The 72,089-nt window shown below is 46.0% G+C and overlaps 1 protein-coding gene across 1 annotated transcript; it reads left to right on the forward strand.

Moving 5' to 3' along the window:
- The first annotated feature begins 6,780 nt into the window (after nucleotides 1–6,780).
- On the forward strand, nucleotides 6,781–60,242 carry CLEC11A (C-type lectin domain containing 11A). The gene is made up of 4 exons (XM_085616132.1): nucleotides 6,781–7,783; nucleotides 32,771–33,137; nucleotides 50,825–51,016; nucleotides 59,634–60,242. Exons 1-4 carry the CDS (start codon nucleotides 7,628–7,630, stop codon nucleotides 60,026–60,028), a joined length of 1,110 nt encoding a protein of 369 aa, XP_085472258.1. The 5' UTR covers nucleotides 6,781–7,627; the 3' UTR covers nucleotides 60,029–60,242.
- The last annotated feature ends 11,847 nt before the right edge of the window (nucleotides 60,243–72,089 follow it).

Genomic DNA, 72,089 nt, shown 5'->3' on the forward strand with positions numbered 1-72,089 from the left:
ACTGATAACTTGGATCAAAGGGGTCACTGGTCACTCATCTAGGGTTTCTCTGCAGCACTTATGTGAAACCTAGGATCCCAAGCTCATCAGAGCGTTGCATGGAAGAGAGCGGGTGCGGACTCTGGAGTGCCCCTGCAAAATCTCCCGTAATGTCCCTCTCCAACTTACGCGTTTTACGTACTTCATAGAGCTTACCTCTCTACCCTACAAATTCACCGTACATTCCCAGCTGCCCAGACACCTGCGCCCCTGTGGGTCCCCGGAAGCCGACCTCAAACACATGCTGTGGGACTGCTCGACACGCTCACACTTTTGGCGGGAGGACCTCCTGCCGCTTTCAGCGACCACAGGCCGACTCTGAATGGATAATTGGGAGGTGGGAGCCTCGGGGTTTACAAAAAGCCGAAGAGACACAAAGCTGCCTCCCACTTTATCAAGCTAACCCTCGCACTGGCGAAACGGGCAATAACACTGCGATGGAAGAATGCGGCCATCACTCCACCAGAAAAAGAAATCGATCTGTTGGCATTGTCAGCATTGAACTTTGGGGCCAATACTATTACTGAGTCTTTCCTGTACATCAGCACAAATATGTATGGTTTTCGATACTGCCGTTCTTTTCAAATATTTACATCTGAGAATATTTCATCGTCCTTTTGCTGTGTAAATGTTTAACAATTCCACATTTGGGGCCTCATGTAGGTAAATATAATTTACCGATTCTTAAATACCGAACTTTACCGAATCGGTATTTATGAATCGGTAAGTTATATGTAGGTAATAATTCGGTAATAATTACCGAATCGGTAACATTCGGTATTCAAGAATCGGAATTTTCCGAATCTGTAAATACCGAGGTGGTATTTACCGAATCGGTAAATTCCGAAGTGGTATTTACCGAATCGGTAAATACCGAATCGGTATTTACCGAATCGGAAAAACGAAAACACATGACTGGATGAAACAGCCAATCCTGTGCAACCACACCCCACCCAACCAGGAAGTGGCCACACCCAGGCAGGTGCACACAATCAACAGACCCTGGAGAGGCTGGGAGTGCAGAGGAGAGGCAGGGAGCCAGTGCCTGATTGTGCAGCTCAAAATCACAATGTCCAGCCAGAGGGCACAGAGAGATGGAGGGGAAAGGAGGAGGAAGCAGAAAATCAGCCCCAGGGAACTCCAGGTGCTAGTGGAGGAGGTGGTGAAGCAGCACCAGAAGCTGTTTGGGAGGCAGTCCCTGCAAGTGCCAGAGTCAGAGAAGCGCAATATATGGCTGGGAATCCAGGCGCAGGTCAATGCTGTTGGAGTGACCCCCAGGGACATTGAGGTACTTAAAAAGCGCTGGTACGACCTGAGGATCGTCACAAAGAGGAAGATGGGGGAACTACAGAAGGAGGCCAGCCCAGACAGGAGGTGGAATTAACAGGGCACCTGCCCTCACCGAACTGGAGGAGCTGGTGGAGGCCACAATAGAGCACGAGAGCGTCGTGGGGCTTGGGGATGCCGACAGCTCTGCCAGAGCCGCCACCCAACAAGGTAAGACGAATGCACAGCAATGTAGCCCCCCCTACCCCTATCCCACATCCCCCATTGTGAAATGAGTATCCCACTCCAGTCCATGTGTTAGTGCAGACAGGCAATGCATTATGGGAGATGTAGTCAGGGAAACCCCAACCATGAACTGAATAGCACAGAACAACAATGCATGGTACACACATTAGCCAAAAGCAGGCAGAGGACAATGTGAGAGTGTTACATAAATGTATTGTGATGCTAGCAATGCAGGGCTTCAGGTACACTGAGCTGATGTTGCATTTCTGTCCACAGATGTAACATCGCGCAGGACTGCACATGCTACAGGAGAGAGGGCACACCGGCAAGACAGGTCAGCTCTGGCCAGCACAAGTTCTGCCCAGGGAGCATTGCCACAGCCAGCATCACCACTACCACAGCCAGCATCACCACCACCACAGCCCGCATCACCACTACCACAGCCAGCATCACCACCACCACAGCCCGCATCACCACTACCACAGCCAGCATCACCTCTACCACAGCCAGCATCACCTCTACCACAGCCAGCATCGCCACTCATGCTTGAGTCACCGGCCACATCACCGCCTGCATTTGTGAGGTCGAGGAGGCGTGCTGCTGCCAGGTTGCGAGCGTTAGAGACCTCATCTGACGACAGCAGGGGCCCGGAGCCAAACACTATGCCCCAGGATGGGAGCCATGCCACTGTGCCCTCCACCTCACAGGGAGAACACACGGGTGCAAGACGGCGCCGCAGGTCGCGGGTGCAGAGTCCACCAGCAGACGTTGACAGCCATGGGGTCTTCTCGGGGCTCGAGGGCAGCATGTTGAAGCAACAGCGCCTACAAACAAAGGCAGTTATGTCAGTTCAGTGGCATATTCGGGGACTGAAAACCACTTTTGTCAACATGGACAGGAACATCAGCGCAATGGCGGTGGGGATGAGTGACATGGCAGCGGGCATTCGGGACATGTCCCAGTCCATCAAGCTGTTGTGCAGCAAATATGATGCAGACAGAGCTGCACGGTGCCGGGAACGGCAGAGGAGAGACAGTCACACCAGGGCACTCAACCGGCTGGCAACTGCCACTTCACTACTCTGCCGGCGCTCTGTGTCTATGCAGGAGGGCCTGACACACTGCAGCAGCGACGTGTCTAGGGGGATGGTGCAGGTCACCAGTGCACTTGAGGTGCTATTGACAAGTCAGGCGGCCACAACTGGTGCAGGGGATGCTGCGGAAAGCATCGACACCAGCAGCAGGAGCAGCATAACACCCCCGGTCCCAGATACACGCAGGAGCAGCAGGCGGCATGGGGCTGGCACTAGTGAGGAGGCTCAATCCGTGCCATCCCACACTGTAGCGCGTGGCCGCAAACATTAATGCAGCACCGCATAGCCAAAGACAATTGGGTGACGTAACCCTGGACTTACTACTTGTAATTACGCAATGTTGCCAGAATGGCATATTCTTGGTGTTGTGGCGTAGTGCCGCATTATTAAACTACGTCATGACATCCAACAACTGGCTGTGTCCCCTTACTTACTCAGAAATAGTTGCATGTGATCTCTGCCCGTCTCTCTCTCCCATCTGTTGCTGTTGGCACTCCAGCTGCGTTGGCCTCTGGCTGACCTGACTCATCCTCATTGTCCTCAAAATCTGTTAGTTCCACCTCTGTACCTCTCTTCGTGGCAAGGTTGTGCAGCATTGCACAAGTGGCAATGATCTTGCAACAGATGATGGGTGTGTACTGGCGTGCGCCTCCGCTCTTGTGGAGGCAGCGGAACCTGCTTTTCAATAGTCCAAACGTGCGCTCCACCACGTTGCGTGTAGATTTGTGTGCCACGTTATATCGTCTCTCACTCTGGGTTGATGGGTGTAGGTAGGGAGTGAGGATGAATGACCGCACGGCATATGCACTGTCGCCTAGGTGAGTAAAAGGGAACCATCAGTCACATGCCTCAATACACTATGATTTGCAAGTTTCATGGGGCGTCACTGTTACTTACCTAGCAGGTATCCCTCTCCAAATTCTCCGGCAAGCAGTCGTATGTAGATCCCACTGTTCTGGAAGATGTAGGAGTCGTGGGTGCTCCCAGGAAACTTCGCAACAATATCAGTGATGATGTTCCCTGCATCGCAGATTACCTGCACATTGATGGAGTGGGTGGACTTTCTGTTCCTGTAGATGTGCTCAGTGGCAGCTGGTGGGCAGATTGGGATGTGTGTGCCATCAATACAGCCAATGACATGGGGGAACTGTGCCATGTGATAAAAGTCAGTTTTAGTTTTCTGCAGTTCAGCCTGTGTGTTTGGGAAGCTGATGTAGTGGTGCATTCTCTGCATCATGGCATCCAGGAACTTCCTGAAGAAACGGGACAGGCAACTCTGGGATACACCGCCCACCGCAGCTATCACCCCCTGGTAACTGCCAGATGCGAGTAGATGTAGGCTGCAGAGCACCTGCACATGTGGTGGTATGGCATGCGCCCTTCTTGTTGGCTGGTCCAGGAGTGGGTGCAGGTCCCTTATCAGGTCCATGATGGTTTGTGGGTGTAGCCTGTACCTTTCATGTATATCTGCGTCAGTCTGTTGAAAGAGTGTGATGCGCTGTCTGTAGATGCGTTCCTCCCGTCTCCAAATCCTCAGACCTGCTGCCTGTAGACGTAGGCGCCTTGCAATGACATACAGAGCGGCCATGTTGTCCACGCTGTTGCATTTTGGGATTGCTTATATGCACTGTTGATGCTTACCACCTGCTTTCAATCTGTGTTAATTACCGACTCTTAATTACCAAATTTCATGGATTTCTTAATTACCGAATTTACCTACATGTCTTTTTCCGTTTTACCACTTCATATTTACCACTTCATATTTACCACTTCATAATTACCACTTCATATTTACCGAATCGGAAAATATGTATTCGGTAAACATGAATCGGTATTTTAGAAATCGGTAAATATGAATCGGTATTTACCGCTTCATATTTACCGATAATTGGTTTTTGGCCTCCTACATCTCACTTGACTAAATACCGGTCGGTAACGGGATATTTACCGAATTTCGGCCGTTACCGACCAGTATTTAGCTACCTACATATGGCCCTTGGTACGATCTCACTATCAATTCATGTTTACTCACATTTTCTTTTTCGCACTCTTAGCACCCTAGGTATACCTCTCTTGTGATAATAGTCGCATGAGCAATGTTAAAGCCAGTGCTACAGGGTTCGGCCTATCCCCAATCATCTGCATGAAGTACTTGGAATTATCGTCACCCACTCTTATATGTAGTCAGTTTTTATGCCCATACACTCCTTGCTGCTGCACGTTATATGTCTCACTTAGACTAATGACAAAGAATATCTCCTCTTTTAAACCTTTTCATGTTTCGTTAACATACTTTTCATTGTATCACTTATTCGGTTGTGGCGTTTGGTGTAAGAATATATTCTGTTTGCAAAGTTCTGTTTTCTAGTTAAGAAAATTATGTTACTTTGATTACTTTAACATTTGATTGTGGTTTTTTCAATTTTTTATGTTTGTTGTTGTTACTTTTCTTTGTGATCTTTTCTCTCTATGATCTAATTTCCTTGTGGTCATGTAATTTACTCTAATGAATGCTGTGTGCACTACCAACAGCATTTGTAAAGAATATATCTTGTGACCCTGATGACGCGACATGTTGTTGTGAAACACGTGTTGGCAGAGGCGCAACTACAGTCAAATTTCGGAGGGGGGGGCTAAGAAAAAATTTTTGGGGGGGGGTTGATTCTTCAAGCAAAAGGCAGAGTGGAGCTGCAGGGGCTCTTAGAAGGGGTGAAACAACTGCAAGGCCTCATTAACATGCAAATGGTCTTTTAAAGACCTGTGAAGTGCTCGGGTGCGACTGTGTGCGTGCCCGGGAAGCTGTCTCATCCCGGGAGCCACACACGACGGGGGGGGGCTGAAGCCCTTTGAGTCCAATGGGTGTTGCGCGCCTGCGTGTTGGCCTATGAAGAACATTTTTGAATCCATAACACTAAAAACATATTAGTTTATTTATCAACTGCTGATCATTGAGTCTCACTCGTTAAGCTTAAAGACCTCCAAAAACAGTCTGTGTTTAAGCAGCTATTGGACAGTGTGCACAACTGTCACTGCCCTCTTCATGAAGATGGCACTCTAGTTCCTCTTGAGTAGGCCCCACCATACTCCCACCCCCACCCACGATCCTTTCTCCCCTGCCAAGTTTGCCATATATTTACCTTTACCCTCCTTAGAGGAGGAGACTCTCATACGCAGGCCAGACAAGTTATTTCACTGGCTGGGACCCTCCCTCCACTATTGCCTATTGCTAACTTATCATAATACCCTGGCGAGAAGGGCAATCTGAGGTCCACTGGCAGCTGCAAATATGTGATGAGATGCATTTATCTTTACATGGAAAAAATCTAGATAGATAGATAGAAAGAGGCTTTGAGGAAGAGGGTCGGTAGTGATAAGGCCTTCAGGGGGATTGAAGGCATGAGCAGATCTTCAAGTAGGTGCTGCTGGCAATGAGAGGGAGAAAATGTAGGGACTGCATTTATAAACAAGGAGAGTTTCTGGGCGCGTGCTAAGACCGGGAGATGCTTCTGGTCTTAGCACGCGCTATTGAGAAGACCCCTGGGTGGAGTGTTAACAGAAAGGCATTGTGGGAGAATTCTGCTTCACAACCAAAGCCTGGGCGTCGAAGAGCTACAGGGGCGGTAAGGCTGATTAAAAGGCCCCGTACGGGCATCCAGACAGTTGCAAGGCACATGAAAGAACTGCATCGTTTTTCAAATGAGGGCCTGCCACTGACAGGGCAAAAGCCAACACATTGTGGGTAAAGAGTGTGGCCAGGCGCTTCAGACCGCTCTCCACATACATTGTCTAACTCATACTTACATACTCTGATGTCTCCGTCTCCACCCTCGCACGTGCCTGGACACCGGTCACAGCAAGCAACAGATGAGTAAACATTCAATGCCACAATATATGATACTTAACAGCTGGTTTTGTTCTACATTCTGTGAAGTTCGTGTAGTCGGAGAACACTTTTCACAAGTGGTCTGTGTGTGGAATTCAGGGAGGCGCCTTTAACGGCGTCCATCCTCGCCGCTCCACGGCAGCAGGCTGTGTTCATTGGCCCCCAAGGTCTTCCCTGGCTCTGGAATTGTGGACTTCTAGAAAAAAACATTCATATTTCCTGTTCTTAAGACTCACCCCAACCCTGGAGCCGCGAGCTTGGACTGGAACAAAGAAACCGCAGCCCAGGACTGGAGCGCGAGAAAGGGGCGCGAGGAGGAGCGCTGGGATAGGCTGCGCGCGGGACGGTGAGGAGAGAGCAACACGGGGCAGTGTGCACGAGACCCTGCAGGCAGAGGGAGCAAGAAAAACCGTATGAGACTGAGGCAAGAACGAGACTGTTTGAGACACGAGAGAGTGAGCCGGGCTGCGTGACACTGATAGAAGAAAGAAGTCAAGAAAGCTACTGCGAGACACAGTAGAGAGAGCAAAAATCACCTCGGGAGACCGAAGCGAGGCACTGCGTGAGACACTAAAGAGTGAGCACGGACTGTGTGACACTGAGAGAAGGAAAAAGTCAAGAAAGAGACTGTGGGAGACACCACAGAGATATGGGGCAGGTTTAGTGTGTGAACCTGAGTAAATTGAAGAGTCAAGAAACGAAATCCATAAACTGCGTGAGACACCGAAGAGAAAGGGTGCACGCAAAGTCTGTGAGACTGAGGCAGTAAAGAGACTGAGAGTCAAGTGAGTGACTGTGTGACACCGAAGATAAACCTAGCTAGGGGAGAGTGTGAGACTGCGAGGCAGCAGAGGGAGTCAAGAAAGAGAGTGCTTAAGACCGAAGAGGTGGGTCGAGTAGAGGTGAGGGAGACAAACGAGTCAACAAAGAGACGCCGAGACACCGAACAGAGAGAAAGCAAGGTGCAGCTTGTAAAATTGTGCATCGACAGAGACACACACTGTCGAAGAGACTGCGTGGAGACTTTAGAGAGACAGCAGCGAGCCCTTAGGTGCAAGAGGCCACTTCTAGCAGCTCTAAGTACACACCAACTCCAGACGATGGGAGGGTGCTGGAGGGGCCTGCTCCTCATACTCCTGTGCCAGAGCTGGGCCCCAGGGGGCCAAGGAGCAGAACCAGCGGAGCCCACGGCCGAGACACAGCTCAGAAGAGGAGACTCGCTGACGGAGGACGAGATCGAGCGCATCCTGGGACAGGTGAGTCCTGCAGGGGGCGCTGTGGCTTAAGATGGGGATTCTGCAGGTATTGGGGCAGAAAGAATGGGCGGCTCGGGTGCTGCGGCATAGCGGAGACTATGACGCCGGAAAAAGCTGAAAACGCCCATGGAGCTTCAAGTGTGTGTGTGTGGGGGGGGGGGGGGGGGGGGAGGGGAGATTGGTTAATTCTGAAATACAATTTATAGTTCTTGAAGTCTCTGAGTCCTGGTACAGTTTCTGTGATTCCTAGTCCTGGTGCAGTTTCTGTGATTCCTAGTCCTAGTGCAGTTTCTTTGATTCCCAGTCCTGGTGCAGGTTCTTGATTCCTGGTGCAGGTTCTTTGGTTCCTAGTCCTCGTGCAGGTTCTTTGATTCCAAGTTCTGGTGCAGGTTCTTTAATTCCTAGTTCTGGAGCGTTCTTGATTCCTAGACCTAGTTCAGGTTCTTGATTCCTGGTCTTGGTGCACGTTTTTTTATTCAGAGTCCTAGTGCAGGTTATTTGGCTCTGAGTCCTGGTGCAGGTTCTTTGATTATGAGTCCTGGTACAGGAACTTTGATTCTGAGTCTTTATTTATTTATTTATAAAGTTTTATATAGCGCGAGCATGATCCTGAGGGATATCAGAGCGCTTTACGATTGTGGGGAAAGGAAGGTAACAGTTGCAGTACATGTGTCAAATAGGAATACAGACAGAATCACATATCAAAATAGAACATACAGGACAGTCATTCTTTCTTTCATTCTGAGTCCTACTTCACGTTCTTGGATTCCTAGCCCTGGTGCAGGTCCTTTGATTCAGAGTCCCACTGCAGGTTCTTTGATCTTGAGTCCTGGTTCAGGTTCTTTGATTCTGAGTCCTCTTACAGGCTCTTTGATTCCGAGTCCTGGTGCATGTTCTTTGATTCCAATGCCTGGTTGAGGTTTCTTTCATTTCGAGTCCTGGGTGCAGGTTCTTTGATTCCTAGACCTGGTCCCCGTTCTTTGATTGTGTGTCCTGGTTCTTTGATTTTGAGTCCTGGTGCAGGTTCTTTGAGTCCGATTCTTGGGTAAGGTTTCTTTGATTCCGAGTCCTGGTGCAGGTTCTTAGATTCCCAGTCCTGGTGCAGGTTCTTTGATTCAGAATCCTGATGCAGGTTCTTAGATTCCTAGACCTGGTGCAGGTTCTTTGATTCTGAGTCCTGATGCAGGTTCTTAGATTCCTAGTCCTGGTGCAGGTTCTTTGATTCTGACTCCTGGTGCAGGTTCGATGAGTCCAATGCGTGGTTGAGGTTTCTTTCATTTCGAGTCCTGGGTGCAGGTTCTTTGATTCCAAGACCTGGTCCCTGTTCTTTGATTCCATGTCCTGGTGCAAGTTCTTTGATTCTGAGTCCTGGTGCAGGTTCTTTGATTCCGATTCTTGGGTTATGTTTCTTTGATTCCAAGTCCTTAATGCAGGTTCTTTGATTCCGAGTCCTGGTGCAGGTTCTTTTATCTCGAGTCCTGGTGCAGTTTCCTTGATTCTAGTCCTGGTGTAGGTTCTTTGATTCCGAGTGCTGGTGCAGGTTCTTTGATTCCAAGACTTTGTCCCTATTCTTTGATTCATAGTCCTGGTGCAGGTTATTTGATTCCCAGTTCTGGTGCAGATTATTTGATTCCTAGTCCTGGTGCTGGTTCTTTGATTCCAAATCCTGGTGCAGGTTCTTTGATTCCAAGTCCTGGTGCAGTTTCTTTGATTCAGAGTACTGATGCAGGTTCTTTAATTCTGAGTCCTAGTGGAGGTTCTTTGATTCCAACTCCTACTTAAGTTTCGTTGATTCCTAGTCCTGGTGAAGGTTCTTGATTCTGAGTCCTGGTACAAGTTTTTGATTCTGATTCTTGGTGCAGGTTCTTGATTCTGAGTCCTGGTGCAGGTTCTTTGATTCATAGTCCTGGAGCAGGATCTTTGATTCCTCCTAGTCCTGGTGCAGGTTCTTTGACCACGAGTCCTGGTGCAGGTTCTTTTATTACAAGTCCTGGTGTAGGTTTTTTATTATAAGTTCTGGTTCATGTTCTTTGATTCCGATTCCTGGGTGAGGTTTCTTTGATTCAGAGTCCTGTGTGCAGGTTCTTTGATTCCAAGACCTGGTCCCTCTTTGATTCTGATTCCTAGTCCAGTTTCTGTGATTCCCTGTCCTGGTGCAGGTTCTTGATTCCTGGTGCAGATTCTTTGGTTCCTAGTCCTCGTGCAGGTTCTTTGATTCCAAGTTCTGGTGCAGGTTCTTTAATTCCTAGTTCTGGAGCGTTCTTGATTCCTAGACCTAGTGCAGGTTCTTGATTCTGAGTCCTGGTACAAGTTTTTGATTCTGAGTCTTGGTGCAGGTTCTTGATTCTGAGTCCTGGTGCAGGTTCTTTGATTCATAGTCCTGGAGCAGGATCTTTGATTCCTCCTAGTCCTGGTGCAGGTTCTTTGACCACGAGTCCTGGTGCAGGTTCTTTTATTACAAGTCCTGGTGTAGGTTTTTTATTATAAGTTCTGGTTCATGTTCTTTGATTCCAAGTCCTGGTGCAGGTTCTTTGATTCCGATTCCTGGGTGAGGTTTCTTTGATTCAGAGTCCTGTGTGCAGGTTCTTTGATTCCACGACCTGGTCCCTCTTTGATTCTGAGTCCTAGTGCAGGTTCTTTGATTCCAAGTCCTGGTGCAGGTTCTTGATTCTGAATCCTGGTGCAGGTTCTTGATTCTGAGTCCTGGTGCAGGGTCTTTGATTTCTAGTCCTGGGGTAGGTTCTTTGATTCCGAGTCCTGGTGCAGGTTCTTTGATACTCAGTCCTGTTTCATGGCATTTGCTTGCGAGTTCTGCTGCAGGTTCTTTAATTCCTTGTCCTGGAGCAGGTTCTTTGATTCCTCCTAGTCCTGGTGCAGGTTCTTTGACTATGAGTCCTGGTGCAGGTTCTTTTATTACAAGTCCTGCTGCGGGTTCTTTGATTCTGAGTCCTTTTTCAGGTTCTTTGGTTCTGAGTCCTGGTGTAGGTTTGTTCTTCCTGAGTCCTGGTGTAGGTTATTTGATCTCGAGTCCCTTCTCTGATCTCGAGTCCTGGTGCAGGTTTTTTGATTCTGATTAGCGATGCAGATTCTTTAATTTTGATTCCTGGTGCAGGTTCTTAGATTTTGAGTCCTACTTCAGGTTCTTTGATTCCTAGTCCTGGTGAAATATCTTTGATTCTGAGTCCTGGTGCTGGTTCTTTGATTCCTAGTCCTGGTGAAATATCTTTGATTCTGAGTCCTGGTGCTGGTTCTTTGATTCCTAGTCCTTGTGGAAGTTCTTGATTGTGAATCCTAGTGCAGGTTCTTGGATTCTTAGTCCTGGTGCATGTCCTTTGATTCCTAGTGCTGGTGCAGGTTCTTTGATTCAGAGTCCTGGTTCAGATTCTTTGATTCACTGTCCTGGTGCAAGTTCTTTGATAATGAGACCTGGTGTAGGTTCCTTGATTTTGAGGCCTAGTTAAAGTTATTTGGTTCCAAGTCCTGTTGTAGGTTTGTTGTTCTCAAGTCCTTATGCAGGTTCTTTTATTCCAAGTCCTCTTGCAGGCTCTTTGATTCTGACTCCTTCTGTAGATTCTTTGATTCTGATTCCTTGGTGAAGGTTCTTTGATTCCAATTCCTGGGTGAGGTTTCTTTGATTCCGAGTCCTGGGTGCAGGTTCATTAATTTCTAGTTCTGGTGCAAGTTCTTTGATTATGAGTCCTAGTTCAAGTTCTTTAGTTTTAAGTCCTGGTTTAGGTTTGTTGTTCCTGAGTCCTGGTGTAGGTTCTTTGATCCTGAGTCTTGGTGCAGGTTCTCTGATTTCTAGTTCTGGTGCAGGTTTTTTTAATTCTGATTCCTGTTGCACGTTCTTTGATACCGAGTCCTCTTACAGGCTCTTTAATTCGGAGTCCTGCTGCAGATTCTTTGATTCTGATTCCTGGGTGACGTTTCTTTGACTTCGAGTCCTGGTACAGGTTCTTTGGTTCTAAGTCCTGGTGCAGGTTATTAGATTTCGAGTCTTGGTGCAGGTTCTTTGAGTCTGCGTCTTGGTGCGGGTTCTTTGAGTCGGAGTCCTAGATCAAGTTGTTTGATTTTGAGTTCTGGTGCTGGGTCTTCGATTGTAAGTCCTGGTGCCGGTTCTTTGATTCCAAGTCATGGGGCAGAGTCTAATAAGCTTCTGATTATCATGATATCATGCAGTTCTTTTTGATGTTTAAAGTAGGAGGGACTTTAAAACAAAGGCACAGTGCATGTCTCTATAGAGCTTTAGACACTGGGATATCTAAATATAAAGTATGGTGCAGGTGGGGGAGGTCTCTCAGAGATGCAGTGAAGGTCATGTGACATGGAAGGACTGGTCCAGCTTCAGTCTTGCCTTCGGGTGCATTAGACTGTAAATATAGGGCCTCATTTATGAGGAATTAGCTTAGGGCAGCGCCTCAAGTCTTCTTGCTGCGCTGGCCTACACCAATGTGAAAGGACGGGAATGCACGTATTTCTGAAATTCGGTCCATTCCTGTGCTTTCCCCCTGCACTGGTGCTAATTTGCTGTCAAGTGCCAATGTAAGCACCCTTGCACCCTTGTGCAAAGGTTGCCTCCGTAGAGAATAGTAGGAGCGATGGAGAATCATGAATTAGACCAGTTGGAAGCCTGATCATATGGCCATCTCCCAGGGTCTGCGAGGGCCTCCTCCCAATCTCCCCTCACCAGCTCTGCGACCCCCCAAACCTCTCAATCCCATTGACCCCTTAAGTGTTGCAGGACATCTGGTGTGTGGTTCAGTAGTTTTTTAGGCATCGCCTAGGCAGCGCTTGCGCTGTCTATTCGAGACATGCTGTATTCAGGATATGAAAGCAAAAGACACACAGTTGATGGACGGAATGCAGAACAAATCAAAACATTCCCCCCCCAGTCAAGAGACCTGGGTTAAATCCATCATTCTTTTGCCCCCATGCCACCTGGCCGTATGCAAATCAGTCTTGACCCTGTGCCTCATGGGAACAGTCCAGCCCGAACCTCCAAGCCAGGTCCTCCCTGGACCGGAAACAAGCATCCTAGGACCGGTTTCTGTGTTTTACCCCTCATCAGCCAGGATAGCTTGAATCCAGTGACACAGTGAGCATGGGACCCATGTCTGGGCATACCCGGCACACTTAGGGCGAGAAAGCAAAAGACACACAGTTGATTGACGGAATGCAGAACAAATCAAAACATTCACCCCCAGTCAAGAGATCTGGGTTAAATCCATCATTCTTTTGCTCACCATGGGCATAAAGCTCCGCCCATCTTTTTAATTGGCTCCTTTCCCTGTCCTTTGTAAATGGTGGCTTTTCATTGGTCATTAGTAGTCTTCCCCCCCCCCCCCCCCCTTAGGACCACCTTGTCTCTTCTTGTAACCTCCCATGAGGACATCTCCTGTTACATGTGTTGTTACTCCCTAGGTTTTAATTACTGCCTCAAGGCACTATTTTCTTAAAAGGCTTCAGGCAGGACACAAGCTTAGTCCTAAGCTACACAGGCAGTGGCTACTTCACTCACTAGAACATGTCACATTTATATGAAACCATCTATAAATTTCCCTTCATCAACTCCACACAGAGTACAACCTAATCCGAAATTAATATAATAATTCTTTTGTCATATTTCAAAGCTGATAATTGTATATATGGACATAGCTATTTGAATGTACTCGTAGTACTGTCTTGCATGCAATGCATTATGGGTAGGGTGGATTTACCATATCTTCTCAAGGTGCAGTACCATATGTGACCAAAAGAGGTTCCCTTTTGGCAACATGACTAGATAAAAAAACATTGCCATTTATAATGCCAATAACTCCAACTTTGTAGACATGCAGTGCTGGTGCCTTGTTCACTAGGGACCTCTAGGAGCAGCTTGCGGTACTGCACTTAGACATGCAGTGCTGGTGCCTTGCTCACTAGGGACATCTAGGAGCAGCTTTCGGTACTGCACTGAGACATACAATGCTGGTTCCTGGCTCACTACGCAAGCATTTGCAATGCACTAGGTCTTGCATTACTGAAAGTATGAGCTATTGGCGTTGCATTATTATTTCCAACGCCAATACCTCAAACTATCAGCATGCGCGACCTATTGCATCACAAATGCTTGTTATAGGTCCGTGATGTGGGGCATGATCACTTCCAATTGCCTATCCTCTATTGGGGAGTATTCTGCAAGGCCAGACCCCTTTGGCAGCACAGCTCTAAGCACATGTCGGAGGTGCATATATCTATATGTCTCAGAGGGTGCTAGCTGATACTACCTCTGCAAATCAGTCCAGGGGGTGACATATCCCTGGTTCCATACATCACCCACTGTGGAGATCAAACCCCAGCTGCTTCCTCAGTCTACCCAGAATCTGTTTCAGAGAGTGGAGCCGCCTGTGTAGCCATGTATTTCGACCCCAAGTACGTCATAGCTGTTTTCCAAAGCTGCACTACTGTCCTGGTAGAGTCAGTCCAGTCCACTACTCTCCCACCACAAGATAGAGGATTACGGTGTCTCCGCTGCCCCAGTACATATCTATCCATATGGAACACTTGTTCCATCTATGGGAGGAAAATCCAACTGTTGATCTGGCTCAGCTGTGTCACCCAATTATATTTCTGAATGTACAAAGCGATGCCTCCATAATACCAACCTCATGTTGACTTGGGTAGCGCAATTCGTGCTGGGCCTCCATGCCAAAACAGTGAGCGGACCTCCTCCTCAATCTCTTTGAAGTAGGATTTGGGGACCTAATATGGGGTGTTCTGCAGTGCATATAGAAAACGCAGTAAAGACATTATTTTAAATAGTGCCACTCTCCCTAGTAGCAAGAGCAGCAAAGTCGGCCAGTGCCATACATCCTGTTGTAGTCTGTCCAATAGCGGGGCCAAGTTGCATTTGAAAAAGAGTTCAATGTCTGGTGTGATATATATTCCCAAGTACCAGAAGTCCGTCCTCGCCACTGTTACTGCACAGTCGGGCGACAGTCGTAGGATCAGAACCTTAAGCAGATATAGCAGCAATTTCCTACACATGCTAAGTTGAGTTCCTCAGTTGTTATTGGTGCTGCAGATTGAAAAAAGATGTGTCTTTACAGCAGCTTTGTTTTTGTAGAGATTACTGTAATTATCTATTGCAAAACAGAGAGGCGCATGTTTAAGACATGGCAGCAGCAGGTGCAGGTACAGGTGTGGGGATGATCAGCAGGCGGCTTAACAATCTTCCAGGAAGCCACATTTGCCGGCCTTGCCCATTCAAGAAAACATCACTGCACTCTTCAAACCTTTGGATGAAGGCCACTGTCTTCTCTGAATCAAGGCCTTTGAGTAGTCAGTGGATTGCAGATACATGCATGATCAACACTTCGTTTTATCCAACAGGGAGTTGCAGTCACTATAGAGGAAGGTGAGTAGTCAAACGACAGACAGATGGACCCTTTCTGGGGTTACCACTGTGCTTCCTCTGCTGGTGAGAGGTGCCTGATACTAGGCAGCTGTTGACAATTTTCCGGGTTACTGTTTTCCAGCATCCAAGTATCCCCTTTCTCAACTAATGCGAACAATGAAGCTGCCCAAAATCTATCTCAGTGTTCAAACGATAGCGACCCTCGGCATTGCAGCATGTTGTGAGGTTGAGGGGCATTTGAACATTACCCGCGAGCACTGCTGTAGACTAATGGTCAGATTCTGAACCCGCAGTGAGGGTTGCTAAGTGATGGTGCCAATCTAGCAAGCACTCAATATTTCTAAATTATGTTGCAAACTTCAGTATGCATTGAGTATTACAGAATAATGGAGCAAATCTAGGTATGGACTGGGATTATTAAATGATGAGGTGATTCTAGCCATGCACTAAGGATTACTGAGTGATGAGCTGATTCGAGGCATGCACTCAGGTTTACTGAGTGAGGAGGTGATCCTAACCATGCACTAAGGATTACGTGTGTGATGGAGAGAGCCTGAGCGTATACTAAGGATTGAGTGATGGTGCAAATCAGAACATGCAACAAGATTTCCTGAATGATGTAGAATTTGAACATGCACAAAGAATTACTGATTGGTGACACAAATCTTAACAAATACTAAGGATTGCTCAGGGTTGATATAAATCTGAATGTGTGCAAATGATTAATGAGTTATTATGTAAATATGGGAATGCAGTTCAGATTTACAAATGAAAGAGCAAATCTGCACAGCCTCTCAAGATTTCAAAGTGATGGCGAAGCTGCCAGCTGGACAACCACCATTGATTAATGAAAGATGGCAACATTGCCGTAGGTTTACCAAGTGATGGTGTACTTATGGAATTGTGCTAAAGAGTAGTGAGTGATGACAGATATACAGATAGCATGCACTAAAGATAAGTTAGTGATGGGCAAATCTGAACATGCACTAGGATTACTGAGTGATGGTGCAGATCTGAACCTGTACGAAGGGTTAACGAGAGGGTGTACGTTTGTGCAAACATTCAATATTTCTGAAACTTGAAAATGTAGACAGGCACTCAAGATTTCTTAGTCACTGTGCCCATCTGAATGCACATTTGAAATGAATGAGAGATGGTGTAAATCTGAATATGAAATTATGATTACTGAGCATTAGAACCCATGTGAGGATTCTCTAAGGATTACTAAATTATGGGACAAATGTAAACAAGCACTAGTTAATGACTGAAAATGCAAACCTGAACATGCATTAAGAATTGCTTAGTGATGGGGTAAATTTGATCACTCGCTATGAATTATTGGATGATAACACTAAACTGAACATGTGGGGGGTGTTGTCCTTTCCATCCCTCGTTCGCTGCTGACTCTGTTTGTCCTTCGTTGGGGCTTCCTCGCTGGGTGTAGGCAGCCACTCCACCGTGCTGCCCGGAGCGGAACTACAACTCCCAGGTGCCCCGGCGCTCCCTGACGACATCGTAGCGCCCGGAGGCGCATAAAAGAACGCCGCTTCCTTTGTGGGGCGGGAAAGCGCGAAATTTGAAAACCCACCAGTCTGTTTTGCTTCCTGACGGGGGTGTTGTCCTTTCCATCCCTCGTTCGCTGCTGACTCTGTTTGTCCTTCGTTGGGGCTTCCTCGCTGGGTGTAGGCAGCCACTCCACCGTGCTGCCCGGAGCGGAACTACAACTCCCAGGTGCCCCGGCGCTCCCTGACGACATCGTAGCGCCCGGAGGCGCATAAAAGAACGCCGCTTCCTTTGTGGGGCGGGAAAGCGCGAAATTTGAAAACCCACCAGTCTGTTTTGCTTCCTGACGGGGGTGTTGTCCTTTCCATCCCTCGTTCGCTGCTGACTCTGTTTGTCCTTCGTTGGGGCTTCCTCGCTGGGTGTAGGCAGCCACTCCACCGTGCTGCCCGGAGCGGAACTACAACTCCCAGGTGCCCCGGCGCTCCCTGACGACATCGTAGCGACATCGTAGCGCCCGGAGGCGCATAAAAGAACGCCGCTTCCCCCGCGTCGCGGGACGCGCGCGGGCGGGCCCCGGGCAAAGGGCGGGCCCTCTGAGGCCCTCAGAGGACGGAAGAGACTGGACTGGGCCACGGACATTGTATGTATTGTAGACAGTCTCTGTGTAGTAACTATTCATTGTTGTGTAACGTGGGTGTAAGATAAATTTGAGGGTTATATAGTCCCTGCTAAAAAAGAACAAAGCGCTTGGTTCCAAGGATTACTGCTAATATGCATAAGGCTAAGACGAATAAACCCACTAAGGGGGTTGGCACTATGGATAATTATCTGGTGCAAAAGGTGACCCAAATTAACAACACCCGTAGAGCGTCCCTAGGGCGTGGTAATGATGTTGCCGAACTACCGCCTCCTTTGATAGTCACAGCTCCTATAGACGGCCTGAATGGGGGAAGTGGGGCGGCTGTAATTACTACAGCGCAAATACACATAGATCAGACTGCAGATGACCCTGAAGTTGTATCTGAATTAATAGAATTAACTGAGGAAGATTCATCACCCTTATCTCCCCTTTCACCCAAGCAAAGACCAATAAGGCTGTGCAGGAAGGTACAAGCTAAGCGCACGGGCAATCATTGCAAGAGTAAAACTGGGAGGGGCAATAGAGTCTCTAACAGTGGGGGACTGCAAAATAATCTAGGGGAGGGTAGTGGCATGGGCGGATTGAGCTCTAATATCGCCCCTGAATCATTAACTCTCCTATTTCACTCTCTGGAGGGGAAATTAGAGGAAAAAATTGTAGAGCTGATGCAACCACTGCTAGTTAAATTAGATACTATGGCCTTAGAAGTTGATAGATTAGGTGGCCTGTTAAAATCCCACCTGGCTGGCGTATCTGGTAAATTAGATGCAGCCATTAATAATCCTTTCGTGGCTGTCCCGGGATCACCAAAAAGTAGTGTATCCAATATTCCATTAAATAGGCAGAACAACACACAGAATAAAGTGGTTGTTGTTGACCCTGTCTTATCAGGTCCCACGACAATAACATTGCAGAATACCATTAATACGAGATCTCTTGAGGGAAATCTGATCCATACCCACTCAAAGAAAACTCGTCATGTAAATCTTCCTCCTGATTGTGCTCCCTATGTGGCTGTGCTTACGAATGTCCCTCCCATTCAGCCCCAAGCACATCAGGTGTCTGAAGAAAATCACGACTCTCTAAAGAATAGGACAGTTTTCTGGCTTAACAAGAATTGTGGGTTTCCCGTTAAGTACGCAGATCAAATATTAACGACAAGAAGGGTCAGCTGGATTGGATCGTCCAGCAAGACAACAAATGGTGACTGCATTATTATTAATTTTAGGCATCCTCAGCATGCTGCTACAGTTCTACTTAGAGCTGCTGCACTAGCCAACACTCCCAACAGTATTTGTATACGTCCTCTGGGGTTCTTTTATTCCCATTTTATTAGAAATCCACCAACCCCTGGCCCATTTAGAACACGTATACCCTCACAGTCTCTGCCCCTTAATGATGGGTTTGATTACAACGTGGGGCAACAGAGAGGTAATGATTTCAACATTGCAACTCATAATAGATTTGATGCCCTCTCGGGATTAGAGCTATGTGACTGACAGGAGGTATCGGGCGGGCAGGAAATTCATGGCTTAACGGATATGAAATGTTCGGAAAGTAATTTGGCTGTCAATACCTCTAATAATATAATATCTTGGAACATTGCGGGTCTTGGTTCCAAAATGGAGGATTGCAATTGGATTGAGTATATTAAAAAGTACCAAATTATCTGTTTACAGGAAACTTGGTCAATCGATTGTAATTACTTCCTGGAAGGGTTTAAGGCCTACTACGTACCGGCAGTAGCAACAAATAGGGGCAGAGCTAAGGGGGGCCTGGTTGTGTTTATATCTATAGCTTTATGTTGTAAGGTTCGGAGAATTACAACTAACCACACTGGCATTATTGGTTTAGTTTTAAATGGAGAAAACTGCACGGCCGGTCTGGTTAATTTTTATAATTCCACTATTTGTAGCACCAATTCTAGTCAGATAGCTACACTGCATTCTTTTATTAGTAGCTCCATGAAGGGTTGTTTTCACAACCTCATGGTGGTTGGGGATTTTAATGTTCATCCCTGTGGAGACCCTCTTTTTAAATTGATCACAGAAATTAATTGTCCGGTCTGTGAGAACTTTCATTTTGAGCACACAACTGAGGGGGAACTTTTGAATGATATGCTTAATGAATTAGAATTAACCCCTATGATGGCATTGATGGCCCCAAATAAACGTTTTGATACCCCAACGTTTAAGGGGAATGACAGGGCAACTTTTATTGATTTTATTATGTTAACTTCTGCTATGCAGTCTTTTGTAGGATCCTTCTCTATTGAAGTCAGTGAATTCAGTGACCACAATCCTCTCACTGCTCTTTTGAGGGGTCCACTGATAGCAAAAGAAAGAGTGGAATCTCTCATCGGTAGGGTGAAAACCACTGATGGCAGACGCCGTCTGAGATGGTCCATGGTAACTCCTGACCAGCTGTACACCAAAATAAAAACTACCTGTGCTGACGAGATTTCGTTATGCACGCAAGTAGATGCACTCCCAAACATTGTTCTAAATGCCTTCAACCGGTTAGCAATGAAGGTATCTCAACTACTATCAGTTCCTACAAAAAATTCAGACTCCCTAAAAGGTCCAAAGTGGTTTAACAAGGACTGCACTTTAGCAGCCAAAAATCTAAGAAGAGCATTGTCATCCAAGCCTAGGATAAAAGCTGATGTCCAGCAATGTAGAACGATTTATAAAAATACTATTGCAAGACACAAGGAATTTCTAAGGGAAGAGGCGTGGTTAGCGATCTTAGATCCTGCCACCCTTGGAAGTAGTACAGCTTTCTGGGCTTTGATGAGAAAACCATTTCTGACACAGGACCCGGGAAATGGTACTGAAAGTCATATATCTAAGGAGGAGTGGGAAGAGCACTTTAAAAAACTATATTGCTGTACAGAGGACACGGATACTAGTACTGACTGTAGTAAAACTGGTGTGCAGATTGTTTTTAATAGAACTGAGGTCTTAGAGGGCATACAGGGAATCACAGGGGGAAAAGCTCCTGGCCCGGACGGGATCCCCCCTGATTTGTACAAATCTGATCCTAGCTTCTGGGCACCGATTTTAGAATCAGTTTTTAACGCAGCTGTAAAAGAAGGATGCCCACGATCATGGGGTGTTTCCACAATCGTCCCAGTTTTTAAAAAGGGCGACAAGGGCAGCCCACACTGCTATCGCCCGATCTCTCTATTAGATTCCATGGTCAAGATTGTAGGAAGAATCGTACTGCAAAGATTGATAGAGTGGGTGGAGGAAAAGAACATTATGTCTCTTTCGCAGTACGGATTTTGTAAAGGCCGATCCACAATTACTCAGTGCCTTAATCTCTTCCTGATCTTAAGTAAATATACCATAATACAGAAAGGTACTATTCATCTTGCCTTTATGGATTTGTCTTCAGCGTTTGACTGTGTCAATCGGTGTAAGCTGTGGCAATCCTTGAGGTCTAAAGGGGTTGATAGCGGTTTGGTTGATTTCTTGGTTGCCCTGCACCATGATACCAGTGCCAACGTGAGATATTCCCTGGATTTGAGTGTATCTAATAATTTTAGTATTGGAAAGGGTGTCCGGCAGGGCTGCATCCTGGCCCCCTTTCTTTTTAACTTTTACATTAACGATTTAGATGGGGTGCTACAAGATGTTCATGCTGACTGTCCTAGAGTTGGCAGGCGAGGAATTCCAATACTTCTCTACGCAGATGATGCAGTACTTATATCTAGGACCGAGAGGGGATTGCAATCATTATTAACAGCTTTTAATACATTTATGAGAGATAGAGACCTCTTGGTAAATAACTCTAAATCCTTTGTGTTACAAGTTGGTCAGCAACCAAGAAAACCCTTCCAATTTAGGATTGGCGGAGAAATAATACCTTCAACTAAAACATTTTGCTACCTAGGAGTTCTCTTTGATACAAAATTAAATTGGGAACCCCATCTTGTAAAGAAAAAAGGTGAAATGGTGAGGGTTAATGCATCAATATTTAATTTTGCAACCAAATTGGGAAAAAAGCCAATCTGTGCAATGCTGAAATTGTACAATGCTAAGTCTGTGGCGACTGTATCCTATGGTAGTGAACTTTGGGGGTATGTTAATGGAGAGCAATTACAGATTGTTGAAAATCGTTTTATGAAGCGTTTATTGTGTGTCCCATCTGGTACGGCTAATTTCGCCGTCCATGAGGAGTTGGGGTCCCAATATATATGCGACTTGCTTTCCTTACGCCCTTTGATGTTTTGGCTTAAAATTTGGCTAAATGAGAACATACCCCTAACACACTTAATCATTAAGGACTTTATGTCACTGGACAAGGCATTGAGTTCTCCTTGGTTAAGCTATTTAAAAACAACTTTTGACAATCTTGGTCGCCCTGATCTTTTTTCTAATCCACAATCAATTAACAGGGGAGATCTGGAGCACATAAAACAATTATTTTTGTGTGATAAGAGGATCACAAGAGAAGACGTGGAGCTCCAGAAACCAAGTGTAAGAAAATTTGTTATGCTTAAGACTACCTTGGCCATCGAACCATATTTGGAAGGGTCTTTTTCTTCACATGAGAAATTTTTACTGACCAGATTTAGGTTTAACCAATTTCATCATCTGCTTATCCGACCCAAATGTGACATTTTTAATAAATTGGCAGGGCCCTGCGGCTGCGACGGAAAGTCTCCGCAGGATATGCTGCATTTTATCTTTTTATGCAAATTTTATGAATTTCCTCGTAAATTATATTTAGTGACTCTTTTAAAAAAACTTGATTTTAAACAAATCAGACCGGCTCTCTTGTACTTGCAGCTTTTGCACAGTGACAGTGTTCTCCAAATGAAGGAATTTTTAAAATTATGGATTAGATTGAGAAACTGCCTGGACCAGTGAAACCATGCCCCTCGCTCTGTGTCCATATTTTAGATAGCAATATTCTTCGTGCACTAAAATGGTTGGTGTCTCTGTAATGATGAATTGTATATTTTATGTATGTCTTTTATGGTTAGCAATAACCGAAATAAAGATTTGATTTGATTTGATTTGATTTGATTTGAACATGTACCAAGGATTGCTCAATGGTAGTAAAAATTAGAGCATGCAATGAAAATGAGTGCACATGGTGCAATTGTGAACATTGATTACTGGGTGGTACTGCAACTGTGAATACACACAGTGAATTTACTGAGCGAAGGAAGAAATCTTCACAGGCATGGGGCAATATATGAGAAAAAAATGAACAGCGCATGCTGTGCTTCTATTATAACAATGTGTACATGCCTCGCCATATATAGGTTGCTGTTTTCTACGCTAACACCTCTGTATGCAAATCTTTATATAAACATTAAAAGCTAGATCTATTGGTTTTGTCAATGATTGTTTCGATGAAGTTTAACAAAATAAAGGAAACTGTTGTTGGAGGGGTAGCAGGTTTGGGTACAGAGAAGGACAGGAGGTGAAATGGAGGTTTGAGGTCTGTTTATTTGATGTGAGGTAAGTATATTCTGATGTTTTCGTTGTTCTACCTTTAACCTCTTTCTCCTACTGACAGCCTTGTTGGTTTTTATACTGAGACATATTCATGAGTGGCTCTTGTTGACTGCATTTAAGTCTCATTGGCATATCTACCTCAAAGTATCACTAGTGTTTCTGACTGCACCTTCAAAAGTGTCTGGCTAACAGTTTTCTGTAGTGTCTCTGGTATTCTCCCCAGCCAGTGTCTCACTAATATCTCCTTAAGACTGACCATCCACTGGTTCTGGGTGTCCTTCTATCCGTTGTTTCTGGTTGATAGCTTCACTAGTTTCTGTGGTTGGCGGTCTCACCGGTGTCTCTGATATACCTTTGGCATATGATTTATTGGCTTCTCTAACAGCATCACTTTTGTCTCTGCATGACACACGCTCTACTATCTCTGACTGCAGGTGTGATTGGCCGTCAATCCAGCCATTGTAATTGACGGACTCACTACTGTCTATTCGCTGATGGTGTGACTGCCATCTCATAATATTAGTCTCAATTTTGTCTCTGTCGGACAGCCTCCCTGATGTCTCTTGATGACAGTTTCACTGAAGTCTGCATCTGACAGTCTCTCAGGTGTTTCTAACTCTCAGGTGTTTCTACCTATCTCAGTGTTGTCTCTGGGACGGACTACCTTGGGTCTCTGGTTAACAGTCTCTCTGGTGAGTCTGGCTGTTGATCTAATTGGTAAGTTTAGCTGATGAACTTGGCAGATGGCTCACCGACAATTTATACCCCCTTCAATATATTCTCACACTTTTGATCGCTCCAGTATTCCGAAACCCTCTCAAGGGAAGCTCCTAAGAAGAATTCCATCATCGCATTTTTCCATGGAGAGACTCTCACACCCTTCTCCATATTGTCAATGCCACCTTAAGCAAAGATAATCTTAAGATAGATCAGATCCTTCCCCTACTAAAGATACATCATTGGATCCAGCTGACCTCACAAACATCTGCCCTGTTTCCCACTTTTTATTCATAGGGAAAATAATTGGGAAAACAGCTATTACCCAGCTACAGGAGCACATCAGCAAGAATAATCTTCGATTAGACTACCAATAAGGCTGCTGCCACGCTGTAGCACTGAGGCAGCTTCAGGTTAATGACAAGAATAACTCCTGCCTTATGATCCTGCTTGACATGGCCTTGGACATAGTCGAGCATCCAGCTCTGATCAACACCCTGAAAACATACTTTGGATTTCCGAGCACTATCTTGACATGGTTCTCATTCTATCTCACAAACTGGTCCCGGTTTGTGCAAATAGGTTTCACAAGATCACGGATAATCCTGTTACTGTGAGTACGCCAGGTCTCCATCCTTTCTCTCATCATCTTTAACTTATTGGATCTATTCTTGCAGTCGGCAGAATCAAAATCCACCAAGGCACAGATGATACCAAACTCTACCTAAAAATATCCTCACCCAATGACATATAGAGACTCAAATCAGCCTCAAACTTTAGATCTTGGATGTCAATTAACTTAAACTAAACCCCACAAAGACTGAATTTCTCCTGTGTACCAGCAGCACCAAACAACCCCAGATTAAAGCTTGGCTCCCAAACTTAAACCTACCATGTTTCACCCCTCAGATGACAGAATCATGCAAAATTTTTCTAACTTCACCATCAGCACAGACCTCTTATTCAAGCAACACATCCTAAAACCAAGAGTTAGATTCGAACTTTTCCTCTAGAAAATGTGAGGGTGTTTCTCCTGGAAGATTACTTCAGAGAGCCCATACAAGTCCTAGTCTTCCATCTGGATGGCGGCAACACCCTGATCAGTGGTGTCCCCGATACCACCCTGGCACACTTGAAACGTGTTCTACATGCAGTGGCAAAAAATCAGACCACATCACCAGCATGTTAAAAGAACTACAGTGCCTCTCCCTTCCAACCTGTATCATCTTCAATGAACTGCATCACTTATAATACCCTTAACAACAAGACCCTAGCTTAGCTGACAAAAAGGTTGCAAGTCTTGAGGGCGAGGATGGGTGGGGGACAGAGTTTGAGGGACAGTGGCAGCCCAGGAGTCAGGATACCGCTAGACTGGAGACAAAACGTTGCAAGAAGGTAAAAAACAGAAGGCAAGCTTTTTTTGTTCATGTTTCCGGTATGTGGAACAGCATCCCTATCGACATGACAGCAGCACCAACTCTCCTATAATTCAGAAAAAAATTAAAGACACACCTCTTCAAGGAGCACAGCACCTAACCTGACCATCTACTTTTGATCTTCTCCCAATAATTGTACTTTCCTGGAGGCCATGCCCCCTCTTTAGCTCTCTGTTGATGTCAAGCTAAATTCACGCTCTACAATGCCAACCCATGCATACAAGGCTCACGCTATATCTGCCCCTTTACTGGCATCTCTGACTAAGAACCTCTAGTTACGCTAAATGACAATGCCACTTGTGCGTCTGGCACTTATATCGCTGGTTGACAGTTTTAATGGTGTTTCTGGATGGCGGTCTCATCAGCGTCTTCAGATGACAGCCTCTCTGGCAAGTTCAGCTTATGGTCACACTGTTGTCTTTGGCTTAAAATGTCCGTGTTTGGTTGTCTGTGTCTCTGTTGGTCACAGTTCTGCCTCTTTGTTGTTTATGGGAGCCTCTCTCACCAGCGTCTTTCTTCCTTTTTTCTCTATCAGAAAGAGAACACCAAAGGGCATATTTACAAGGAATTAACGCCAGCAGAACGTCACTTTTTTTTAGACATTCTGGTGGTGTTAACTCCTTCACCTTATTTACAAGGCAGCGTTAAGCCACTTAAGGTGGCTTAACGACGCTTTGTACATAATGCCCCTATTCATGCAGCACTTAGCATGAAAGGGGAATGCAATGGGTGTTGTAGTTGGCATTCCACCACAACATCCATTGCTTTTTCATGCTGCCACATATTTACAAGGATGGGGCAGCACCAAAAATACAGCCAGGAGTACCTGGTCTAAAGCAGGTGCTACCAGGAGAAATGTTTTATTTCTCTTCGTATTTTGCTCTTTCCATGTGTGTTGCATTGTGCAGCACACATATATATATATATATATATATATATATATATATAGTAAATCACCTGTAAACGATTGTTTATGTGCAGGAAGGTGTGCATTCCTGCACATAAACAATTGCCCCTGTAGCGCAGGCACCCTAACAAAATGTCGCTAGGGTGTCTGCGCTGGCAGGTTTTTTAGCACTATGGGTAACGCCGGGGTGCGCCGCATTCTTGAGAATATGGCGCATCCCTCTAGTTTGAAACTGTCGGAGTGCGGCGTTACCAATTTTGGTGTAATATCACGCTTTGTCAGTTTCTTGTAAATATGCCCCCAGGTGCATGGAGTTAATTATCTTCTCACTCCGCCCTGCACAGCTTGATACAATCTGAGCAATGGGCAGGTGGACATCTGGAGCAGAGGAGCAGGAGCAGTTACTTCTAATCCTAGTTCTCTGTGGGCACCTTCCTTAAATTAAATCCATGCGCACAGGAATATATCCCTCACTCTTTGCCATATTGTATTTAGAAATGCAACTTGGAAACAACTAAAAAACAAAACAAAATGAAACGTGGCTCAAAAAACAGCTGGGGAGCTTTGGCCCCTTCGCTGCGTGTAGCAGATGTAGCTTTAACCCACACACTGTGCTTGTGCACTCTGCAAGGGAAGAGTCACGAGGGCCTTGGCATTCATCAGCCATGGTGGAGTCTAACTGGCATTCAGTGTGTCTGAAGTTTTGTTATTGTGTAAGAGAGCTGGCTAGTCCATTGGTGCAGCAGTGAGATGTGTACCCAGAACGAGGAACAAGGCTTTTTATTTATTTGTGTAGTGCAGCTGTTTCCTGATTTGGAAAAACAACATTTTAATCATATTTTGAGTGCCTGGAATAGAACATAATTAATATTTTTTTACACGGATGTCAGGGAAAACACACTCACTTATCCTTGGTGACTCTGTGGTTGGTTTTGAATATGCTGTAGTGCAGTATTAAGATGTGCCCATTTAGCAGATATTCTTTGCTGAACACAGCAACAGTAGACAGCGGGGATGAGTAATCCATTTTGATGTACCATATTTCCATCTGGGGACCATGGTACGCCCTCTTAGCAGAAGGGTGACTTACTCAGACCCATGAGATTCAGCCCATGAGTAATCATCTCAGATTCAAAGGGCCTGCGAACTGAAGCTAGTTTAGAATATCTGCTCTTTTTTTCACAATCTCTTTACCATGCAACCTAAATTTGCACTCCCAATTTCAGCTCAACAACAACTCGTTCGGAATAAAAATCTCTTTTACATGCAGTGCTGGCTGACACTCTTTCGAGCTTCATAGCGCTGCACGCGACAAATGTTAGTATTATCCAAGTTCTTGAAGGTGATTTATTCTGCGGACATTTAAACCTATTCTGTGAAAGTCACACAGATCTTTCAGCAGTTGGTAATTTACCCAATGAGTTATTTTATCAGCTTGGGAAGTAAAAAATCCACAATTATTTGTGGCTCTATGGTGACTCTTGTCTCTAGATGACACCTGCTCCAAGACATTCGAGATCAAATATAACATTGAACAGAAGGATCCAGAGAAGGTAGAAAAATCCAGAGAAGGTAGAACAATCCAGAGAAGGTAGCTGAGACAAGGTTTTGGTCCTGGCAGTATCAAATCCAGGGTTTCACTGTTGGGTTCTAAGCACTCTAACCTCCTGACCTTGCTGACCACACCATGGCCACCTCTGAAGATGCCTTCTAGATTTATTGGGTTCTACAAAGGGTTCATGCAGTCTAGACCTTTGTTCTATTTGAAGAGTTATATGTTCCTGATAAAGGACTACAACGCCCTGCCATGTTTTTTTTTTTTAAATAATATGATTATGAATTGTTACTGGAGGCACTTGTTAAAGACTTTCTGATCATAGCAATTATGAAGGCGATTGTGCTAATCTGAAGAAGTTTCAGGTCTAAGAGACACATTTTGCAGGTGCATGAACCGTACCTGGTGGACACACTTTACATTGCTATGAATCTACCTCTTGAAAGCACTTAATTGCATCTATGTAGTAGATTGTAAGGTCTCTTACAGATGTGTGTCCAAGTACGAAAGCTAGTTACATAGAGAGGTTTGTAAACGCTCATTTTAAATAACTAGGATCTAAGTAGTAATCCGGTGACACGCACCATCCTAAAAATACCTTTTAGTCTCAACCTGGGAGGAAGAACGGCTGAAGCACCAATCCGTATGGGCATATAAGCGCCTCAAGAATGCAGGCTCCTTGTGCGAAGAGGAATTTTGGGAGGATTCAACAGTCTTGCAAACAAATCTCCTTAAGATTGCTCGGACTACAAAGTTCAGAGGACAGGAAAGAATCCTTTAGACCCAAGAGGTTGCATCTCACACACCCTCGCACACTTGACACCCTGATGGCTGGAAATAAGAGCCAGTACGGTAGAGATCCTAATAGTGAGAGGGGCAACATCAGCTATCCCCGTTCGTCGGATTAGCTTTACCCATCAAAGTAACACTATGTGCAGAGCATGATAAGGAAGCTGTTAAATAATGAGGAGCATAACTGGACAGACTATCATAGGGCAGCCATTGAAAATAGTGTTACCCGTAATCTCAAAGTTGGATCTGAAGATAATCATTCACTTTCATAATCATTGTTTGCAAAGCCCCAATGCAGCAGCCAAAGAATGCTGAAGTGCTTGCTAAGATGAGCTCCTTGGCCTTGCAGGCTGGTCACCAAGATCTTGTAGATGGCGGACATGGCCAAAACCTCTGATATCAGTGTGATGATAGAGTTGAGTTGTTTGCATGCAGTTTACACTATTTATTCTCGGTCAAGAGGAGTGGAAATCATATTTAGATGAAGCACATGTTTGTACAACTGGCTTCCACTCCAGTTTCCTGTTGACAATGTTAGCAATTTGCTGGTTATCTAGTTTTTTCCAAGAGTTTTTGCAATGCATGGTGGTAATCTTGTCCACCAGTACATTCAGGCTTCTAGTGCTTTTACTTAAAACAAAGATAAGCTCTGCAAGTGACATTACCAGAAGCCCTCATTACTTTTACTCCAATGTTTGTAGTTCCCTTGGCTTTCCTACCACCTCATACCGAGGTGAGCTTGATATGCTATTTTAGTGTTTATGACTATTAATGACCATCCAATGGTGGAGAAGAACAACTGGCACATGTAGTTCTTCATTCTGGGTACCTTCTTTATATTTATAAACAAGCCACTCTCCTCCCTAGGATGAATACCGATGTAGTGATTAGCATCTTACTCTTAATTAGGTCTCAGAATGAACTGAGGGCAGACTGATCTTGCACATTGCATAATGAGACTCCGACACAGCCCTCCCACCTTGGAGGCATATTGTCAAATCCCTTAGTCTGAGGTTGCTACCTACCTGTTTTGTTTTCTTATTTGAACTAACAGACGGTTGCAAAGTTAACAGACTAAACTTTTTATAGGGCTCAAGGATATACAACACTGCAGGAGTGCTCAGAGAACCCACATATAGGCACACACAGGGAGCATGCAGACAGCCACACATGCTCATCCAGGCATCAATGTAGGCACACACAAATAACCCCATATTATACATTCGTTTCTGATGTGTGCTTTAGAAATGAGTTAAATAAACTAATGTAAACGCATGATAGTTCAGACCTGAGTAGAATCCATAATTTAGGGTAAACAAGACAGAGAGTGGGTTACTATTCAAATCATACCACAGTCTACTGACATTTGAAACTGAACATAGGATTATCTCACAAATGTAAAAAACACTTTTGTAGTTAGCTTAGAATATCATAGCTGCTTGTTTCAGAACTGCTATATTCTGCAACATTGAATACAAATACTGTAGATGTATTCATGTACAATACTCGTTTCACTCATTCCATTTTGTATGTGTGATAATGCAAAGCTGGCCCTTTTAGTTTATCTCGTATTGTTAAGCACAGGTAAACTTCTGAATAGTACTGGTAAGACAGCCATGTTTTTCACTTCCTATCCCCAGTCCTGCACTGACAGACTAGCCGCCCGCTCATTTCCTGCTGAAAACTAGTAGGAGCCCTATAGTACTATGAAGCAGCCCGGAATACTCTGAACAGAATGCCCATACAGGATTTGCCCATTCCCCTTTCCCTACCTCTACCCCTTCTCCTACACTTGAGCTGATACAATGCTGTGATATATATGGCCTGCCAGTGCTGGTGATCCTACCAGCTGGTGAACTTTCTCTCCCAGCAGAGGTATATGGAGTTATGACATCCCACCCACCGTCTTCCTGCACCACTGGAGTTAGGTTCCAAATTCAAGCTATGCCCTCTGAAACTTGCCGCCTGGCCCCAGTGTGCCCCCCCCACCACTCCTGTGCTCATCTTCCTCTTCCTCAGGCCTTCTATGTCTTGGCGCATTGCCCATCTTTTCCAGCCTCGAAATCTGGATATCCAGAGGCCAGTTTAGCACTGGGAGACAAATCACTTAGGTCTCCTTTAACTAAACCCCCTACCCAACTGCCCCACCCATGGGAGTGGAATCCATATACTGCACCACAGATGCCAAGTAGAAAACAGATATACTCTGGATTGGTGTTTATTAGACAGTGGTGCTTGCCACTGTAGTTATAGATAGGTCAGAGTTTTCTATAGGAAGAGTGTTTTTTTCTGTTTTGCTAATAACTTTGGCATAGTTTGACAAATCTACCCAAAACTTCCCCCCAAAAAATTTCTTCCACCTGATGTATTTCCATGGAAAATTTTGGGGTAATCTATCAAGCGGGAGTCGAGAAAATGGGGAGGGATGAAGGGGGTCCCAAAATGCATTTTTCCCATGCAGTTTCCCATACTGCGTTAAAAAACCCCAACAAATTCACTGAAAAAACAAAGATTAAAGTGACGTTATAGTTAACTATGATAATAATATATTACTTTACATTTAAAAAACTCAGAAATTTACTGATAAAACCAAAGGTTAAAAGACCTTATAGTTAGATCTTGTAATAATATAAAAACTGTCACTTAAAAACCAATGATGCTTAAAAAGCAAAAAAACACTGACGTCACTGCTGGTTCATGCACGTGCTACTGACCTGTACTTTTAAAACTGGTGAATCCGACAAATCCATGATACACCTTGAGATTACACTAGCAATGCCTTCTTAGGAAACATGCTCAGCTTGACCATGATTTGCAGATGACCTGTGCACACGTATATGATATCAGCAGCATAAATTACTGTATGTAATGTAACAAGAGATCAATAAAACAAAGATCACATGGCGTGTTTTCTTTCTTTGTGGTTTAATCGGTGATCAAATGCCCAGCCATGATAGCGTAGCTTGAGAATCTAAGCTCATTTTCATCTATTTCATGAAGTTGCATAATTGGTATTGGTCATTCTAATAGTTCTTAGGACGTGTCTCCTGCTACCCCCTCAATGCTGGCGTTGCACGATACCTGAGTGTGATCAGACACACATCCTAGGACACTGTTCAATGTTACAAATGTACTGTCGAGTGGTATGGTGCAAACTGGCACACACTAGTTGCTTCATCTCCCCTTTTCTACCCCCCTCCAAATTTACATGACACAGGAGACATGCCCATAATGTCCCCACTGAACATAGATTGCAACCTCCCTTCCAGAATCAAAACTGTGTGTGCCGCACCATTATAGGCAGGTGACACGACCTGCACCGGAGGAATGAATGGCTTTAATATCCCTGATAGCGTCCTTTGAATATGTCTCAAGCAGAGCCAATGACAAATTAGATACACTCAACCACATTTGGGGTCCCTTTTAAGTTGACGCGTAAATTCATTAGTACAGACACCTACCATGATGCTCTTCCAGTTTGTCTTGTCTCTTTATAAGGATGGCAAACACAGGGCTGCTTTTACGCACACCTTTGTGCATACCGTCCCTAAAGGGCAACTGCTGGATCAGCTTGATTGCTGATGGAGCGAGAAAGGGCTCTTTGAGTGTTCCACATGCCGACACGTCCCTAGCGTTCCGAGGCTGCACTCCGTAGTGTTGGCAAGCGCTAGGATCTCTCAGACTCTGGCGCATAAGCCCCTGCTCTGCCTTTGTACTGATCCCTTGCTGGGCTGTGTGTTGGAGTGCGATACTGAGGCCGTGTAGCTGTATGGGGGCTTATCAAAGTCATGGGGAGGTCATGTCCATAACTCTGAACTACTGCGGTGCAATGATGTACTTTCAGTGGCGTATGGACCACATCCCTGGAACATTACACTGCTTCAGCAAGCGAGCTCACATGGTACACGCCTCTCTCTTCCACACAAGGGTCACTCTTGGTAGCTAACAATGGCAGGATACTGCAGCCGGCATACCCTTTCCTGAGATATTTTTGGGTCCTCCGCTGCTCCTCCCCTCTTTTGCAGGAACCTGGGCATTTGCATTTTTTCTCATGCCAGAAATGTATCATTACCAATGCTTGTGGCGCCCTGAAGGGCGACGTATGAGGTTGTGTTCTTGATTATAAAGTTCAGAATATTAATGTACGCGTGAGAGCGTGAGTATGTTACTCATTTCTTTGTTCTAATAAATACATGTTGCAAAAAAACACAGAACTGTGGCGAGGAAGAGGAATAAAAAGATACGTGTTGACACTTTACCACAGACTAGAAACAGCCAATCAGTATGCTCAGATTGACACACTAAAATGATGAATTCACGAAGCTAAAACTACACTGGGTATGGATGAGGTCTGAACAGATTCGTTATCGCTGCCTCTTGATTGGGAGGGGGGCCTGTAGTGGCCTTTTGTATTTGGAATTAATTCGGTGCTTAAAGTGTCTATTTTGCCTATGACAATTCAAAGTTGATTCAAGTTGATTGTGATGAACCCGTCCTTTGCACACATCTCTTGAGGGTCCCTACTCTGCTTTGTGTAACCCCTTTGTCTCTGTGTCGTGTCGCCCAGATCCTTCACGGAGACTTACCGGAGGTTGAACCCACCAGGGAACCCCCCCTACCAGTCCCAGAAGCAGAGGAGAAGACCGCCAACGCCACCGAAGCCGCAGGAGATTTGAAGGACAATGAGAGAGCGGAAGTGACGGATAAAACAAAAGAAAAAGATGGGCCTGAGGAAGAGGCAGAACAAGAGGAGAGCGAACAACAGGAGAGCGAACAAGAGGAACATGAACAAGAAGGAACAGAGCGAGGCGGGGATGAAGAAAAGACAGAAGAGGAGAGAGAGGAGGATGAGACTGAAGATACCTTTGAAGATGTTTCCCCAACCACGATGGAGAGCCCTACATCCGCAGTAGAGGACAACTTCTCCTACATCTGTGAGTACAAAGAGCAATTACGGTCGATGCTTAAGCCGTGTGAACTCAATATGATCACTGCTGGCTCCATGGCTCAGGTCAGTGACTTCATCAAGTTGAAAAATAGGGATATAAACTATCTACTCAAAATGTAGGGCCATAATCATCTCAAATAGGATCAATATGTATCTTATATGAGTATTAAGGGAAAATAAGATTGATGTTTTGAAACAATATAATCAATTCTGAAACTAAGGATGCATTTTCAATATGTATGGTTTTCTTCCTGCCTAAATTGCACAGATCAGACATTTAAATAAAATGCTTTGCCTGCGGACCACACCTCGGATTGCCGTGCTAGCCCTTAGACACCAGCCGCCCTCTCCCCATCCCCCCATGAGCCCTGGGGAACTCTCATTCCCGGCGCATGCGCATCATGCCTCGCTGTCACAGCCAGGAACCTGGGCTCGATGACACAGAGCTAACCACAACACAATAACACACCCCACTGTGAACCACACCTTGAGCTCAATTCTTTGTGAACAATTCTATCCATGCTTCCATCCATCCCTCCTCCCCCCCTTAGCATCTGGGCATCCGTCACCTTTCCTTCCTCTCACTATTACCCCTTCCTTCCTTTATTCCTTTCACCATTGATTTGTCCTTCAATGCTTCCCTTCGTTTCTCCCTTACTTCCCTCCATTCATTCACCCTTCCTTCCATCTTTTTCTTTCCACCTTCGTCACCCTTTCTTTCTTCTTTTCTTCGTTGCTTTTTGTCTCCTCCTTTCCTTTTTGTTTCCCACCTTTTTTCTTCTCCCTGCTCCGTGTGCTTCTCTCTCGACCCTCCTTTTCTCCCTTTACATCCTTTCTTTGTCTCTGTGCCCGTCTCTGTACTTGGCACCCTCAGCCCGCACCGCTTTGCCATGATGTTCCCTTACAGTGTCAAGTACACAGTTCCATCTGCAGCCATATATACGTATAAGAGACTCAGAAAGAACGGGCCGACTCTAGCTGCTAGAGTGGGGGGCTCACGACGCCGCTGCTTCAGGATATCCAAATGGAACCGGTGGAAACACCCCCCCATCCCCACCCACCCCTGCCCACTACTACCAGGGAACGAAATGGAAATATTCCCCTGCTACCACTGCCCCCTCCACCTCAAACCAGCCACAGGAATGTAGCTTGCAGCATGGAAAGATAACGTCGCATTTTCCACCCTGCCCCACATTTCTCTGGCAGCTCACAGACATCAGACAGACAATGTTTGCAAGAAATGCAGAAACGCGAAGAGGCCCACTTTGGACTCATCACTGTCGATCCCTTTGATAAGAGACGGCACAGATTGCTGAAGGGTAGTTAAATCTCTCAGGTGGCGCTGGCATGGTGCCCGGGCAGCTGCAGTCTCCCCTCAACCGCAGTCTGCAATTACTGGGCTAGGCCTCAGCTGGTCCTCTGTGCTGAGGTGGGTCTCCAGCCCTGCCGAGGCCCCGAGGTTGCCCACTGACAGCTTGCCAGAGAGGCCGCAGGGCTGTGGAATCGCTTGTTTCGTGGGAGGGAGCGAGGAGGGGGGGCTTGTGGTGGATGGGTTTTACAGCCAGGCGGTAACGTGACGTCACAGGCAAATACAGGAAAGCGGAGCCATCTTCCTGGCACGAGACTCGCCCTGAACACTGCAAAAGCAGAAACTAAAGTGCAGTCTCTGCAGTCCAAGGGGAAATATACTAATTTGTCACTAATTGTTGTCATTCAATATCGGAATAATGGTTGTTTCATCCCTGCCCCTCCCTCCGTAAATTTCATGGTAGCCTCTTCTTCATGTGCATGGTGTTCCAATTTCCCCAGTTATTTGGCTCTCTAAATTATCTGTTGCTATGCGAAGAGGCTTTCAGTTCCATCGAGATGCTCCCCCTCTTTTGGGGACTCCCACCTCGGCCCTGCTGTCATTTCTAGGACTTCTTTCTATCTCAGTCTTCTCCCCAAGCTGTCTCATTCATTCACTTATAGATCTGGCATAAATAGAGCATAAGCTGTTTTGCCAGTCCCATATAATCAGGCCCACTGGGTCTGGAATTATGCGATTGTGTGGCCGCGGCGATTTGCGCCTAATTAGAGATTTACCGCATTTGCCACATAATCCACCATCTGCCGTATTAATCTGCAGATTTTGACAATTGTTTTAATTTCTTGCTCAATCAGCTCAAAAGTTAGTAAAAACACAGCAAAAAAAGTTGTACTGCAGTGGAAAGCCCCCTGGAAAGGTTGACTGGTCACCTTCCTATAGCTTATTGCTATATCTGGGTGTTTAACTGATACTAATGAGGTGCAGCTAATGCCCAGATAGTTCTAACAAGTGTAAAAATGATAAAATAATGAATTAATACAATCACAAAATGTACAGGCACAATGCCGCCTAATTTGCCTTGCCACATAATTTGGCCCTCCCCTGCCACACAATTTGGCCCTCCCTGCCGCATAATTCCAGTGGTCCTGAATATAACCCAAAAAAGCTTTTGGTTTTGTGAAATATTGCTTAGTTGTATCATGTTTTTTTTGTAAAACTTTATTGATAGGGGCACTGGTGGGCCTCAGTGAAAATAAAAAATAAGAAAAAATGGCTGAAATCAAAAATATTTGTTTGGCCTCAAAAACACACATAGAGTCTGTGTAGTCCCTGGCACTAAGGGGAACTAACTCGTATGCAGATGTGCTCCTTGTAAAATATCAGAATGCAGTCCCCCCCCCCCCCCCTTGAAATAAGCCCATGGCTAAGTAGGCTGGCCCACTGGTCCATGCAGTATGCAGTAGTAGGCAGAAAAATAAATGTGAATGACACAACAGAATACCAATGGATGAAGATGACTGGCTGTAAGCCACTCCTATAAGTAAGGGGAAAACAAGCATTGGCATAGCCAACAGGTCTCGCCTTTGGGACCTTATAAGTGTTTAGTCATGCAACACTTGATGTTGTTGCACCAAGGATATTGTGCTGGATAACTAAACACTTAAACACTTATAAGGTCCCAAAGGCGAGACCTATTGGCTATGCCAATGCTTGTTTAGCTATGCTGTCCAGCGTGACTAAATAAGATGGAAAATAGCCTATGATGTGGCCGACTGCGTCACTTTGTAGGCACTCACGTCACGTATGCGAGTGCCTACAAATGACACAGCCCCTTTTTAGGTCTCGCCTGACCCAGCGCATGCGCTGGTCTGGCGAGACATTTTGTGAGGGCTCCAAAAAGTGCTACCAGGCCAGCCTAGAGCTACAGTGCATGTGCGCGGGCACGCGCGTCGCGCTTTACCGCAATTACTTTCACTTTCGCGGCCGCACAGCCGCTTTGATGTTTGATCGCGATCACTTTTGCGGCCGCACGGCTGCTTTGATGTTCTCCATGAGGCTTCAATAGATTGCAGCAGTTAAAACAAGCATTGGCATAGCCAATAGGTCTCGCTTTTGGGACCTTATAAGTGTTTAGTTATGCAACTGTTGCATGGCTAAACACTTATAAGGTCCCAAAGGCGAGACCTATTGGCTATGCCAATGCTTGTTTTCTTTTTATTTGCGCTAGTCAAGTTGGATTAGGAAATGCAATGAAAAAAATGCATACTTTTTTTTCGTTTTCTTAAACCTGGTGGGAAGAAATACTGCAGAGAGCGGAAACAACACAGGGGGAGCAGAAGCAACACAGGGTTAGAGAAAGCAACACAAAAGATGCTTGTTGAGGGAAGCAACACGGAGGGCATGGGTGGGAGAAGCAAACACGGAAAGAGCAATGTGGAGCACAGGGGGTGGGGGTGAAAACAAAACGGGCAAAGTGAGAAACGTGAAACTGAGGTGGAGAAGCACATGGGCCAGATAGTAATTAGGGTGGAGAAGCATACAAGTGCGAGCACTTCAGCGACATGGATTGGGGGGCTGGGGGAGATAAGTACACAAAAGACATCTAGAAATCACATGGACTCTGATGGAGTGATTAGCGAAAAAGAAAAAAGCATTTGCAAAGCCTTTAGATTTCGACTATGCAAAATCTATTGGCTTTGTCAATTTCTTTTTTACATGTTGCACAGAAGTTGAGATTTTGTGGAGCATGGCTTAATATGGCGTCATATAGCTTTTTTGGTTTTGTTGTTTTACTTTAAGCCACGCTGCACAGAAGCTCAACTGCTGTGTAACATGTAAAAAAAAACTTTGATAAAGCCAATACATTTTGCATAGGCAAAACCAAATGGCTTTGCCAATACTCGTTATAGGAGAAGCTGCCTGTCAGCCCCAGGACATCGAGCATCTAAGGATGGATGTTGGAAAGGCTCTGATAGACGTGACTTACTTTGTGTCATCGTCAACAGAAACCGAGACAATGTCATGTTATTCTTTTGCACTCTATTCCATAACTGCCTTCTTCATATGAGCCATAACCTTAACATGTATTGGATGGGAGGATACCGCTTGGTACGGCAGATTTAAGACATGCACAGGGTTCATGGGTGCCTAAAACATAGGAAACATCTCTGTAAATTGGGTACACCTTAAATTACGTCTCTACGTTAGTACAAGTGTCAAGAAATAGTCTGCGCAGCTTTCATTCAGCCATTCCATTGATGGGATTTCACCCCACGATCAAAGCACAGTCAGCAGCTGCGGGCATGCGCACTTTGAAACAGAGACTCGTAGCTGAAAAGGGAAGAGCGGTGTGTCCGCTCGCTGAGCTTTCTAGCCTCAGAAGCCAAAAAGTATCCATTGTGCATTAAATGTAATCACAAATACATCTATGGCAGTCACTTGTTAAAGTGTACACAAGGCAGAAGGCCACCAGCATATCGTGTCAGGTATTTTCAAGTTAACAAAAGACGTTATTAATTCATTTGTCTATGTAAATTTTCTAGTGCCAGCATGCCCCCGCTCTGCCACTCAAGAGAGCTAATGATCAATGAAACGTACATAGCTACAAACAAATTATAGCCATTGGAAACAGTTTGAGATTGTTTGTGATTTTATTCGGTTCCCGTTATATAGAACAAATAGTACAGTTTGATTTTGGTTTAAAGCTCCATTATTGAGCGAGAAAATGGGTGAATTAACAAAAAGTATGCTACAGAGGATGGCTCAGTGAGTTGATCGATCGCCCTGACAAAAGGTGGCATTCTGGTGGTTATGGGGTCTATTCCTGGTAAGGCACACTAAAGCCTTACATCCTTCTGCGGTGGGTGATTCAAGTACTATAAATCTGGTAACAACATCTACTAGTTAAACCATCCCAGTATCAATGAACTTAAGTACAAGAACAACGAAGTAAAGTGCAGTACACCTGTGCCTTGGACTGAAATGCACCACATTTCTTCCCGCAGACTGCACAGCACACCAGCGGTGTCCCACTGCACACTGACAAGCGTGTCCTCCCCGGAAGAAATAATAGTAAAATATAAACCTGCAAAAAAGAAAAGAAGGGAGAGGTGCGTGCCAAAAAGAAAAGCAACCCTCTCCTCCAGGGAGTAGATGTAGCGCAATGAGCAGAGCTGCATACTGTGGTTCCAGTCTTGGCTTCGGCTCAACATCCTGCAATTCTGGGCAAATCACTTCAGCTCCCCAAGCCTAACAAATGAATGAATATGGCCTTGCAAAATGTAACTGGTGCTCACGTAAAGAGCTTCAATACACCTTCTGGAAAGAGAACAAGCTGTAGCCCGGTAACTGACGAGGAGGGGGGGAGAAGTGAGGGGGTAGTAGAAGGGAGGGGGTAGTGAGAGCAGATAGCAGGGGGTGGAGGAGCATAGAAGGAAAGAGAACAAGCTGAAGCCCGGTAACTGACGAGGAGGGAGGGGGAGAAGGGAGGGGGTAGTGAGAGCAGAGAGCAGGGGGTGGAGGAGCATAGAAATAAAAGTGATTCGCGTGCTGTAAGGGTTGTAAGACTTAATGAGCCATGACAGAAAGCCAGATGGCGGCTCTGCGCATCACCACGTGCGTAACTGCAAGCTTGAGGCCAGCAAAAGCATGTGGTCGGACTTTTAAAATCCCACTTACTAAATGTCTTGCCAGAGCAGCGCATGCGCTGGCTCAGGCGAGCCCTAAAAAGGTCTTGGATAACAAGAGAGCTGAACATCCATAAATAACATATACATATATACATAAGGGGCTTTGCCTAGTCCTTTTCATCCATTGGTTGGTTCACCTGTTATTCACATTTTACTTCTGCGCAGCACAGCAAACAGCCATTAGCTCTCTTCTATTGTGAGTGCTGGTGCATTTTACTTGATTGCATGTGCGCATCTGCCAAAAAAGAAGTGTACTTTAGTACCGGGGCTGGTGGGTCATCAGTTGACATTGCCAAAGCATTTGTCTATTCATTGTTTATTCTTTTTCATTTAGTTATCCTTGAGTGTTTAAACTATATCTGTAGGTTAAATTAACTCAAATGGAATAGTAAACTTTCCTTGCACAAAAAATAATCATATATTCATGTGATATGCATTAAAACGAAAACGGGTCTCTAGACCAATTTTAAGTACGCTTGACTGCTAGGTAATACCCGTAGAATTATGTCATTGCTAATTATTTTAATTTATCATTTTTATTACAAGGAATGAGTATCATGTGTAAATGACAACATTTGTTCTTTTTATTCTTGTGCCATATACTTAGAATAAAAGTGAAACAAGCATATGCAATGCAATCGGTCTCCAATTAGTGAAAGTTAGAGCTATTGGCGTTGTAATTCAGAACGTTTTTGAATATTGTTTTGTGGTTTGCAACCATAGTGGCAGGCACATCCTAATACACTCAGCGGGACCGCCGCCTTACCGGCGGCCGGTCCCAGAACCGCAACAATGGCAGATCGTAATGAGCCCCTATGTACGATGCTAAACACGATCCACAACTCTTCCAGTCCGCCCTGTGGTATAACACAGAACTGCAGCGTATCCCCTGAAACTTTTTTGATTACAATTGGAAAGGCTGATATTAATCCCTTCTCGGTATCCAAAAACAGTTATTCCAAGGTCTATAATTTATTCTTCTGATGTAAGCTAAAAAAAATATCGGTAACATTTCCAAACAGTTAATCGCTACTGTGCTATAAATGAAAGAATATCTGTTCCAGTTGAAAGGAAAACGATAGTCCTGTGAAGTTGAGGCATCACTTCCCTGATGGCATCATAGCACAGGGTTGGATTGGGGCACGCTAAAATAATCAATCAGGGAATTGTAAGCGTGCTGAGGGTCTCAAGGCCCGGGGTGGGGGGGGTCGACAGAGCTGTTTAGTCGAAGAGCCAGGTCTTGAGAGTCTTCCTGAAGGTGTTCAGGGAGGGGGCACGTCTGATGTCTGCCGGGAGCTCGTTCCAGGTCTTGGCCACGATGTAGAAGGATCTCCCACCTGCTTTGGCTCTGTGGATGCGAGGAGTTTAGGCCAGTGTGAGGTTGGCTGAGCGAAGGTTTCTTTTGGGTACGTGGAGGGTAATTCTGTCATCGCGTTATTTGGATCCGGTGTTGTGTAGGCATTTGTAGGCGTGGGTGAGGATTTTGAAAGGGACCCCACATTTGCATATTGTCTTTCCGCAAAACACTGCTTCAGCAAAATTTAATAAAAAAAAGGGGGGTAAAAAAATGCACGGATTAGTTTACACTGGTGAAATACACATGAATACAAGTGAGGCCACTTCTGCCCAGGCCCCCTGCCCCCGCTCAATATGCATGCATTAATGGGCAGACCCAGCCAGAGAAAGTGAGTGACACCTCTGCCCGTTGATAAAAGGGAGGTAATAGAAGTCCATCTGCCTCTAGAAAGGCCTCTCAGGCACCCACTGGGCCGCTGGCGGCATCGAACAATGCAGAAACCACCCAAATCGGCCCCACAGACTGCTCAAAAAAGCAGCCCAAAGCTGGAACTGGACACCGGCCCCTCGGGCATTGCCCAAGTGCCCGCGTTACCAATACGACCCTACGGAGCAGTGACGTATTCAAAAGCACTCAGAGTGGTAAACTGACAGCATAAAAACAGCTGTGAGTTCAGGCTGCAGTGCCAACCAGCCCTACTCACAGCTGAGCAGTCCCGGGGCGGGAAGAAGTTTTCATTGGTTTATGCTGTAAAAGTGGAAACAAACGCAGGGCAAGAATGGCCACGTAATGGGATGTCAATGTACTCGTCTACACAAGGCAACCATGTTGCAAGGGACCACCACGCTGTTGAGTTCATAGGTGGCTTAACGTTTGGAAAGACAGCAGGGAAGAATTTATGATAATTTGTGAATACATACTTAAAAAACAAATTCTAAAGGTTTGTACCACATTTCTATTTAGTGTATGAATTGTAAACCTGTTTGGTGTTAATAATATTTGGCAAATAGTGTATTATTACATTATTATGAAATAGCATACGAATGAGCACCTGTTACACAGAGTGTTTTGTTCTTTGGAAGGCCCCGTGTTCATAACAAGGAATGGTGAGACTGTGGAGGGTCATTGCCATTTCCTGCTCCAAGTCTTTTTTCTCGTGTTTCAGCAAGAAAGGAAGGTGTTTTCATCACGTGACACTAGGGTGAGCTGGCAGCTTCAGAAGGAAACAAGTACACTTGGCCATTGACGTTTGAGTCAAAGTACGATGTGATGACCATCTTACAGCGGGCACTCCATTAAGTAGCCACACGCCGCAAACACAGCCAGGCATTCCACCATTTTCTAGAAAACAAAACCACTCCAGTAGCATTAGAAAAGTTTGAAAAGCGAGGGAAGCATATTATGTAAATTCTTTAATACTTTAAAATGCAATATTGTAGAAACCTACCTTGATACATGACAGAAGCTTCTCCCATGTTAAGGTAAAACTTGCTCTTAAATTGAGAGCTGTTTCCTACGTACAGTCTCATTGCCAATGAAACATTCCTTTTTGAATATGGCCGAAGATGTAAAACACTCGAGAACCAAAATGTACCGGCATTGATTTAGAAGAAGGGCTATCTTGGCAAGTATACTTCACTGCACCGCCTCTCGTGGGCCTTCGCACTCGTGTAAATCATCGCTACTTGCCTCAAGTGAATAAATAAGGCGATCGAGCCTGGGGCTATGTCTGTCTAAGGGATCTTGGGTGGGTGACATCTGTTGTGGGACTCTTTTCCTAAAGCAGGCAACAGTTCCTAGTCAGCAGTAGATGTGCATAAAAAATCAAGTACCCTGATGTAAGAGCAGCACCGTTGAGGCAAACAAAGGGAGACTCCAATATGGATCCCCAGAGTGAGAGGATGTGGCGCAGCAGTTTAGAGCAGCTGACTCGGGAGCTGGGGATCCGTGTTCGAGCCTCAACTTCAGCCCAACATCCTGTGATTCTGGGAAAATCACTTGGTCTTCCCCATGCCTACACTACAATGTATTCATTTAAAAGTTAACATTTAAAAAAAGCATCGATGTCGGAGGGGTGGTGGGGCGGGCAAGCAGTGTTGTTGGAGGGGGGAGGGGGAGGTTGTGGATGGCACAGGGATATTAAGTGGGCAGGCCAATGAAGCTGCTCAAGCGAGGTAAACAGAACACATGAGCAGAGACAGGTCAACAAAAAAAGAGTGCTCTCATAGCTCTCTAAGTAAAATGATGATTAAGAGCATATGTATCAGGGGCAGTTGTCATGGGAGGATACAACAGTCCAAAAGGAGGGACTCCTAAGTATATTCGGCAAACAAAAACCAGCAGTTCCAAAGGACAGAAAGAGGAACCAATTAAGAAGATGGGCAGTCCGCCAAGCCCATATTCTGAATACAGCATGTCTCCTAAAAAGGAACCTGTTAAGGCCACATCTATTGGCGATTAAAATGCTTTTTTATATGAGGATTCTCCTTCTAACTGCCCACAATTGCTATTCATATTTCTAATGACAGTACAACGTTGAAACACCCCTTATTCTTTTCACGGACAAGAAGGAAGAGGAGAGAATGTGGCCTAATGGCTAGGGCAGTCGACATCAAAGCTGGAACTCTCAACATCCTTTGATCCTGGGCAAATCACTAAATCTCCCCGTGCTTAAGAAAACAAAAAACAAAAAATTGATGTGTTCGTTTGTAACGCAACTGGTGCTCATGTAAAGCGCTCTGATACCTTCGGGTCTAGTTTGTGCTATATAAAACATACGGGGAAAAAAAGAAGCATATTGATGGCATCACACATTCATTTGAGGCAAACAGAGCTTTTGGAGTAAACGCTGTTTGATGAATATGGTTCTGCTTACCTGCAGATGTACAGGCTGGCTTTGGCTCGATCACAGCATGTATAACCTGCTTGCCAGCTGAGTCTGCCTACATGGTGTGTCCCTTCCAGCTCTGATGGGAATGGCAAATAAGAATGCTGGAGTGTAAGTCATGCATTATTATTATTGTTTAACGTGGGTATTCATGGAATCCGTGCCTATGTAGCTCCTAAGCTGCTGACAGCACATGGTTGCAGTCTTGATGGGCTGTCTCATATCCTAGGTCACTAGGGGCCACCAAACCTGTTCTTACTCAAAAGCGGGCAAAACAGGTTAGTCATTTAGAGCTTTTGATGGATAACACCTTCCTCAGCTCAGAGATCTCTCAGTGGCTTATTGTCTTCATGTTCCACCCTTTTCCCCCTTGTATTCCCCTTGTTAGTTTAGAACATTCTACCTTTAGTGGGTGGAATGCTCTAATAGCCTTATAGCTCTTCTGCCTCGGGCTATACTGGTTGTTAAAGCTTCTTTCCCTCGTTATAGTTCCTCGCCTGTGGCTTGGGCCTGTAACTCGGGATCAGGGTCTTTAGCAACAGGTGTAGCCCTGGGCAGCGGGCAGTAAGGCTATAGTGATGCAAAAGCTGGTTTGGGGATACGCCCTCCCTGTGGTTTAACGCTCCCTCTTTAGCTGAAGGTCAACGGCGGCTCCTCCGATAAGGTGGAGGAGCATTGCCCCACTGCTTTTCAGCAGTGAAAAATAAAAAGTAAAATGATAAAAACAAAGGTTATTATCAATTTTTTTTTCCTCGCTCACTTCCTGTAGTCGAAGACAGGACGGGGCCATCTATTCAAACGTGACACATCTGCAGGAAGGAGGAGGAGGAGGAGTGGTGGCACTGCTTCAAGTGCGCATGACAGTTCGGACAGCCGTCCAAGGACGGCCAAACCGTCGCACGCACTTCGATCTCGCCACCTAAGGTGCGCTGTACAGCCGGGTGGAGAGCAAGCACAGGGTTGTGGTCCCTTAGTGAGCGCCTAACTTGGGTGCTCACACCAATCACCAGCCTAAGACTAGCATCTGGATTAGCGTAGGGGAGTCTGTGGCATACGGGGAGTCGAGGAGCAGAGGCCAGAAGAGCACCAACGATGCAGATGGCAGGTAAGCATTTTTTAAAGACTTTTTGCCTGCGCTGCCCTCAGTTGCCCCCATCCCCCTGCGCTGCCTCGTAACTTTAATGCCCCAGCAGCTGCCACTGCTAAAGGTGTACAAGTGGAATTCAATATTTTAGGTTGCAGATGTAGCACAGGAATACGCTGTCAAAAGCAAATATCACATACGTAAACCTCCATATGTGCTCTGTATATATTATCAATCATATTTGGTACAGTTAATTAAGAGGTAAGCTGTTTCTGAGACTCGTTACCCAAGTAAACAAGTGCGCTGTATTCTGGCATGAAAGATAAGTATTTTACTCCACAGGGCCCCAAAAAATCAAAATCTTGAGTGAAAGGGGTAAAACCCTCTAGCTCAGTGTGAAAAAGGAACTTTTGCATAATTAAATAGATCATTATCGGCATCTTTATCCAAGTCCAGATGCTCAGACAGGCTAGGGTTCAAATACCCTGAAGCAGGCCTGCAGCTGGAACCAGTGCCTAAGGTGTTAGTCCAGGGCCCAGCACCAGAGTAGCCAGGGCTGGATTGGATCCTGAAATGCAGGCACCAGACCTGGTTAAACACCTGCTTTACAATGGAAGGGAATTAACATAACCCGAATAATGCAACAAGGAGCCTTAAGGATGGATGGATGTGGCAGTGATTGGGCTTGCGGTGTCTGACACATCTCAGGAGAAGTGTTAGGGAAATGTTTTAGAAACACCCACTAATACCTGAAACCTGAATTATTGCAATGCTACCAGATAGTGGCCCACTGTAGAAGACTTAGGGACATATTTACAAGATAGTGATGCAGCACGGCTCTGCAAGCCATCTTGCCTTGCCCCATTGCATCATTAGGGAAGTGCAGGGATGCGTTGTATTTACAGCAATACGACGCATACCTGTGCTTTCGTCTGTGGTGGAGCACTATAGGCTGCCTGGCACCATCGCAGGCTCCCTTGCACCTTGGTACAAGGGTGCCTGCATTGCAGGGATGATTGTTTTTGTGCAGGAAGGGATACCTTGATGCACAAAAACAATAATTGATGGCGTTTTCCTCATTCCATGTGCGCTGCAGAATGCAGTACCATAGAAAATGGAAAAAACAAGGAGAAATAAAGGCATTTCTCCTCGTTGCACTACTTTTAGGCCTCCCCTGGGGAGGCGTTAGAATCTGGCACATTCCCAGGTTTACGAAACCTTGTAAATCTGTAAATGCATCAGAATCCAAGGGTGTTGCTTGGGAACACCCACAGCAACACCTATGGAACGCCCCTTTCATGCAGATTAATGCGTGAAAGGGGGACATATTTACAAGGCCATTGAAAAGCCAGTGAGGGTGGCTTTGTGTAGCCTTGTAAATATGGGCCAGCACACTGTGCCAACGGAGCGTAAACAAAAGTGACTTTCTGGTGGCACATGAGGCTTGTAAATATGCCCCTCAAGTCTTGAAGTCAAATACTGTAGAGCTACGTCTGAAAGAGGCAGGATTGAAGACCAGATGACCCCATGTTACCAGCACACCGTCTGGGCTTTCATTTAATAAAACAGTATCACCCTTATGCATCAAGCCAAAATCCAGTCGGTAAAATACCGATTCCTTATTAGCTCCCGGTATTAAGTAAAAAATACCCAATCCCAATGCATCAACCCAAAAGCAGAAATCGGTATTTAAGGAATCCTTAAATAGCGATTCTTTAAATAGGGATTCCTTAAATACCGATTCCTTAAATAGCGATTGCATTTAAGGAATCCCAAAGTGAGATTCCTTAAATGCAATGCATCAAAGTTAAAAAATTAGCGATTTCGCTAATAAGGGGAGCAAATTACCATGAAGATGAACTGCATGGTAATTTGCAAAAACTTTGAAAAATGCACTTTTGTGCATTTTTCAAAGTTTCATGTTGCGCACACACATGCCCTTAGAGCATGTGTGTGTGCAACATATGTGCACATATCATTTTCAGGGGTGCAACAGGGTGTCCTTTTGACACCCTGGCACCCTTGAAAGTGCTCCCGCTATTAGCGATTCGGTAATACCGAATCGCTAATACAGAATGGCTTTACATTCATTCCTATGGGCCTCCAAGCCCATAGGAATGAATGGGTAGGTATTCCTTATTACCGATTCGGTATTACCGATTCGGTAATAAGGAATGTTAAGGAATCGCTATTTGAATAGCGATTCCTACATGCATAGCCTTTTGCTACTCCTTATTAGCGATTCCTTATTTTTCGCTAATAAGGAATCGCAAATGCTAATGTTGATGCATATGCCCCTATGTTGTTTCACACAATGGAACCAAGACACCTGAAAAGAAACAATGACTTGTAAAATGATAGCCTATGACTGGGAAGTGTGTGTCTTGGTGGCGTTGAATCATCTGCTAACTTTAGGACTGAAGGCAGCAGTCCTTGATTTTGTGCTTGTAGGGGCATTTAGGTTTTGATTTCTTTTAAAAGATATATTTGAAAATAGCTGCTGCTAAAGGCTTGTCCATGCAATCAAACAGCCTCGTAATCCTACCACCCAGTTAAAGGCTTAAGCTGTCATTTCCCTATAACCTAACCTGGGGGCTCTCAAAAGGGAGGGAACCTTTCTTCCTGGTTGAAGGCTTCAAGGAACGTATAGCCCAAAGGTAAGAAGGAATGGGTGTAAGCATCGCTGGCGCTGGGTATGTAATAGATGAAGTGGGGAATTTGACTGTAAGGATGGACAGATGAGAATGAGGACTGGATGTTCAGAGTTGACGATGTGGGGTATCTGACTGTCAGGCTGGATTACATGAGAAATCTTGCTCTCAGGATTGATTATATGAGGACACTATGCAGTTACAGTACACTTCTGGTCCAAAACCCCATATACCTCTCTACCACACTGTAGGCTCGCCTTTGACCCTGTACAGTCCTTTGCTGCCTTCTAGCTAGGTTCTTGCTATACAAATACTGCATACATACAGGCAATCTGTTTGTCAGAAAGGATGATGATGGAACGGTGTAGGAAAGTGCCCTTTTGCATGATCACCCCCCACCTTTTGCCTGACACATGATACACTTTGACTTTGTGTGCTCTGGGTCTCTGCCAACCAGGTTCCCAGGGCCTGTGTTCTCCCCCAAAACTGTACCTTTGTACCCACAATTTGCACATCTCTGGCCAAAGGTAAGCCCCTTCTAAAAGTTACCTTGGGTAACAAGGGCACTGTGACCGGGGAAGGCCTCTAAGGGCTGCAGCATCTATTGTGCCACCCTCTAGAGGGCCCTGTACATTACAGTGGCATGAACCCTGTACCCCTACATTGTCTAAGTCCATTCTTAGACATTGTAAGTGTAGGAAAGCCATAAAGAGTATATGGTCTAGGAGTTGGTCATTACAAACTCCACAACTCCATAATGGCTTTACCAAAACCTGTGAAGGTTGGTAGAAAACTTCTCAGCACATTAAACCCACACTGATGCCAGTGTGCAATTTAATGTAAAATGTACTCAGAGGGTATCTTAGAGATGCTCCCTGAAAAACGACCAGCCCCGGTGTGGGTCCTGAATGGCTGCCCACCATTTGCAACCACCATACAGGTTTCTGGACCCCTGGATAGAGAGCCTCTGCTCTCTGGGTCCAGAACCAAAGCCCATCTTGGGCAGAGGTGTCATGCATCCTTCACCAGGATGGCCTGGATGTATATCGAGGAAGCTTCAAAGGCCTGCCGCCTTTCTAAGCTGTCCCTGCCTTTTGCTGCCCCCAGCAACTGGCTCCCACTGGTTTGGGTGGGAGAATCAGCAGGAAAATCAAGCTAGGAAGAGAGGTGTGCCCACCTTTGACAACCCCACCCCTTAGGAGGGGGAGGCAAGGTGAAGCACACATCTCAGTCCCCTCCATCTTGAAGATGAAGGGACCCATCCAATTAGGGAGAGGCCCATGCCATCTCTCACTGGAGGGTGGCATAATAGGAGGTAAACCCATCCCGACCTACACACCCCTTTAACGCCCCTAAATATAGCATTTAGGGACAACCCTGAACCTTGGCTCCTCAGATTCAAGGAAGATAAAAGAAGGACCGAAGAGCCGTGCTGACCCAGGAAGAACAGGACATCTACTGCTTTGGCCCCAGTCCTACTGGCCTGTCCCATATCTGACTTACCTACAGCAAAGAACCCAGCGTGTCCAGCAGCCCCACATAGACCCGAGGACCTGCCCTGCAACCATCTTACAGACTCTGTCTCCTGTGTGCACCTGATGCGCTCAAGCAAATACTCACCCACAGAATCCAGAACCTGGTGGCTCCACGATTCTGCACCACTCTGTACCCAACGCACACAGCCCGAGTTCGAATGGCCCAACACCACGAGGAAGTCTCCCCAGTGATTCTGACCTGGAATATGGTGGTCCTTCAAGCCTCAAGATGACTCTCGCAGCCTCAACCTGAAGGGTCCCCCCGAACGCAACTGGAACTGGTAAGAAGACTTGATTCCAGAAGACACCCCTGCACCAAATGCCACATAGCCTTGGGTTACCCAACCAACAGTGTCCAGGCATCTCCCAAGAACCCAACTTACGTCTCCAGCCAGTGGTTACCTTCAGGAAGTCTCCTTGCCCGAGCCTGCAGCCTCTTTGCCGGACCGTAGGTCTCCTTTGGAAACCACAGGGTCCCTGTTGTCTTTTTGGCACACTGCACCCGGCCACCCCAGTGGTGCAGCTCCTGTGCTTATTGTGGGCCCATACAGTGCTGACCTTAACCCCAGGAGTCTTGCTCCCACAACCGAGTTGCCTGATTGTAAGCAGTCCCTGACCGAAGGCCTCCTTAGCCCAATTGGCTAACATTGGTCCACTGTACTCCTCACCCAGCACCCCCAGTGCCGCTGGTGGTGCAACTTGAGTGCCTACCTAGACCTTGGGGAACCTTGGTCCCAACCCCTAAAACTCCCACTCATGAGACGTTTACTTACCTGTGAAACCAATAACCATTTTTCTCCCATAGGAACCCATGTTATGAGGTTTTGGGCCGAAAATGTTTTGTGTGTTGAACTGTTGTTTTGTATGGAGGAGAAAGTACCTATAACTTGAACCAAAAAAAGTCTTACTTACCTTGTATTGTGAGATCCTTCAATGTGGTATCTAGTCATACCACCCTAAGTAATCAATGCAATCTGAAAATAATCTAAAAGTATTCTAAAACTAATTACTGTGGGCCCGATTCACAGAACTAACTTAAGACAAAATCCTAAACTTACTACTTTTGGTATTCACAGAAGGCATTTCGTAGTAGTAAAGTTAGGATATTGTCTTAAGTCTTTCTTAAGTCTTTCTTAAGTCTTTCTTAAGTCTTTCTTAAGTCTTTCTTAAGTCTTTCTTAAGTCTTTCTTAAGTCTGTCTTAAGTCTGTCCTAAGTCTGTCCTAAGTTTGTTTTAAGACTCTCTTAAGTCTGTCTTAAGTCTGTTTTAAGACAAAATCCTAACTTTACTACTACTACTAAATGCCTTCTGTGAATACCAAAAGTAGTAGGACAGACTTAAGACAGACTTAAGACAAACTTAAGACAAACTTAAGACAAACTTAAGACAAAACTTAGCACAGACTTAAGACAAAATCCTAACTTTACTACTAAATGCCTTCTGTGAATACCAAAAGTAGTAAGTTTAGGATTTTGTCTTAAGTTAGTTCTGTGAATTGGGCCCACTGTAATTTAAACCGCTTTTTGAAGTCATACCAACCTGTAACAAATGCAAATCCATTCTCAATTGCATTTCTGTGTAAAGGTTTGCAATTGAAAATACATTTTACCTACCTGTACCACGTCCTGCTTGGTTTTAGAAATACAATACATGTGTACTTTTTTTATACTTACCCAGTTGGTCTGTATTCTGTCTCAGAGTGTGTGTAATCAGTCCTGAGTGAGTGAGTGAATACAATAAATGCTTAACACACGCTCTGGATAAGTCTAACTGCTCGCCCACACTACCACAAAGAGTTGTTAGTTCTTACCTAATTTATCCTCTGCTATACCTCTGGGGACTCCCTGGACATTGTGCACACTGTACCTTACTTTTGTATAGTATATACAGAGTCAGCTTCCTACAGATGGCTGATGTGAGAATCAGGGGTTAGCAAGGACAATGCATGGCTGTCAAGACTGATAATGGATGCAAAGGACACTCAAGAACAACCAGGTAAAGGATTTGTCATATTAATGATGTTTAGCAGAGCAGATGATGTGGGGAGAATAAAAATCGGGTTAAATTATGTAGAGAATCTGACTGACAGGATAGATGTGTTAAGTAATTATGCTGTGGGAATGATAATGTAGAATTTTAAGCTGTTGACAAGGATTGTGTGGGAATTGTGTAGTCACAGCCGTTTCAATGTCTTCAAAGCTTTAACTCCTTATCTTTCCCCAGTCAACAGACTTAGTGCCATAGAGTCTGCCATCCATCGCCTCAATGTGCAATTCTATGGCATGGATGTCAAGATGTCGCAGTTTTCCCAGACCATGACTAAGCTTCGGACTAAACTTGATGACACACAGGATACACTCACCACTGTCTCTGAGATGAACAGCAGGAACCAGAGACACATAGGACAGATCGAAGGTAAGGCCTACAAGGAAGATGTGGATACAGGCTATTTGCTGATGGGAGTCGATAACGGTCTTACGCTTGTAGTTCTCATTGTGCTTGAAATACTAAGCATGTAACCTTTACCATCCTTGAAAAAAAGATTTGCATTTCAGTTGTCAAGAACTAGACATATTTTATGAGAGCGCACTCTGAGAAACCACCACCATTCTAGGGATATGATTCCCCTCTGACACACCATCAAGGAGCCCATTGGATGCGTGGCAGTCGGTCTTTCCCACTGCCAACAAACTGCCCTCCATTGTAATATGGCGGGCTGGAAATTTGCTTATGATGGCGGTGAAAACGCCACCAATGGGCTGTCGTGGCAGTCTCATTGCCATTGTAATCAGCCTCCAAGTCTCTGAAATAGAAGTTGAAATCTTCCAGCAGGGCAAGGTTGCGGAATGTATCTGACTAAGTCCTTTCAAGGCCGTATAGCTGTGGGACGAGGTCCCCCTTAAGCCATGGTTTTGGCAGGAAAAGCTCAGAATAGGAAACATTCAAATTTCAGAGCCAGCGAAACCCTCGCATCGGGCGGCTAGTTTTCACATCTTCGCCCGGTCAAGATTTCTACATTTGAATTAGCCTTTTTTTATGCTGCTCAAAATCCACCTGTAGGGCAAGCATGATGGTCTATCAACAGCTGAAATTGCAAACCTTTAACACAAGATCCCGCTGGTCTTAAAAGTAAAAAAAGTTCCTAACTCCTACCTTTTCTGAGTTTCTGGAGCAGCTCCTATTGGCCACTTCTAGGTCTCCCAAGACCTTTTGGACAGTAATTAAGGGCCAGAACTCACTCCAGACAAGGACATCAACAGGGTACGGTCCAGGTCCAGTTGCTAATGGTCATGGTGTGTGTAAGGAAAAAAGGACTCTTGAAGCTTATTATGTCCTTGTAGCCACGTAGGAGGTCAGCCAGCTGACCACTGGAATTCTCTTCTTAGTTCTGGTTATGAATGGGAGCAGGGCCTGCTCTTCAGGTCTCCGAACAGGTCTCATATGCAAATCCAGTTTTCTGTTCTTCCACAGGTATAGATAGTGTTGTGATGATCTGTGGGTTAGGTGCCACTTTTGTAAGACATAGTATCCAGTGGGTGGGGATGACTTCAGGACACTACCTAATCAATGAGAAAAATGTTCCTATGGGCAAACGTCCCACTTTTGCAGCACATATTGTTTGACTTACTGCAAACTATCCCACCATGCACGATTCAATGTAGAATTCCAGATGGCACAGCACTTCTGCCTTAGAGGCGGCATACATGCCAGCCAGGGGTGTGTTTAGGGAAATGACCAGTCCCCTCCTCCTCACCTACACCAAACTGGTTATGGGGCAAGCTCCTTCTCTCACTGGCCTGGTGCCAAACAGACTACTGAGAACTCAGGAGTTGAAAAGGCTTCTCTTCCACAGTTCTCCCTTTCTACTTAACTATGAATGGGCAAGTCTCACTCTAGTCTCTTTTAAGTTAATGAAGTAGCCGAACCATCCCAAGCAGCCCTTCCTGGGTGGATAAGTATCGCATACCTCACACCAAAGTCTTCCTGACAAAAGGCCTAAGACATTGTTTCTGCTCCGGGAGCTGATTTCACACCTCATTAAGGGAAAGAACTAGCAGGACCATCTGCCAGCACAATAATGTTAATTAGCTTACTGGAGGTTTAAGCATTCAGAGTCTCACTTTAAAAGAAAATTATAATACATCAGTGAATTGGATTTTTATTACACATTCAAAAATAGTGTTTGAATTATTCCAGTAGCTGGTCCCAAACCTCAGATAGCAGAGTTTTATTCTGAACTTTCTATCTTAGGACAGCTACTGCCCGTCACAGTAAAATAGCTTTTGGGGGCTAATCATTGAAGGTAGATGCCAATATAAAATTGTTGCATGTGCCTCTTTTAAATACTACGCATCCTATGCTGTGCCCTACAAGACCTGTGTAGGGTTGATGTATTTAATATTTAAAATCAGGGTTCTTTCCTGCTAAAAAGGGATCTTTTGACAGGTTCACCTGCATGTTTAAACAGGTAGGCCTGAAGCCATGTATCCTTTGGCTAGCCTAGTGGATGGCAGAAAATGTGCTACAGTCCACAGGTGACATTTAACGTTCCCATGCCATTGGTGTATTTTCTTCACAATATAGCCTAACTAGAAGGTTATGGAGGTCAGTTACAAGTTACACCATTTTACAATGTTTTAATGGTTAGGGCACAATAACTGGGGCCTGGACAGCAGTTCCCCAGTGTGTAGAGTTAAAAAACACAGCAATACCAGCCAGCAAAAAATAATGGACGACCACTCTATAAAAGATGCACCTTTTCCGGGAACTAAAATATCATTAAAATCTCCCAGATTTACCAGTCCCTGGTTACTCATTGCTTGCCCAAGCTTCTGAAACTCCGGGGGGACTGGGAGGGAGATGTGGGTCCACTGGAGGGGGAAGACTGGACCGAGGCCCTGGCTGCTCCACGGGGGGCAGCCATAGCCATACGACTTCGCCTCATCCAGTTCAAATACTTACATAGGGCTTTATTTTACACGAGTGCGCCTGTGGAAGGCGGGGCTAATAGCCTCTCCTATGTATCTTCAATGCAGTCGAGAGGAGGGCACATTCATCCACACGGTTTGGCATTGTCCTTCCCTTGACCGGTTCTGGAGGGGGGTATTTACCTGCCTCTCGGAGGTCCTGGGATGGGAACTCCCTCGCACACCGCGATTGGCCCTGCTTCATGTTATGGAAGGAATAGGAGGCAATGTCTACAAGCGGCATCTGATGCAATTGGGCTTTACTCTATCAAAAAGGGACATTGCCAGGGCATGGAAGGCGCCGAGGACCCCATCGGTGGCTGCTTGGAAGAATGGCCTAGACTTTTTCATGGGGCTGGAACAACCCATTTTTGTTACTAGGGGTGCCCACACAAACACTACAAGATCTGGAAACGATGGGCGGACTATCGGGGACTACTCTTGGATCTACCATCAGCAACAGAGGCTTACCCGTTGTGTTGACTGATATGCACATGTTTGGAGGGCGGAGGTGCTGTGTGGGGGAGGGGCCCAAGGGGGTAGATCCCCCTTCTATATTCATAGGTTTGAACCAGGAGTATGAGGACTCAGTGCGATCGGGGGGGATGGTCGGGGGGTGGGAGTTGGGGCACATCTTTATATTGTTACTTATGTATTATTATATCCACGTGAAAAATGCCAAAGTCATGATTTATGATTGGTCTGATTGTGCAGTTTTCTCTGGAGTGCAGAGCCCTGCAATATATGTGCATCTTGGCAAATAAAATTTGTTTAAAAAAAAAAAAAGATGCTCCTTTTCCAAAGACCTTTAGGGCTACATAAGTAGCACAACAACAACTAACTAATGTATTCTTTATAAAATTCTGGATGCTGCAAAATAGGTATATTTTCTATTTTATAGACTCTTCAGTAACAGTTATAGTTTAGATATGTAGACTCACTTACTATGGATGGGCAAAAAGTTATTAATGTTGAGAAGTTTATTAATATTGAATGTAATCATAGCCTCGTTTGTTGCCTGGGTCCCTCTCAATGGGGGAGATTTTCCATTCACTGTATCTCCCACCACAGCCAAAAAGGGAGTGGCGCAGAGAGAACACAGATTCCATTTAACAGAGCACGAGTTACGACAATGCCCCTTCACCCACATTCAAGCAACACCGAAAACATGGAAAAAGGGTATTTGGTGCCAAACAGATGCAAGCTCTGAAAGACAAAACTTTCCTTCTGGCTACAAACTGTTGCAGTACTCACAATAAGCACTGCCAGAAAATGCTGCAGGAGACTCAACCCCTATGGAGGGACAAAGCAAGAACTACAGTACATAACTATGAAGACTCTGCTCCAGAAGTGGCGTAGTATTCACATCTTATTGAAACATCCCTGCAGGAATGTGAAGGATCACTCTAATTCAAGAGGAGGGGGTGTTGGAAAACAGAATCTGCGAGGACTGCCATACTGATACACCATCTGAGCATTATGAGGCAGGCACATTGCACATTACACCATCTGATAAGGTGAGCCCATAGCATACAATTTGGTGCCTGGTGTACAGCCAGAACTTGCTTTATTTATCCAGCTATCTGGCAAGGAAAGCAAAAAGTTGTGACTGGAAAGAAACTATAGACATCTGCAGTCACTCAGCGACAAAATGCCAAGTTAACAGCCCACCTCAATCACTATGGAAACCAGTAATGTGAGTAGACTAAGGAACTATTCCAACATTTGAAACAAGGCGACAGAAAGAAGACCCAAGCGGTTTTTAGGGATGTAAGCTAATTGTGAACATTTTTCTGGAGCCTGGCAGCTAACCAGTGATTTAATACTCTGGCAACCCTACTCGCGGAGCATTTCTGACTTTCAGTCAGAAGTATAAAGACTTAATTATTTTGACCTTCAATAAATAAGCATTTATTCAAGCACGTGGCACAAGACTTGCTAGAATACAATTGAAAAAGGATTGAGAGATGGCGCGGGCCCCGGGGGTATGTCAGTAATACCCCCGGGGTGCCTAACAGACACAGGTAGGCCAGGGGAATAAAGCCAAGGGTCCCAGTAGAGGCCGACTTCAGGATGCGATAAACAACCTTTCTGGTAACAGCTCACGGAAGCTCAGCACAAACGCTTTTTTTCTGGTAATTTGCATGGATGAGGGCAACTTCAAAGGGTCCAATGCCACCAGTAACTCAATACATTCTTCGTTCCTTTGAACGTTCCACTCCTATCAGGGGAAAGCAGAGGTTATTTCATGAACAGCTACAGAAGATAATCTCAGACTAATGTGTGTGCTACATGTGGCCCTGTATGTATACTGCAAAGAAATGTCACAAAACCAGGAAAATGGACCACACAATACTGGCCACCTCGGCCTCCTACAAGACGAGTGGAGAAGCCACTGAAGAAAGGTGCCAATGAAGAAGAACTCTTGCAACAAGAGGTCAGGGGGTAGTTTCTGTTTAATTTCGAATTACCAAGAAATGCGTTAAATTGCACTTGATTTTCGACCTGTAAACCATAAATCTTTACATATGCACTGCTAAAATCAAAATCATAGTGTTGTAGGACATCACTGTCCTGGATCAAGAAGGCAGCCTGGCGATGACTGACTCAAAAGTACTGTATTTCCATGTTTTTTTATGCAATAGCAGCAAGGAAAATACCTTTGTTTTGTTGGTGGTGGAAAACAGTATCTATTCATGGTGGTGTCATTTAGAATCAAGTCTTCTCCAAGAGTGTTCATCAAATGACTGCTGGTTGTGGTGGCTCACCTGTCCCGCATAGCTGTTCATGTTTGGCTGTTTAGTGAAGCAGAATTCATTTCAGGAATATCAGGGCAGCAAAACTGTACCATCAAAACTGTACCTGTTTGGCTTCAAAGTCACCCTTTAGACACTGTGCCTGAATCCCACTCAACTGAAGGATTTTTGAGAGTAGATAATCAGGCATATGCAACTCTGATAGCAGAGGGCTTACTAGCGTTACCTGGGTACCACTTACTAGGGACTTGCAGGTAAGCTAGCTACTTCCAATTGGGCATAGCCAATTAGACATACACTTTTAGGGTCAGGGTGGTAGCACTGAGGACGAGATAGCAGGCCTCAGTGCACCTTCAAAGACGAAAAACCAACAGCCTTGGTCGAAAAACATGGGGGTGACCATACAAAAAGAGGCATTTCCTTACACTGTCCAATATGACACAAGTTCTATTTGTTCCAACTTGGTCCAGACAGCCACGGTTCTCACACCTGTTGAACATGTCCCATACACAGAAAACAGACAATGAGTACACAGCTTCCTACACTGCATCAGGCCCAAGTGAGGCAGACTGATCTTAGTCCCTGAACCTAGTAGCATGGATCATGAAGTCTTAGAATTCAAGTACTGAAACCTCACACATTAGGAGCTTAGAACACGTACTAGTGCTGCATGGCAGATGTTCAGCAAAGTATAAGCGCTTTTGTAATTTCTTGTCTTCGTAAAATGCAGCACAATTCTCATCCTAAATGCAAACTTTCCTACCTTACTTGAGACCTTGCCAGTGGCCTTCTTAGAGATGTTCAAGCGTACTCACCCAGCCCGACACACCCCATTACATCTCGCCGCACACGTTGAGCATGAATATTACCACTGATTGATCCAATTCACATTTATTGTATCCACTGCATTAATATAATGGTTGTTTTCTAAGTGTAATTAGCTTAATATTCAAATTAATTGAATTCAGTGCCGACATCCATTTCCACTAATACATAAACACTGGATTCTTCTCTCATCAAAGGTGTTTCCACATTTCAGCTCCTCCTGACTATAGAATGCCTTCTTTCTCTCAACCCTCATGGAATCTGTAGACAGAGCGGTACCAACAATGGATGTACAATGGGCTCTCATGCATAGGACACAAGACGAAACCGAAGACTGCAAACTGCTGTGTTATTTGTTAAGTAAAAAAAATGCTACACAGCAGAGCCAGTTGTGACCAACAAAGAAAAAGTATCTTTAGGATTCAACAGCAAATCTCGTCTCGCCATAAGCCGGGTGCAGCGTGATCCGCAGTTTATGCATTCGCTAAATATTACTTTAATGACATTTAGACGAGCCAGAAAGCAGCAGGACAGACTATGCTAAAACCCAGTTTTTACCACCTGCTCCTCATCCCCACTCCCTTAGACTGCCGGAAACTGTTTTGCAATTCAGACATAGCACGTGAATCTGGAAGACCATCACGCTGCCAAAGGAATGAGGAAGTGAATTATATAGAAGCACTGATAGCAATAAAGGCAGACCCTAATGTTCAAAAATCACATCCAAGGATGAAAAATGAAGGGGTTCAGCTTGCATGGCTTGACTACACCCCCAGCTGAGGCCTATCTGCATGAGACTCTGAAAGTGATTACCAACACCCATCTTTGCATCCTTTACATATTCTCATCCTTGCATCCTTTGCGTAGTCTCATCCTTGCATGCTTTGAGTAGTCCCGTCCTTGCATCCTTTGCGTAATCTCATCTTTGCAAACCTTACGTAGTCTCTTCCTTGCATCCTTTGCGTAGTCTCACCTTTGCATCCTTTGCGTAGTCTCATCCCTGCATCCTTTGCGTAGTCTCATCTTTGAATCCTTTGCGTAATCTCATCCTTGCATCCTTTGCATATTCTCATCCTTGCAACCTTTGGGTAGTCTCATCTTTGCATCCTTTGCGTAGTCTCATCCTTGCATCCTTTGTGTAGTCTCTTCCTTGCATCCTTTGCGTAGTCTCATCCTTGCATCCTTTGAGTAGTCTCATCCCTGCATCCTTTGCGTAGTCTCATCTTTGAATCCTTTGCGTAATCTCATCCTTGCATCCTTTGCATATTCTCATCCTTGCAACCTTTGGGTAGTCTCATCTTTGCATCCTTTGCGTAGTCTCATCCTTGCATCCTTTGTGTAGTCTCTTCCTTGCATCCTTTGCGTAGTCTCACCTTTGAATCCTTTGCGTAATCTCATCCTTGCATCCTTTGTGTATTCTCATCCTTGCATCCTTTGGGTAGTCTCATCTTTGATTCCTTTGCGTAGTCTCATCCTTGCATCCTTCGAGTATTCTCATCCTTGCATCCTTTGCGTAGTCTCATTCTTGCAACCTTTGCGTAGTCTCATCTTTGCATCCTTTGCGTAGTCTCATCCTTGCATCCTTTGCGTATTCTCATCCTTGCATCCTTTGCGTATTTTCATCCTTGCATCCTTTGCTTAGTTTCATCCTGCATCCTTTGCGTATTCGCATCCTTTACATAGTCTCATCCTTGCATCCTTTGCGTATTCTCATCCTTTGCGTAGTCTCATCCTTGCATCCTTTGCGTAGTCGTATCCTTTGCGTAGTCTCATCCTTGCATCCTTTGCATAGTCTCATCCTTGCATCCTTTGCTTAGTTTCATCCTGCATCCTTTGCGTATTCTCATCCTTGCATCCTTTACGTAGTCTCATCCTTGCATCCTTTGCGTATTCTCATCCTTTGCGTAGTCTCATCCTTGCATCCTTTGCGTAGTCGCATCCTTTGCGTAGTCTCATCCTTGCATCCTTTGCATAGTCTCATCCTTGCATCCTTTGCTTAGTTTAATCCTTGCATCCTTTGCGTAGTCTCATCCTTGCATCCTTTGCGTAGTCTCATCCTCGCATCCTTTGTGTATTCTCATCCTTGCATCCTTTGCATAGTCTCTTCCTTGCATCCTTTGCATAGTATCATCCCTCACACATATGCTTTCACCCAAACTAGACTTGGAGCTGTTTGAATCCGTCTGTCCACAGCGATAGGAGTGACGTATACCTGAACAAGAACAGCTGTCCCCCCCCCATCCGAGGACATGGTTTTCTTTTGAAGAATGTCAGGGTGTGTTTCAAGGATCCTCTTAAATGCTGCAAGCACAGTTCTATCATCCAACTCTTGGGTTTTTCAAAACTGTCCGACACCCAGTGCACCTCTTATTCTTGGTATCTTCTTTCTCTCGAAGGCCTGCCTTTCTGAAGTTAGTACTCAAAGCTATTCTCAGTAACAGACGGTTAATCTCAAGATGTTACCTTTTCTCTCTTTGTTTTTAGGTTGCTTGAAGGGACGGAGGTCCTCCAGACGGTGCTACCTTCTCTTCCGACACTTTGAGAGTTACAACACTGCCCAGACACTCTGCCATGGCAGAGGGGGTAACCTGGCCATGCCTACTGACCAGGAGGAGTATGCCACCCTGGCTAAGTACATCCATGATACTTTGTACCCCTTCAATTGGCCGGTCTGGATTGGAATAAATGACCAGCGCTCCGAAGGAATGTACCTGTTTCAAAGCGGCCACCGCGTGTCCTTCTTCAACTGGTTTAAGGACCATCTGGTGACCCAGCCTAATGGTGGTGCTCTGGAGAACTGTGTCTCGGTCTCCTCAGACGATGGCAAGTGGTGGGACAATGACTGTACCAGGAGGATGTACTATGTGTGCGAGTACTGATTCTGTGCTAGGACAGGAGGACGAGGGCAAGATAAAGGCATATGCCACAGACAGCAAGACAAAGCAATGTCTTCAATGAAAAGTTGCGCAACGTCCTTCTATTGTAGGAGCTGGAATTGTTTTTCCGATTAGTTTTCTGTGTTTCCCAGGCACTAATGCATGAAAGTAGGGCAGGTTCCCCTTTTAGTACTATATAAAATGTTGTAGAGCATCATTCTGTCTGCATTGTACATTGTCTTCAGATTATAAATATATTACCTTAGCTAGAAAACAAGCATTATGTTTATGTTTGAAGGGTTGTCAGTGAAGGGGGTAACCTCAATGGTTGGGCGGGAGACTAATACGTTGTACTAATGAGTGGTGAACGTTTCCTTTAATCACTTCTGCAAAAACTTAATGGTAGCAAAGACTGCAGCTAAAACAAACTCTTACCTTAGAGTACCTTGGAAAAAAGTATGTTATCACAGCTTGAGTTCTAGCTTTTCACCTCATTTAGAAGCAGGCGCTTAAAGCTTTTGCGATATAATGCGCCTCACAAATTTTCAAATTATAATACTAATGAGTAAAATCATTTTCTTCTAGTGTGAAGTCACACTACTCAATTTCTTTTTGGGATATTCATGGTGGTGGTTCCCTGTGGTTCTTCCATTGTCTTCCCGCCAGCCCCTCAAGGAATGCTGCAGCTCTGATTATGGTTGTAGCTTAATAGAAAACCCACTTGAGATGCAGGAAACCACATGAGGCGGCAATGCTGGAAATACATTCTGTTAAGAAAGGTAAAAGCATTAGACCCCAAACTTGGACTGTGAACCAGAGACGCGCCACTCAGACCTCTCTGAAACTCCACGGACATATGAGCGAATACCTCCATGGACATATGGAACTGGTAAAATGATATAACGCCGGGGAAGGGAGAGGGGTATGATTATCTGATACTGAGGAGGTACACTGAGACATATACAGCCAAGGAGGTACGACTGGCCTGTGGGAGAGCAATACGATGCACGGGACATTCAGTTACTGTTAGTTATTCTAAGTAGACAATCCAGGGGGATGAAACACCGAGTACATTTATCCTGAACCCGTTCACGTTGGCGAGTGCAGCGCACCGTGCGGTTAGATGCTAAGAATGGGGTGACAGACACTCTACAAGTTGGGCTGTGACTGGTTTTAAACTCACGATGCAGGGATGCAGGGAGGGGAGAATTAAGGGGGTTTAAAAAGTTTGGTTTTGTTACTTACTTTATCGGGTTATGTACACCAATTGACATCTGATTGGGGGCTAGTGAGAGGGGGGACACAGTGTAGGCTTGGCGCAGAGTCTGACCACGATACCACCGCCCTTGGAAGACCTGTACCCACTCACCATACCAATGGCAGGGAACAAACAGTGGGAATTAAATGTCTGGACACGGAATGTCAATGGCCTGGGAAATAACATGAAATGCACGCTGGTACTTCAATACATGCTTCAGCATGCTCCTGACCTAGTACTATTGCAGGAGACACCTCCAGGCTAACCACTATAAAGCCCTTGACCGCTTTGGCTATAGACCAGGGGTGTGGAATTTAATAAAATATCTACTTGTCCATGGGGCAGGTTACTACATATATCTACTTGTCCTGTAACAAAATTCACTTGTCCCTTTTGTGCCGTGTAATGCAGTGACACATTATGGCAGCAATACCCTTATATAAGAGCTCCGAAATAGCCTCTCTGAATATGCCAGGGGTCCTTTCATAGCAGGGTATGAATACTAGCAATTCCCTTATGTTGCCACGTTTCCGCAGATCTACATACTGGCGCTGAAGTTAACAGTTCCAGGGTTGGAATGCCCTTTTGAGTCTGTGCAAACCTACTTACTTGCATGTTTTAAGGGTTTTCACCAACTCTTCTCTAATCTTTTCCCATAGTGAAAAAGGTTGGATATTTACTCCTGACAATGGCAGACATAAAACTTCTTCCTGGGTTGGGAAAAAAGTGGTTGGAGGGGAAGTAAACTTGCAAACGCTCAGATTTTCGCATGAGCATATCTACACATGCATATTTGCTCATGCTAAAATGCAGTTCACAAATATTTTCTAGGAGTACTATTTCTTGGTCTACTTCTGTAAAGTCTAGTGAATTCAGAAAAGTCGTATATCTGCACTCAATGCAAGGACATAAGTGCACTTTGAGACTTTACTTAAACATGTTGTGTTTATTAAAATGTCTGTCTCTGTCAGTTGGCTAGCTTCACTGTGAATGACAGCATTCTGTTCTTTCACAAGGAGCATAATTGACACACAGTCATTTTGTTCAGTGCCAGGAACTACAGTGGCAATGTGTTCTTTTTGAGACCGAAACAATTTTTGCTTTTGCCAATGTTTGTTATAATGATGAGGGGCCCAGCAGCACCCACACCAATAAGGTTTTACAAAAAACATGCCAAAACAAGTCACGCATTGATAAAACCAAAAGACTGACCAACAATTTCAGACCTATTGGCTTTACCAATTCTTGTTTATTTTTAGGTTTCCCATAATCTTATTAAAACTGGTTGCAGTGATTTTCCATTATGAATATTTTTGGGAAATACTAGCATGCATCAACACATTTTACTAAATGATGCTGCAGAAAAACGCTACCTAAAATGTTACAGTAGTTTAGCTAAATGTTTTTGCTTTTTTTATGAACATTTTATCTTGAAAGCAAAGAATAATCAATCTTGCTTTCAAGCGTCTCCATATATTTGCATTTAATCTGAGAGCATTCTGGGAGCAGTATGCATAGCCTCATAGTGCTAAACAATGAAAGGGTGTGCACCCATTTTTATACTTTCATCACTGTCCGTAGTAGTCTGAGCTTGTACTTAGATCGCTCACCCTTATAATAAAGGTTTTGCATTTATGAACCATAAATACATGTTTGAACAGCGTTAAAACATGGAAACAAATATTACCTTAACTGCAGGCATCCCTGATCCATCATGTGGGACTATAAACTGGCAGTCAAAGGGTTTGTGATATAGGGGGTTGGGCATACTTGTCCCAAGGACAAAATACATATGGAAACGTGTTGCCATTGACCCCAAACAATATGTCCCGGGCGTCGGGCTATAGGAATTCCACATCCCTGCAGGCACATGTGGGTTACAGCACAGATTCAAGAGGCACATGTATTCTGCTCAGGAAGACACTGCAGGTCACTCTGTTACACACTTGGCACGATACTCAAGGTTGCTTTGTGGCATTGTCTGTAACTTAAGGTTCACCTGTCTCTAAAAGAAGCGGGCGGGCTGAAGGTTTGACATGAGGGTACTCGGTTGTGTTCATGACAGAGCACCCTGTCCATCAAACTCTAAACCGCGACCTTAGTTCTAGGTCAATTCACCTTCATCATTAATGTATACGAGGAAGACTGAACTCAAAGGGGCCTATTTACAAGGCCATTACGCCATGGGGCGTCACTTTTTTGATGTACCGGCGGCGCATTGTGCCTGCCCAAATTAACTAGGCCATGTAAAACCACACTGCATGGCTTTTCATGGCCTTGTAAATATGGCTCCCTTTCACACATTACTCGTGTGGAAGGGGTGTTCCATGGGTGTTGCTGTGTGTGTTCCCAAGCAACATCGATGGTACCTGATGCATTCCCAGATTTACAAGGTTTTGTAAACCCAGGAATGCGTCAGATTCATACGCCTTCCCAGGGGAGGCATTAGGGAGGTACAGCGAGGAGAAATACCTTTATAGTTCCTCATTTTTATGTTGAGTCTAGGCAGCGCATGTGCTATCTGGAAGACCTACTGTATTCAATACAGGACTTGGCTCCTGCCTGCTGGCTTCCCATTGGTTTAAAGCAGTGTCACTCTTCTTTGCTGCCTCCTAAGTGGTTAACGCAGCGATACCTCACTTCTGTTTTTTGCAAAGCAGTATCGCCTAACTACAGTGTCTTTCCACTGCCATTCTTGATTAATTGTGGGTATGAGCCTTTTTTTTCCAATTGTTGCACCGGACACCCTGCTCTGCATTCTTTAAATATGGCGGCTGCGCTTTGCTTTGTTCTGCGCAGCACACCACGCAGCCCATAGAGCAGGGTTCGCGCTTTGTTCGGGCTGCCATTGACCAATAGGTCTCGCATTTATGCGAGTTTGAGCTATTCACATTACAAATAACAATGCTTTTTTTTTCATTTTTAAAACTTAAGTAAAAGGCATTGTTATTTACAATGCCAATAGCTTAAATTCGCGTAAATGCGAGACCTATTGCATTGCAAATGCTTGTGTTTAATGCATCCTCGCACCTACAATTAATGAACGGACGCATTATGTGACAACATTTAGCGCGAATTGCCGGATTTGCTTTTCACTTCATTATGCATAACTGTGATGAAATTTCACGTAATTATGCAAAAGTAAATTACACACATTTTGCACGCCAATAGTTATAATCCCTCTACTGACCCAGGAATGATACAAAAGTCTAGGAAAGTACAGATCTGGAGCTGTATTTACAAGTTCCTCGTATTAAATATGATATTTACCCTCTTTATCTAGCTGCTTCCACTTATCTCCACCCCTCCCCACGCCCCCCACTTGCACTACAATGCTTGTATGTTTATCTCTCATTGTTTTTTGTAAAGCAATTTAACGCCTGTCTGCAAATAAACGATTAAATAAATAAATAATCTGAAAGAAACACGTTAGTTAGATTCCTCACCTTAGAATATTCCCAGACGTCAGACTGGATCCGGAAGATTTTTGTAGCAATACCCCTTGCGCTTCACTAGACGTCGTCTGCGGCTCCGCGTCCGTCGTTGGCGTCGTGCGCCGGAATGACGTCGTCGGAGTACTTAGACGCCGCCCTCGCGCGCTGACGTCAGTTCTTCTTTTTTCCGCGCCAGTAAGCGCCGATCCGGGAGAGCTACCCCTTTAGTCATTTTTTGACTAACTTTTTTGACTCTTTTTGGTCACTTTCTCGACTCTGGTGCCGGTAGGATGCCCGGTTTCAAGGCCTGCGACGACTGTCACCGACTGATGTCGGTGAGCGATCATCACCGCCGGTGCCTGTACTGCTTGGGCCTCGACCACGACGCGGAGTCGTGCTCCGATTGTATGGCCCTGACCTCGAAAGCTAGGCGGTAGCGGTCCCGCAAGCTTCTCGAGCTTCGCCACTCGACATCGTCGCTCGTCTGCCTCGAATTCTTCGGGTAAGTCGAAGCGCTCCAAGAAGCGACACCGCACTTCGGACTCCCCTCGCCGGTCGCGCGACTCGGCCGAGGGTCAGGGTGGTTCCACCCCCGCGGCTCCGCCGCAGGCGCCGCGCACGTCCCCATACCCGCCGGTCCCTGGGACTGAATCGACGCCGGCGGAGGTCAGTGCCTTCCTCTCGGCCATGAGGAGCCTGGCCCCGCCGTCGACGCCCGCTGGCGTGCCTTCGGGCCCTGCGGACTCGACTGGGCGACCTTGCGCGCCAGCGGCTCCGGCCCCGTGCCGTTGGAGGCTCCGGCCCTGAGCCTGGGCCCCCGTCGACGCCGGTCGACCTCGTCACGCCTCCTCCGCTGGCGTCGACACCGGTGCCACCTCCGACGCCGACTCCGTTCGACGTCGATCCCCGGTTCAGCCCCTGTCCGGTCCCGACGCCGATACGGCGCCGCCCGACGCCGCATCCGATGCCGCTAGAGACACATCATGTCTATCGACCGGCTCCGATCATTCCTCCTGTTTACCTGGAATCGGATGACAGGGGCGACTGGGAGGGGTCCGAGGACCCTTTGGCCCTTCAGGGCCAACTTGCACAGGACTGGGCAGATGAACTGGGGGAGGCCAGTGGTTTGGATACCTCACCGGACACTGGATTCATCTCTCCTCCTTCGGAGGAGGGTGCAGCTTTTTCTGTGGTGCTGCGCAAGGCGGCTGCGGCCCGTTGGCTTGAGCTGCCTGCCGTGGCTGTGAGGACTAACATACTCACTGAGGTGCTTCAGTCTGCCGCATGCTCCACTGAGCCTCTGCTGCAATTCAATGAGGCCCTAATTGACGTTCTGCAGGGCACCTGGTCCAAGCCCTCCACAGTCCCTCCTGTGGATAGGAACGTTGCCAGGCGCCACCGCCCTGCTCCGGGCGACCGCAGTTTTCTGTCCCAACACCCCACCCCGAGAGTCTGGCCGATGGGAGAGATGCAGCGCGCCATGCCATCCGATGTGGACTCGACACTACGGACTCGCTGGGTAGGGCGATTTCTACCACGGTGGCGCTTCGACGTCATGCCTGGCTGCGGTCCACGTCCTTTTCAGGGGATGTCCAGAGCACTCTCATGGACATGCCTTTTGATGGCGCTCGCCTTTTTGGTGAGAAAGCGGACAGTGCGCTGACTCGCTTCAAGGACTCCCGGGCTATGGCCAAGTCCTTGGGCCTCTCGGCCCCGCGGCCAAAAACTTCCGCTTTTCGCTCCTTTCGTGGCCAAGGAAGGGGCACCTCCTCACGTCCGCCTAGCCACCGGCCGCAGAACCAGCCTGCACGCGGTCGCGGACGTGGTTTCCGCTGAGGCGGTACTGGAGGACAACGCGGTCAGTCCACATCCACCCCGGCAGCATCCGCCTCAAAGCCTTCCTAGTCCGAGCTTTCAGGCCCATTCCTCGCCAGTGGGGGGCCGGGTTCGCCATCACCTGCTCCTCTGGCGTACCATCACTTCGGACAGGTGGGTGCTGCAAATCGTCCGAAGGGGCTACTCCCTCCCCTTCAAGACGACCCCTCCAGCCATGCCACCACAGCACCACCGTATCTCGGAGGATCATTTGAATCTTCTGCGAGAGGAAGTTTCGGCCCTCTTGGCCAAAGAGGCCGTCGAGCGCATTCCGAGCCCAGAAGTAGGTCGTGGTTGTTATTCCCACTACTTTCTGGTTCCCAAGAAGGGCAAAGGGGGCCTACGCCCTATCTTGGACCTCTGGGACGTCAATGCCTTCCTCCGGAAGGAACGGTTCAAAATGTTGACTTTGGCTCAGGTTCTAGCTGCCCTAGACCTTGGAGACTGGATGGTAGCGTTGGACTTGCAGGACGCATATTTCCACATCCCCGTCCTGCCGGCCCACCGGCGTTACCTGCGGTTCACGGTGGGTCAGGAGCACTTTCAGTTCACCGTGCTCCCCTTCGGCCTTACCAGTGCCCCTCGGGTGTTCACGAAAGTGATGGCGGTGGTCGCAGCTCATCTGCGCAGATCAGGGGTTCCAGTCTTCCCCTATCTCGACGACTGGTTGTTGAAGGCGGGCTCGCCCCAGGCAGTCGTCTCCCACCTCCAGACTACGGCGGATCTCCTGCATTTGCTGGGGTTTTCCATCAACGTGCCGAAGTCACACCTGAGCCCCTCTCAGAAGCTCCTCTTCATCGGAGCGGTTCTCGATTCGGCGCAGTTCCGGGTTCATCCGCCGGAACAGCGGGTCCGGGATATACAGGCCCTGATTCCCATCTTTCGGCCTCTATCCTGGGTTTCGGTCAGGCTAGTGTTGCGGCTTCTGGGGCTGATGGCCTCCTGCATCCTACTAGTGCATCACGCCAGGCGGCGCATGCGGGCTCTGCCGTGGGACCTGAAGTTTCAGTGGGCCCAGCAACCTGTCCGACCATGTCTTGATCTCGGAGGGCACTGCACAGCAGTTGCAGTGGTGGCTCACGGACCGCGATTGGGTCACGGGCAAGAGCCTCTCCCTACCCCTACCGGAGCATGTCGTAGTGACGGATGCGTCCCTCCTGGGATGGGGTGGCCATATGGGAGAGGCGGAGATCAGAGGCCTCTGGTCTCCGGCGGAGTCTCGCCTCCACATCAACTTGTTGGAGCTGAGAGCGATCCGACTTGCACTGAAAGCCTTCCTTCCCTCTATCCGGGGAAGTGTCGTGCAGGTGTTCACGGACAACACCACCGCCATGTGATATTGTAACAAACAGGGCGGGGTGGGGTCGTGGACCCTTTGTCAGGAGGCTCTGCGCCTCTGGACATGGCTGGAACACCAGGGCATCACCCTGGTGGTTCAACATTTGGCGGGCTCTCTGAACGCCAGAGCAGACGAACTCAACCGCCGGTGCATGATGGATCACGAATGGCGTCTGAACTCCGAGGTGGCGCAAGGTCTCTTTCAGCAGTGGGGAGAGCATTGGTTAGATCTATTCGCCACCGACGAGAACGCGCAATGTCAGCAGTTCTGCGCGTTGGAATTTCCAAGGCGGCACTCGCTCGGCGACGCTTTTCATTGCGAGTGGAGTTGCGGTCTGTTGTACGCCTTTCCGCCTGTACCACTTCTGCCCAGAGTGCTGAAGAAGATCAGGCGCGACCGGGCCCAAGTCATCTTGGTGGCTCCGGATTGGGCACGAAGGTACTGGTATCCCGAGCTACTCAGTATGTTGACCGATCCTCCGATACGTCTGCCCCTTCGGGAGGATCTTTTGTCGCAGCAGCAGGGGACGGTCCTCCACCCGAACCTGTCCAGCCTCCACCTCCATGCGTGGAGATTGAGCGGCGGCAGTTGATGCCATTTGACTTGCCTCCTGAAGTCTGTGATATCATTCTGGCAGCCAGGCGTCCCTCCACAAAGACGGTATACGCCTGCCGGTGGAACAAATTTGTGGCATGGTGCACAGCAAAGGCTGTGGATCCCCTTTCCGCCCCTCTTTCTGAGGTTCTCCTCTTTCTTCTTTCTTTGGCCCAGCAGGGCTCTGCCCTGGGCACCTTGAAAGGTTATCTTGCTGCCATCTCTGCCTTCTTACGGCTTCTTGATCAGCCCTCTCTTTTCAAGTCCCCTGTAGTGTCACGCTTTCTTAAAGGCATTACTCACACGTTCCCTCCTGTCCCTTTCGTAATGCCTCAGTGGGACTTGAATCTTGTCCTAACATTTCTGATGTGCGCTCCCTTTGAGCCTCTTCACAATTGTCCTCTTCGTCTTCTGACTCTTAAGACTGCTTTCCTGGTAGCCATCACCTCGGCTAGACGGGTGAGTGAGCTCCAGGCTCTATCGTCCAAGCCTCCTTTTCTATCTGTTCATCCGGACAAGGTTGTCCTTCGGCCTCGTCCTTCCTTTCTACCGAAAGTGGTGACCCCCTTTCATCTTGGGCAATCTGTCACCTTGCCCACCTTCTTTCCGCCTCCGCATCCTTTCAAAGAGGAAGAGCGGCTCCACCGTCTGGACCCAAAACGTGCGCTCTCCTTCTATTTGGACCGCACAAAACAGTTCCGAGTGGACGACCAGCTTTTCGTTGGCTACGTGGGTGCAAAGAAGGTAAAAGCTGTGCACAAACGGGCCATCTCCCGGTGGGTCGTTTTGTGTATAAAAATCTGTTATTCCTTGGCAAAAAAGGACCCTCCTGTTGGGCTGCGAGCCCATTCTACTCGGGCCACGGCGGCTACTACTGCTTTGGGACGGGGAGTCCCTTTGCAGGACATCTGTCAGGCGGCGACGTGGGCTTCGCTGCACACGTTTGCCAGGCACTATTGCCTAGACAGCCAAGTCCGGAGGGATGGCTTCTTTGGCCGTTCTGTCCTCCAGGACTTTCTGGTGTGATCTTGGTTCGCAGACCCTCCACCGGGGTTGGTATTGCTTGGGTATCTATTCTAAGGTGAGGAATCTAACTAACATGTTTCTTTCAGATGAACAAGTTACATACCTTCGGTAACGATGTATCTGTAAGAAACATTAGTTAGTTAGATTCCTCACCGACTCACCCATCCTCCCCGTTCTGCGAACTGACATCTAGGGTTAAGGCTATCCTTTTCAGGGCCCTAGATTTTTTGGCACCAGTGTCGGTCTCTTGCATGGCTCTGCGTTCCTGGCGCGGAAAGCTATGTACAAGAACTGACGTCAGCGCGCGAGGGCGGCATCTAAGTACTCCGACGACGTCATTCCGGCGCACGACGCCAACGACGGACGCGGAGCCGCAGACGACGCCTAGCGACGCGCAAGGGGTATTGCTACAAAAATCTTCCGGATCCAGTCTGACGCCTGGGGATATTCTATGGTGAGGAATCTAACTAACTAATGTTTCTTACAGATACATCGTTACCGAAGGTAAGTAACTTGTTCAATACCACACTTCTGCCTTTTCTAAGCGCTGTACATAACAGGTGTTCTCCAGTATTGGGGTGTCTTTCATAGATTCACATGCTTGAATATTCCCCGTCGTCGGAGTGGGAGTCCCACGGTAAATAATATAGCAATATATACAGCCATAATATATATATATATATACATATACATAAGTAATCATATAAAACAGAGATATAAGTAAGTAATAACATCAAGAATGTCCCTATATGAAATTTCCATAGAGATACATGGAAAGAGAAAAAAGACATTCGTAGTCTATCTCTGTCATTATGTTAGTCCGAACTCCGGCCAATCAGGCGCCAGCTCCTCTCTAGAACCTTCTCCTCAGAGCTCCTCACCTCAGATTTTCTACCGCACGTCGTGTGAAAGGGAGTCTCCCTGAGCTCTGCTCAGTTTTTTCTCTTCAGGATGACTTCAAGTAAGAAGTCTTTGTTTAGACCTTGTTCTTTTGTGGAAAGCTACGTTATTCTCAGAAGATCCACACAGTAAGTGTATTTACTGTCTTTACCCTACCTTGAAGTGGGTGAATGTAAATTCTGTAGAATTTTTTTTCTACAAAAACTCTGAAAGACAGGGAAGGCCATCTCTTGTTGTGGCTCCAGAGACTTAAGGATAAAGATGAAGTAATTTTCTGAGGTAGAAAACTTTACTTCTGGCCGTTCCCACACAGCCTCAAAACGCAGTAGTGTACAGGAGTTACCTACTCCTTTCCTTAAAAAGAAGAAAATGTCTCTGACTATGACATCTGCCACTTCTTCTTCTTTGAATACTGCTGTGTCGCCCACGAGACATAGTTCTCAGGCTAGTGATGTTTTTCAACTTTCCAGTTTTTTCAAAGATGGCTTCATCGTCTACGATGGCTCCGTCTACGATGGCTCCGTCTACGATGGCTCCGTCTACGGTGGCTCCGTCTACGGTGGCTCCGTCTACGGTGGCTCCGTCGACGATGGCTCCGTCGACGATGGCTCCGTCGACGGTGGCCCCGTCGACGGTGGCCCCGTCGACGGTGGCTCCGTCGACGGTGGCTCCGTCTACGGTGATTCCGTCTACGGTGGTTCCGTCTACGGTGGTTCCGTCTACGGTGGTTCCGTCTACGGTGGTTCCGTCGACGATGATTCCGTCGACGATGATTCCGTCGACGATGATTCCGTCGACGATGATTCCGTCGACGATGATTCCGTCGACGATGATTCCGTCGACGATGGTTCCGTCGACGATGGTTCCGTCGACGATGGTTCCGTCGGCAATGAATCTTTCGATGGTGGTTCCGTCGACGATGGTTCCGTCGACGATTCCGTCTACAAAGATCTCTTCAATAGCCTTCTATGCCTCAGAGCCCGTCGACTGCAGTCTCATCGGTAAAAAAAAAAAAAAAAAAAGACGACTTCTGCACAGAGGTCATTAAAAATCCAAATCTCTTCGACATATACAGCGACTACTTCGTCCTTTGCTGCTGTTCCTTTATTACCATTACCACCGAGTACTTGACAAGATATGTCGGGTGAGGTTATATCGGTGGAGGATTCCCGCCTTCCTTCACCATTGTTTTACCACTGACTCAGATCAAGATTCAGAAGAAAGTTTAGCTGAATCGGTTGATACAACTATAATCGGCGTTTTTTCCTTTATCACCACAAGTGTCTGTGGTTCCGCTTACTCCAGTGGTGCCAACAACTATATCGGAACCGGTACCGGCTCCAATACTTTCTGTGGTAATACCTACAGTACCGCTGAGACATTCTTCAACTCGGACAATACCTCCTCATGATACTGAAGAAGAAGAAGAAATTCCTCAGGACAGGGAGGATGGTGAGATTCTCGATGATGCTGATGATGATGATGATGTTATGGCGGAGTGGGATAACTATCATGCCCAAACACCATCTCCCTCTCCGGTGCTACCTGGTGACTCACCACCTGTTGATATGCAAGTTCCACCAGTTAAGGGATAGGACAGCACTAACGTTCAAATTAACGAAGGATTATTTCCTGTAC

Source organism: Triturus cristatus, chromosome 7 (assembly GCF_964204655.1).
Source record: "Triturus cristatus chromosome 7, aTriCri1.1, whole genome shotgun sequence".
Classification (NCBI taxonomy): Eukaryota; Metazoa; Chordata; class Amphibia; order Caudata; family Salamandridae; genus Triturus; species Triturus cristatus.

Excerpts from the sequence above, each read along its gene's own strand:
- CLEC11A (XM_085616132.1), top strand. The coding sequence starts at position 7,628 with ATGGGAGGGTGCTGGAGGGGCCTGCTCCTCATACTCCTGTGCCAGAGC. Across the intron at positions 7,784-32,770 it reads TCGAGCGCATCCTGGGACAG|ATCCTTCACGGAGACTTACC; the intron begins GTGAGTCCTGCA and ends CGTGTCGCCCAG. Across the intron at positions 51,017-59,633 it reads ACACATAGGACAGATCGAAG|GTTGCTTGAAGGGACGGAGG; the intron begins GTAAGGCCTACA and ends CTTTGTTTTTAG.